The sequence below is a fragment of the Cavia porcellus genome, unplaced genomic scaffold (genome assembly GCF_034190915.1).
Source record: "Cavia porcellus strain 051 isolate PalLab524CR breed Dunkin Hartley unplaced genomic scaffold, mCavPor4.1 scaffold_31, whole genome shotgun sequence".
In the NCBI taxonomy this organism is placed as follows: Eukaryota; Metazoa; Chordata; class Mammalia; order Rodentia; family Caviidae; genus Cavia; species Cavia porcellus.
The window spans coordinates 21,025,588-21,097,676 of NW_026947514.1; the positions used below are offsets into that span (position 1 = coordinate 21,025,588).

The following is a 72,089-nucleotide window of genomic DNA, read 5'->3' on the forward strand; positions in this document are numbered from 1 at the left end:
ATTACAATGATACATGCTTTCCCATGTTTAAAACAGCACAGCTCACAATACCTAAATCTTGCACATGGTTTAAATATTATATTATTTCTTATAAGAGAAAACCAGAGTATAAATACATTAAAGAAAAAATAATAGATAATAGGAAGCAGGGAGATAGATCTTTTGCAAATGAGAGGTGACCAAGAGATGAAGGTAGAGGAGAGAGGAAAAGAGCATAAAGTGAATTAATACATGTTATGCACATATAACTTCTCCCAATGAATGTCATCTTTATGTAATGCAAACTTGTACTAACAAAAACAAAAACTAAGTCTCTCTGAGCCTAAGGAAATATGAGGTACCTATTAGAACAATGTACTAAAAAAATTTAAATGTAGATCCTATTAAAATATAATTTCTAATTCATTAAGTCTGGAGTGGGGCCAAGATTCAATATGTCTAAGGTCATTTCTAAGATGTTATCTATTTTGCTGATACAGTAGCCATGTTTTGAGTTGCAAATTCTTAAGTAGCCAAGTGGCATTCAGTTAGATAGCTAAAGCTGCGTAGAAAGGTAGGAGATTGAATCATAGCATTTGGCAATGCTGTATCTTAAAATGCTGGAATAAGAATTCTCAAAAGAGTGTAAAGAAAAATCCTATGAAATTTAGTAGAGAATATATAGAAATCTAGTATTTATATGTCACAAAATGTGAGTGCAAAAGTAGAGAGAAAACAAAGATGGAGATAAATGTAGGATTCAGGGATCAGAATAGGATGTGAACTGGGTATTGTACCATAGGTCCACTGGGCAGATAAGATTTTTAAAAATGCTTCTCACTGATACAATTTTTGCCAGTCCTATGTTCTGACCCATCCCATAAGAATCACTTGGATTTTTTAAATTTTTAAAAGGCAAATCCAGTAAGTCATTGTTGTCTTAAGTGATGAATTTTAAATAAAAAATTAACAGCTTGAAAATTAATCATTAAACTAATAACTAACTGAGCCTTTCTGGGCAAAACAGAGAAATACGAACATATCTTGAGGATTGAAAAATTTAAAACTATTATTGTATTTTTACTGAACTGCAAGTTTTTAAAAAGAAGGAAGATCCCCTAAAGGGCCATTCAAAGCATTTAGATCCATGCTCACCAAAGCATGTACTAATGTTTTAACAGCTGGAATGGTTAAGCATTCTTCTGTTTTAGCAGTTTTAATAGCCGATGACAAGAGAGCAAGGTTAGACACCAAAGAGCACAGCAGCCTTGCAGGCAACACCTGAAGTGAAAGAGAGTCTGTTTTGATGGGATGGAACAGCGTCTTCTGAAGAACAAAATGTTTAATAGTCTGTTCTATATATTTAAGTTAAAGCGGGTTTGCCCTTCCCTTAAACTTGACCAACAGAACTTACAAAATCTCTAAGCAATAGGTCTGCAATTGCTAGGATACAAAAGGGAAGTGCACCATGGTCAATGAACACAAGACTACTGTGTGAGAGCTTGTCTATTCTGTCCTAAGGCAAGCATCACAAAAATTACCCGATCCATTAAATAGAAAAAGGCAAACTGGACAATTGAGAAGATGGATTGGAATCCTATTCTCTTGTTGTTTTGCTATGCAAACTCAAATTGGTATACTGGCTTCCAGGTTTCAAGTCTTTAATGGGAACAGGAATATGACTGGAAGATCAGGAGTATATATCTAGTCTGATTGATGTGGTACACTTCTCCTGTGAGTATGGGATTGACTACTAAGTTCTAGAGAAGTAATACTCAGCTTCAGTGTGGAAAAGAATCTCTGAGAGGGCTTGTTAAACCACTTACTGTTGACTCCACCCCCAGAGCGCCAGATTCAGTAGATGAAGGAGAAAACCCAAGAAGGTGCATCTCTACCAAGTACTTACATGTCATCAGTGCTGCTAGTCCAGGGACCAAAGTTCCAGGAAAAAGGTTTTAGGGAATGGCAGATGGAGAAAGCACTTTCAACCCAGGCTCTCAGACATGGCTTTATTGAGAGTTAACCAAAAGTTGGTTCTTTACAGAAGACTGAAACTTGGGGATAAGAGAAAGAAAAATAATAGAAATGAAAGTAAATTACTAAATAATAAGCTAAAACTGCAAGAACTGTGCTATTTCCATGCTGTCATAATCCTTAGAATCCAAGAATAAAATCCAAAAAATAAAAACATTATCATTTATATATTGCTTAAAAAATTCAAATAAATCTTTAAAAGCATTCCACCAGATCCTAATTTTAGAATATCTTCCTTGAATCTCCTACCTTTTTTTTAATGCTTCTATCACAATGATAACATCCATTCAAAAATGAACCACAGATATCTTTACCAAAATGTAGAGAAAATGTTTGGAACTCTTCCTGTACTGGGCTTCAGACATCCTAGGTCACAGAAATGAGATCTATTCCAGTCTTCTTTGAAATACAGTAATTTGTATGTCTTTGTTATTATCCAGGATACTTACACTGAATGATGAGCGCATACAAAGAAACCAACTAGAAACTAATAATTTCAGTTAGATGAGAATAATATAAGACATAACTAATTTGCTGGAACAGGAACAAAAATAACAAAAAAACTACACAATTCAAATGTCATTTGGGGTTATTACATTTTGAAATAAAAACCTAACCTTTAGTCCAAATTCAGAAATGAAGAGATGAGATTTTAACAAATTTCAGTCTTTGTTCATGAAAGCACTGCTCATCTAATTCTGATAATGATGAGTCCTCAAAACAGAGCCATAGGAAAAAAATATTTGAAGCATAATGACTAGTCATGTTTAGTTAAAGCTTGGAGGTGAGTATTGCAATAATAGGAAATTAAACAGGCAAGTTGAGGTCACATTGTATACTGGATTTGGAATGTCTAAAGGAAGAACCAAGCTATATTCCTACCAAGAGAATGCTATCCCTCTAAGAATGGAAGCCACCTAAAAAACAGATACCATGACAGTAAAGTAGTAAAACATCATCATATTCATCTCCTTAAGGCCAGGGATGGTGACGCATGCCTGTCATCCCAGCATTCAGGAGGCTGAGGCAGAAAGATCACCATGAGCTTGGAGGCAGCCTGAACTACAAAGTGAGACCCTATCTTAAAAAAAATCTACTCAGCACTGCTGTTTCCTTTTGACACCTGCTTGTTCCTACTCCATGTGATTCCTACAAACTGTGAGTTATGGAGCCTCACCTATCGCTGGCTGTAAGAACGGACACCAAATCTGTGCTACAATCATTTAATAAGCCCTCAGCCTCATGGAACATGTTACCTAGTCAGACCATCAAATTTCTTCCAAAACAATGTTACAGAAATTTAGGGAAAGACCACTTCCTTTTACTGAGAGATAAGAAAGTAATGTTTTCATTAAACTATCACCATGAAAAACTGGAAGAGAAGCAGAGTCTAGAGATATGGCGGTGAGAAAGCCCTGACACTATTTTTTTTAATAGCCTTCAGTGCTACATTTGAACCTCTCAGTTTTGTAGGCTAACAGTTCTCCCTTTGTTTACCTTAATTCAGTCTGAGTTGCTTTTGCCATTGGGAATTACAAAAAACCAATGGGAAATAATAAATATATGTCTGTTTTGCAAATAGTCCAAAAAGAAAAGCTTTATTATTTTTGAATCTATGGGAGTCTTATTCTAAGGGCAAATCATTTCTAAGGCTGAACCATAGGGTGTTATAGGATATTTTGGGACGACCTCATTCCTTTTTGTATGGTTTGAAGAGTCTACTCAAATTATAAGTAAATAAGAGAGAGAGAATAGAAAAAAGAAAGAAGAAACAAGTGAGGGAGGGAGGAAAGAAAGAAAAATAAACACTGACTTGAAATCAAAATCCAAAGCAGAATTACAGATAGGAGCTGCCAAGGTGCCTTTTATCTGCATCTGATTTTCTACAGAAATTAACTCTTACAGGGAAAGAATGTGCCACCAAATCTGTTTGTATGTTTACCAACATATATTTCCATTTCCAAGGCTGATACCTCAACTAGAATCAAAACAGACTCAAAATTTGGCCCTTTGTTCACAAATTAAATCTCACCAAAAAGGGTCTTCATGCCAAATTCAGAAAATTATCTTTCACTTCATCCAAAAACCACCCACAACCCTGCTCTCTCCCACCCTCCTGAGACTGACCTTGTATCAATTATGGTTCAAATTAATTTCCCTTTCTGGTTTTCTCCCAATGCCCTGCAAGTCCAGTAAACATTGAGATTCTTAAGTTGCAAAATACTTCAGCAAGAAAGTGTGGCTCCGCCGAGCCCTGATAACCTTTGTCATTGCAAAAATAATGGAACGGTGTCCTTTTTGGGCCACTTCCATCAATTGCTATTAAATTTATCCTCTAAAGCTGTCAGGCCACTCATTTCTCCTTCCTCTTGCAGAGTGTACCACTGGATTGGGGGCAGCAGGGAAGAGGCAGAAAGTATAGAGTAGACAGGCATGAAAGGACCTGCAGGTAGAGGCTGCCTCAGGGAGGGGGGAGCATCGAATCCTACATGACCTGTGTGCAACAACCACAATCACAGACACTTCACTTAATCTCACCAAGGCTATTAGGAGCTACATTTCCAGGTTGCATCTAGCTGCTCAGAAAGATAACTGCCTTGCGGACTTCAATATACCTTGGGAGAATTAGATTTTTCTAAGTCAAAGATTGAATTCCTCTTGCCCACCCCCTTCACTGCAATGGGGGCCTCATGCATGCAATTTTATTTTCCTTGTGCACTGAGCAGATGATATCCTGCTAAGTCTGCCAGAAGCAGGAAAGACTGAAATATTAAGATCTGTGATTTTGCTCGCTAGCCAGCTTGCTTTGCTTACCTATTTCTTTCAAAGAAACTGCCAGAAAAAGCCCCAACCAAAAATATGATAAAATGGAGAACTCTTTAGCTTCTGGGTGCTAACTCAAGTCAGCAAAGGGTAGATTTTAGTTCAAACCCTAATAATTTGCCTTGATGCATTTCAACTAAATCTAATTGCTGACCAGAGTAAGGGCAGAGAATGGGGAAAGATTTGTTGCTAAGCTCTTAAGCAATCAAATGTCATCTCAAGGTTAGAGAAATGATATACAAATCAAGTTTTGCACTCCATCTGAAGATAGTATATCCTCCATAAAATTTCAGTCAATTTTCCAGTCTCAGCCCGCTTCACCTTCCTGTGTTTTCCAAAACACTATTGTCACTTCCACTAAATCATTTGTGACTTTGTATTACAATTAACTCTTTGCATATCTTTCTCCTCTCCACTCTACTTGGAGTTCCTTAAGAGCAAAATCTGTATTTTTGGTTTTTATCTCCAACTCCTGAATAATGGCTACTATGGATGATGTGCCACATACTTGGGTTGAATAAATGAGACCCAAATCAATTTGTCATATATTTATTCCTGAAAGACTATCAATTTGTTACCAAATATGCCTCCAGCTTAGTAAAATGCATGTACACATGTGCCTCTTTGTGTTTGTATACACACACATCCATGCAGATGCTGTTACGAGCCATGAATGTATATATGAAAAAGAAAGAAGTCTCTTACATGTATTTTTACTTAACAAAATATAATAGTAAAATGGTAAATGACATTTCACATTCAGATCATCATCAAAAGCTCAGAAGTTTAAAAAGTTTGTACAAATCCCCAAATATCCCTTTAGACCAGGGTAAAAGACTCAGGCCAGGGAGAAGACCACAAGCCAAGTCTAGCTATACATCATTCAGTCCCCTGGAAGCCACCACAGAATACAACTTGCTTGCACTTCAACAGCTTAGATTCCCTTTTGTAAGCCTATCAAACAAAAAGAACATAAAAATAGGCAACTAGTCACTATATAGATTAGGAAATAAGAGCCAGAGAGGGTTCAGCCATTGTCTTCTTAAACCAAGTCCACACAAGGTAGCTGGTGCCCAGAGTCTGTATGGACTCCATCCACCTAACCCTGTCCAAGCCAGCACTGCTCAAAAGCCACTGATCTTCCTCGCTCTTACTATGACTTCTTGCTTGTTTTGACCTCTAGTTTTCTTCTTTCTCCATCCCTCTGAGACTCTGAACATTCACAACCACATTTTTCCCTCTCCAAAGATTGTTTCATGATCTATCACTGGCATTAATGTGAAGAGATTGAAAATATAAAATCTCAACCTAAATCCTGATGGTTTGACTCTAAAATTCCCAGGAGATAGAGTGGAGTAAGAGTTAATGAAGCTTTCTCAGAATTGCTGAAATAGTAGCTCAGAGCTTCCAAGAAAGTGCTGACCTTAGTCTTCCAGGCAGATTACAATAGAACAAAAGCAAAAACTGGAATTTACTAGAACTGTGGGCATTTACAATAACATGGGTCATAAGTCTAGAAAAACTGAAAGGAGGAGGAAGGATTATGGATGCTAAGGAAGTGCCAGTGGCCCCAAAGTAGGAAATATCTGTTCTTCTAGACATTTCTTTTTGGTGTTATACAGTGTTTGGCTTCATATCAACATAACTTAGGTCTTTTCATTCATTTCTCCATTCAAAACATATTACTCAACTGCTCATTATTTACCAGATACTACATTAAGTTTAACTTCTGATTTTATTTGGAAAGACAATTTAATTTTAAAGATGTGTAAATTGATTTGCAGACTGCAAGGAGAGAGAACCAGTCCTCACCAGGACGTAATCCCCACCTGGAAAAACAGTGCCATGCATAGGCTGCTACCAGATTGGGGACAACCAGACCCAGGCCTCTCTCAGTCAATGCCATTTGCAGACTGTGGTGGGAGAAAACAAAGTCTTAGCAGGAAGCAATCCCTCCTTGGAAACCATATAATTTTCATTGTTTTGTTGGGTTGGGTTGGGTTTTATTCTCATTTGTTTTGTTTGATTATGCTAAATCTGATAACATGAGCAGCTATTTACAAGATAGCAAGACATATTATGGTAGAAATTTTGGATTTACTTTAAATAGTAAATCCTTGTTTTGAAGTCCTTTATTGTATTCATTGTTTTATTTTTATTGTTTCTATTGTTTCCTGTTCTATTTGATTTTTACCATGTCCAAAGTTATCTGCAGCTATATTGAAAACAAAAAAGGCATTATGGCAACTATTGTCGAGGTTTTGAAGTCTTGTATCACTTACACTGGTCCGTTCTGATTGATTTTATTGTTTTATTAACCTTGGTTTTATCCGCTAAAATAAATAAATAAAGGTGTGTAAATCTTTGGGAAACAGTACATCAGAAATTTGAATTACATAATCAATATAGAGTATCATTGATATTGATACTCTGGAATGACCTAACTATGGGCTCAGGTCCAGGATCTGATATATGGCAACTGATTTGACCTCTTTCCATCTCAGATCCCTTTTCTATAAAGTGGAGATTATGATCATCATAAGCTCACAGCACTGTTGAGCAGTATAAAAGAAAAACTGAATGCAAAATACCTAACATACTTTGGAAAGAAGAAAAAATATAGCACACATGTTAACCACTATCATTTCAACAAAGGGAAGCAAAATCTGAATTGAAGGCATTCATCTACTAAAAGGCAAGAGTAAACTGGAATTGAAAAGTTGTAATAATATTTCATTTTTAAATAACATAAAGTACCTGTAAAGTTCAGTGGAGGAGAGAAAAGACAAAAATCAACACATAATATGAATATTTTAGGTAATGATTGGACTTTGAATAAAGACAATGCTTCTCAAACTTAGTGTACATAGATTATCTGAGGACATTTTCTGGATAAAAGTCTGATTCATTAGGTATGGAGTGGGGTCTGAGACTCTGCATCTTTAACAAGCATGGGGTGATGGTACTGGCTCCCAGACCACATTTGGAGCAGTAATAAGTTGGGTAAAATTAGAATGCAAGCTAGGTTTACATATATGTGTGTGTGTGTGTGTGTGTGTGTGTTTAATATAATCCTAACATATGGGAATACATACCACTTATTATAGGGATATATACATGTATATTGTACATTTACATTTATTAGTGTTATGGTTTATGCCTGGATGTCCCCCCAAAGCCTCATGTGATAAACGGAGTTGTGCTTTTAAGAAGGGGCTTTTAAGTGGGTTATGGCGGATTCACTATCTATTGATGGGATTCGTGATATGAGTGCTACATCCACCCTAGGGTGTGTAGCCTGCACACTATATAAGGGAAGAAAAGCGGTTTTCTCCACTCTTTTTAGCTCTTGCTGCTTTTGGTGCCTTCTACCACCATGAACTGTTGCCTCTCTTCCATGCACCACCCTCCCTTGGAGCTAGTGGATTAAGGACTGAAACCTCCACAAACTGTTAGTTAAATAAACCTTTCCTCCCTTAATTTTGGGCATCAAAATTTTGTATCATCAATGAATGAAAAGTAATTAAGACAGCAACAAACTAGCAGCTGGGATTTCGGGTTCTACCACCAATTTAGTGGCATGGCTTAGTTCTAAGTTTCCTTTCAGCACTATCTTCCTGTTTGAAATTTTTTTCCACCTGGATGAAAAATAATTTTACTTACATTTGCATGGAATTTAGAAGGCATACAGACTTATTTTTGATCGTTGTCAATTTTGTTCACCTAGCCTCAGGAACATTTCATGGAGACCACTGCTTTGGAGTCATTTGAAATGTATAAGATGTAACAATTTTTTCTCATAACTAAAATATGAATGTCAATGAAGAGACACTGTTATTACTTAGAAAACCACCATTAAATTTTCATTTAAAACAATTCAGTTCCACACAGTGTCATAAACAAAGGCAAAGGCATTCGGCTTTGCATCTTTGATAATCCCAAGGAAATGTGGCAGTGGAGAAAAAGGTGGGGAGTTCAGCTAGAACTTTTAAAGGCACTGTGCAGTGCAATGTCACCTTGGCAAATATTCCAGTTCTGGGCATCTCATGAGTCAATGTTAACACTTGGTCATGGTTGTTCCTGCAACACATGCTATGCAAATTGTTGGCATTTTCTTACAAGATGTGTCAAGTTTGCATTATTTATTAGCTGAGCTGGTCTTTCATCTTGTCATTTTTTTCTGCATTTCCAGAGGTAATCCAGTCTGTGTAGCATCTTTTCTGTACTGTACAACATAAAACTGAAGCTATTCAAAATAATCTTTGATAAAAAGAATCCATAACTAAGCAAAGGGATTTTGTTAATGATGAGGAATCAAGTCTGTTCTTAAATCTATTCATCATCTTATTTCCTTTCTTTACTAAAAAATCATTTTTCTTTTTCAGATACTGTGCAAAGAATTTAGATGCGTCTACAAAAATGTATTTAAATGATTTGAACATTTTGACTAAGTCATTTTTTGTCATTGTTTTGTAGCCAGAATCAAAAAGACATCATGTGAACTGACTTCAACCAAATTGTTCGTGCACTGTTTACCCTTAATTCCAACATACTCCTCTTTGCATACAGTGCATGTCTGAGCAAGGCTTTGAATGACCAATAAGATGCATAGTTCTGGGTAATGTAAAGAGATGGTATATTTATCCATTTCAGAGGTTATGTTAAGGATCAACGTTTCCATAATTATATTAAGTGTAATAAGTACTGTACATATGACAAGGACTGATTTTTTCCATGACATTTAGTGGTAGATACTTATTCCAAATTTTAGATGAGTTCTTCTTTAAACATGTTAAGTTATACCCATGCTCAAAATTTGAGTCATTAAAAAGCCTAATGATAAATGGGACTAAATGAAATATGTGGCTAAATTAAGCACATCTCTACATGTGCACATAATTACACAGAATAGGTATGTATGATTTGCCTTTAACAGTATTTCCAATATACCTGAAATTCCCAGGTGTTCTCAGATAAGTACAGCTTTGTGATGTCATCCCATTAATGGAGTCCTGTTACCATGGGGACATCAGGGCTCCTTCTCAGAATAACATTTAGTTTTGACAACTAAAGCTGGAGAATTTCAATTAAGACACAAACAGTTCCAGCACCTATCAAATCCTGAAGTACTGCTTATTTGGACCAAGAAGGTGCCACATTTCCAAGAACTGTACGTATGTAAGTAAATATATATTCAGTTATTTGTCTTTCTATAACCTATAATGTAGAAAGTCCTTTCCATTCCTGAACACTGAGTATAATCCATTAATTGACTCATTGCTTCATCAGTATATATGGGCTTTTAACTATTTCCAGAATCTAGCCTAGAGCACGGCATCCACTAGACTATATAGGTCTGTACATATAATTCTCATGCTGAGTAACCTGGACATACCAAAGTTAATTATTGTTTGCTAAAATATGGAGACATAAGAAGATTATATAAAGAGCAAGAGGAACTGGAGAACCAAATAGTTACAAAGAAGGGATCATGGAAATCCAAGTGAGCATCTATGGTAAGACTTCAAAAGCAAAGCTGTGGTCCATCATCAAACAAAGCAATTTAATCCCCCTCTATTTGGCCACAATAATGAGCACTGACATGTATTATGGTCTCAACTCAAGAGTATATTAAATGTTCAACAGATATGTGGCCTCCAGTCTCCTATAAAGAGGGACGTGTAGTAAACACAAGTTAAATAACTAAGAGAATCAAGGTGGAGTGAGCAGAGAAACAAACATAGAGAGCAGAGCAAGAGGTCAGCCTGAAACAATGACAGAGAGAACTTCTGGGTTATTTCTAATATGCAGTGTTTTCCAAGATCTTCTTTGGAAACACTGCATATCAAGAAAATGCACAAAAGTCAAGCATCTCTCAGTGCCTTAAAAAAACCTGTCTAGAGCTCATCACCTAATAGGATACGGTAAAATGAGTTTAGTTGGCTGAGGTCATCATGGAATTCTCATCACTTAACATTTGTTATGTATTTTCAACTAGCAAAGTTCTTCTGAATATGTTGTGATAAGACTATGATTTGGACATTTCCAAGAATTCCTGGGACAAGGGACAGCCATAATTGTGTTGAGGAGAAAGAGAATTTTTCAAGTTCCTTCTCTGCCTGCTATCCAAAACTGTACTGTTTTCAGCAAGATAAAATGCTTCGAAGTAAATGCCACCAGAGCCCTAGCCCTGCAGTGCAGTCAGAAAATTTCAGCATGTCAACTATTTACTCTTAGTCCACTTTTAAAGCATCTTAACTGGATTTATCTCTTGCTTGCCCTCTGCCCATGAGTCATTATAGTATAGAGGCTAAAATTTTGTTTTTTCCAAATAAAGAAGCTAGATTCAATAGTGGTTCTTCCCAGGTGAATACTTCAATATCTGAGTGACTTTGATTCCTAATTTCCATAAGCCTCACCTGAAAACTGGGCTAATGAGAATATATTATTTATATAAAATGTTATTTTTTGCCCAACACTAATACTTTTAAGCATTAACTCATTTAACCTCTCCCACACTCAACAAGGAAAATACAATTATTACTCTCATTTTACAGATGAAATAATTTAATGAACATAGAGATTGATAGGGTCATACAAGTAATATAAGTGATTGTCCTGGGTGTTGAATTCAGGCAATTGGGATTTAAAATCTCTAGGGTACAAAATTCCTAAGATAACACCATTTTCTTGATTAGGAAGCTTATTGGAGCTAATGATATGTGTTAGCCTGCTCTTACACTACACCAAAATGGCCACGAAGAACCTCTGTCTGTAGAATGGGTACCTGTAACTCAGTCAGGGTTTGCTCACCAAGCAGTGCAACCTGGCTTAAGGCTGCATCTACCTGGGAGAAAAAATTTACATTTTCTAATTTGTACTAAAACATATCATATAATTGGAAGAGATCCTGCTCCAACCTCACATGAATTTAGATTTTTTTTTACCCATCTTTCCATCTGTTATACCAAGCACCTCATTATACAACAATTTAATGAGCATCATCATGTGCCATAGTTAAAGTCCCCCATTCTTCCTGAAAAATGTGAAATCATTAGCACTCTGATTCCAGGGCATCATTTCAAGCAAAATACTAAATAATGATCCCTGTGTCTGTGGCTTAAGGAAGTGAGAACCATTCACAGCATTAAGTACTATTGAATCATCAAAAGTATGTTTCGAATGTATGAACTAAGGAACATTTAGAATCTGAACCATGACTCTGTCTGCCTGTATCACATATTTTGAATTCTCTTACCTAAGTACTATAGTTTTATAGTAGTTGCTCAGTGTAGTCAGAACACCTGAAATCAAGCATTTCACTTTCCAGGTTGACTCCTGTTTTGACCTTGAATGCAAGTCACTTGAGTTCTCAGGGCACTGCCTTTCCTCCAAGTGCCATGGACAGTGAAATAAAAACTGGCCTCTAACTCCATCAGGATATTATGAAAATAAATGAGATGTAGGTCTATAGTTACTTTAAGCTCTTAGGAATGAAAGAGTTTACAAGTGAGAAAGATTGATTCTGTCCTTGATAAATTTTGAAGAATATGGCCTCACTGATTATTTCCCTGATCTGTAACTTTGTCTCTTCTGTATTCGCAGAGTCTATTGTCATGCTGACGGTTGACTCAGTGAAATTAATAAGAAGCTGCCGTGTCCTCAGGCAACAGTGAAGAGTGTTCACAGCCTGTGTGGGGCAAATTATCTGCCACCTGTTGGGCATCACACAATACAGGTCCCTACAATAGCTGTGAAGAAATATCTCTAATGAAACAAAGAAAGTGTTACATTGCATCAAAGAGGAAGCTGCTAGGAGCGAGTCCCCAGCTAGGATATCGATCTAACAGAGTCTAATAGTACAGAGGTTGAAGACTTCCAGCTCTTTCCTTTAGGAGAACTAACACCACGTTTTGCCTGTGTCAGAGACTCTCACCTAATGCCAAGGCAGTTCTGAAAGAGAACTACAAATAACCAGCGGTAGCTCTCCCCTGCCTCGGGATGAAGAGTCCCTGTGACAAGTGATATAGATGAGTACTGTATAACCTGTCACTTTATCTTCCTTAAGAGGGCAGCATAATCCACAGGGCTCACATACACTCTTCTGTGGCTTTGATCTCATTCTGATATTCAGGAGAGAAGTTGACAGCCACAGATTAAAAAGAAACATTGTAGCAAAGAGATACTTGCAATGGGTATTTCTGACTAAAGATGTACTTTAGCAAGAATTAACTGGAAAGACACATTGGCATACTGACATGTTTTTCTAAGCTGAGGGATAGAGCTAACAACTTTGTCTTAGTCTCCTTGGGCCCCACGTTTACTTACAGACTTTTATTTTCCTCATTTATGCATTCTCTCAATATTCAGTGAGCACTGTACTGCAAATCACTGTCAATGTCCCCAAATCTCTTCTCCCCTTCTGAGCAAGTAACTGTGAAACTATTGCCTAAATTTTTTAGCTGATCATAAAGGCTGAGGTGGTAACCTAAGACCGTCAATGAGAAACTAAATAAAAATGATAGGGACAATTTGAACATCACTTATATTAAACAGAATCCTTGACTGCATTTCTGTCCTCTCCTTACTTAAAATGGCAGAGATGAGATTAGCTACCCACTATGGACTTTAATGTGAGAGAAAAATAAATATCTATGTGTTTGAGGTTTTTGATATATCAGTTTAGCCAGCAGTTTTACAAATGTAAGTGCTTTCTGGGCACGGGATGGTATGTAATAGGCTGAGGATTCAGCTCAGCAAACACACTTGGTATGTGTCTCTATGGGAACTATAACCTAACACATACTCTAGGCTTCACTCTAGGAATCAAAATCCTTAGGACCAGTACCTGCTATATTATTTACAATCAAAGCAAAACAGAGCAGGAAGCAAGACTATAAGAACAAGAAAAGATCTGAACTTCAGTGCTACATCAACTAAGTGTGAGCTCTTGCTCTATATTTTATTAACCAGACTTTGTACAGACTGTTTAATGTCTAAAAATCTAATTTCATTCTTGTGAATCAATGATATAGAAATAATAGTATATACCTGTTAGAGTTATGGTCAAAATCAAAAGGATTAGGCATATAAATAGTTCGAACTGGTGCTTGAGTTTACCAAATGTGTTTGCCAAAGTTCAATCCTCCACTGCTGTTCTGAGCTCAAAATCCAGAAAGGAGCTTAAAGAGAGTATGTCAGCATTATTGCCTTATTCAAGTCATGTTATTTGACACTGGTATTATCATCCTCATTTTATAGATGAGAAAACTGAATCTCAGAAGGAATATTCCTAGTAAATGACTGAACCAGAATTCGTTTCCAGATGTTTGATTCTAAATAGCATACTACTAAACTAGATGTATCAGAATCAAGGTCAACAATCACTGTTCAGCTATGAATCCAGCAAAAGCAGTTCTTCAAAGCCATATTACAAACATCAGTTTCTTCCTACCACACACCATGGAGGTAAAATCCTTACAAGGGAAATATCCTGGTATGGACTTTATATCTGTGCTATAATCCAGTTAATACTATTTTATAATTCTGCTTGCTCAACTAGTATGCTACACTAAAATGTAAATGTTTGAAATAGGAAATATTTCTGTCCCAGGATATAGTATGATGTCTGACATATACTTAGAACTCTTGAATAACTGTCCAAAACTTTAATATATGAATAAAGAAATGGACATTAAAACTGGAGTATAAAGAAAACTAAGGTGATTCCTCTGATGTAAAGGAAATTTAAGCATTGTTTTGAAAATAAATGAATGGAAATAAAATATTTAATAAAAGATCCATCAAGCATGAGAAATTAATACACAGTAGCCCCATGATCAAAGTTAATTATTTTCCAAAAGTTATATATCAAGCTTTGACTTCAAGGGCATAAGAAAATGTTATACATCATTTGTAAGCATCCAGTTCGCAAAAGCCATTTTCAACCGAAATGCAAACTGAAATATGGTGCAATTGTATTAGAAAATGGTAGGAAACAATATAGTTGAAACATCAAAAAGAAAAACAAAAAAAACTCAATTTTGTTTTTTAGTGAAAATAGCTTTAGAAAAAGGGAAGTAAAGGTTGACTTTTAAAGACCCTGAACACATTTGCTGTGCATTTTCAATGAGTTTAGAGGTTGAAGTCACCAACCAGTTCTTTTTTTCTCCCTAATTCCACATCAAAGTGTGCAGCTTTCACTCCCTTTGCTATGAAAATATTACCAGAAATACTCTATACAGAATAGTCAGGATTAGCCCCTTTTTTCTCACAAATGGAATAAGGAGAGTGAAGCAAATCTTTCAAAGATAACTGGGAAAGAATTGAAAACAAACAAAAAAGCATGAGTTGCATAAAGAAGGTTAAAGAGGAAGAAAATAAACTTCTCAGAAAGCAGTTCCTGATGCAAATTTTACTGACCTGCAATCAGTGAAATGTTAAGATAATAAAGCAGTGAGGCAAAATTGCATAAGATTTTTTAAAAGTAAAGGGGAAAATTAACAGGAAGAGTAAGGACTCAAAGTATTCACCCTTGCTGACTGACGAATAATTTCATCCACCAAAGATATTTAGGTCGTTATGAAAAACAAACAAGAGGAACAGATATTTTTTCAAGGAAGAAAGGGGGCAGGTAGGCGTCCCACTTACAAAAATAGGTTAATTGCAATTTGATAGACTGTTAAATTCAAAGAAGCTAAACTGATGCATTCTATGTATATGGAGATAAATCACAAAGGCATAATGTAAGACAGGTATTCAAATTTTCTGAAATTATAAGGAATAAGCTACCAATGTGATACAAATACAAAGGTTATTGTAGCAAACTAAGAAATCAATGTGAAAGATGCAAAAGGAAACCAGTCTAAATCTCTTATCAAAAAATTTCATCACTATTTAAATGTATGAAATTAATAATAGAGTTCCAGAATAATAATCATTTAAGCTGTCTACATGAGCTTGATAGATTAATAGCAGTGCTTTCTGGTCAAATGAGTAAAAACAGAATTTTTCCTGTATCTTGGGTAATGCTCAGATACACACACACACACACACATACACACACACACACACACACACACACACACTCTCTCTCTCTCTCTTTTGTCTCTCTTCTCCCCATAAAAATCAGTAGCAGCACCAAGGACAGCAACTTTCAGTTTCACAGAAACCAATAGAAAGGATATATTAATGATACCCATTTCAGGGGCTTACGTGAACTCCTATACAAGTCGTGGAGTTCATCTCGAAGTTGCAAGAACCTGACCTACGATGCTACTTTTCCTTTTTCCTATTCATAATATGATTAATTATATTACATAAAACAAGTGTTTGCTAAGTTCTCAGAGCAAACAACTAATGAATCTGAGGATCACAGATTACATGAACAATAGAGATTGTTTTCGGTGTTGAATCTAACCTAATCTTTGTAAATTTGTAAAAAATGAAGACAGAAGGTCACACCCATTTTGCCTAAATACACACACACACACACACACACACACACACACACACAAAGAGAGTTTACTGTAACTTGAGTGTGAATATTATGGAGATGATAATGATTTTCTGATCCTACCTTTTTTTAATTTGAGGAGTTTTTTCTGGTTCATATTACTCAAATACTTGGGAATTTTTATTCATCCATGTGCCAGTTTTTATTTGTAACATGAAAAACCAAGATGAGAAAATTAAGCCTTGACTAGTATGTCACCATTTCTTCACAGTAACTTGACAATGTTTGTGTAGTTTTGTGAAAACATAACCAATAACTCCACACTCCATCTCCCACATGCTTTTTCAAAAATATATTGGAAATTTATCCTTAATCTTTTGTCATGAAAAATATCATACAGTATTACCTTATTTATGTCTAGATAAAATTTAGGAGAAATACATCTAAAAAGTCAGGATATTCACGTCAATTTAGGGGTCACTTTTTCAGGAAAGCCTAGCACTGGCAGTCTAGTCTATGTGTGCGTGCTCCTTACTCCTAAAGAATCCAGTGCCTACCTAAAATAATGTATCTATCACATGGAATCAAACTATCTTTCTCTAAACTGAACATGGGAGCTATTTGTCATAAATGGTCCCAACTACTTGGCAGACTGAGGAAAGAGTTCAAGGCTTCCCCAGACAACACTTGTAAGACTCCATAACAAAAATGTATCTTTTCCATTCAGGTGTCTTCTATGAACAACTCATTCATTCTGTATGTTCTCAAAATATGTTGGAAAAAAAGAGCATCATACACTGAAGATATAACTATGACTAAAACTCTAGCATCCCAGCCATGGTGCCTTGCACTCGCCTGTGCTCCCAGAACATTCATGGTGCAGCATGTCTCCCTGACCTCCTGAGCTATCGTAAACGTCCACCTTGACCACACTACAGCCTGCCCTAGAGCGACTTTAAATGTCCTAGCTCACTTGTAACAGCTTAGCTGAGTTCCAGGCTAAGGAGAAAGGGTATCATAAGGAATTGCGCACTGTGAGCCTAGAGGATTTCAGTTGCAGGAATTTGGCATTGGATCTGGAAGATGGGTCCTCCACTGCAGATAATGGCGCTGTGCTTGGTGCAGACCCTGGTAGCAAGGTGGTGGCAATGGAAAGGAGGAGTGGAAGTGCTTTTTGTCCTACGGAGCCTGCCTTGTCACTCAGAAAACTATTGTTTTTAGGATCATTGTTTTGACCGGCCACAGCAATGTATTCTTCAACAAACATAATAGTCACAAAACATTTTATTTGGAAGGGAGATAATTGTTGGTACACAACACAATTTTAAAAGGTCATCTTTTAAGACAAACTGTGAACTATATTTTCCAGAAAAAAAAAGAGATCCAAGCAAATATTTATACAACTGTCCTCAATCTATTAAGAAAGTGACTTTCACAGCTAAAGAATGCTGGGAAAATTCTTCTGGTAATTACCAGTTCTCAGAGAGATTACTGTAAATTCTGCAGATATATCCCAGAGAATGATCCTGTAAACCTTTTTGACATTGTGATTATAAACACATTACTATAAATTCTGCAAATATATCCCAGGGGATGGTCCTGCCGACCTTTTTGACATTGTGATTACAAACACATTGAAGTCTGGGTTCTTCTTCCATCTACCAAATCAGAGGCCCTTTCTTCTTGGGTAAATCTGTTGGTGAGCCCAAGAGAACTGAGCTCACTGCTATAACTGGCAAGCAGAAAGGTGAGGTGTTTTATTTTGGTGACAGTATGTACTCAAGTACTTCCCCAGCCTGGCACTTTAGGTCGCAGGAACTGGTCTTCTTCCTCCAGGCACAGAGTGATAGAAAGCTAGAAGCCCAAGGAGCCAGAACCCTTGGAGAGAAGAAAGTAAAAGTCCAGAGGCAAAGTCCTGAAAACCCCTAACTAAAAAATAGCATTTTTTAAAAATTCACCTTCAGGAGTGGAAAATACGGGAACAGCTCATAGAAGCCTAAATCTTTGCTATTCCACATGCTTAACACATCACTGTGCACTAAATAGGTGCCTAGTAAACATTTGTTGAACTAACTAAACAGAAAAAGAACATGCTGTAGTGAGAAAGACTGAGCACCTCTGCTGTCTACATGAGAGTCATCCATATTCATCTCTTCTGTGTCTTATACTGTCCTATAAAATTAAAAAATGTTGGGAGCCATTTACCAGAGGAGGTAGGGATATAAAATAAGAAAAATGTGATCACAAAGTATAATCACCTTATATTACTGGTGTTAAGAGTGAGGATTAACACATACTTTTATGCTAATTATGGTTTCTTAGATTTTTTATGTGCACATAATTTATATTTCTTGGAACATGATTTGACTTACAATCTTCCCTGATTCACAAAATGGCAGAATATGTTAATGTATATAATTCTACCTACGTATACTAGTACAAACATATAAGCACACTTCTACACCCATTTTTGTACCTCACATCTAATTTTAAAAGCTACAATATGTTGTATACAATGTATTATTTACTTAGGCAATTTATTCTTTTCATGATGTCTGTTTCCCACTCCATACACCTTTTTGTCTCCTTCACTGTTCAGTTTGTTCAGTTCAGTTCTCCATGTAGGATTCTCAGTGCTCACGATCACAGCCAAATACATCGACACAGGGCATTTCCCTCCTTGTCCAATGCATTACAATTCCAAAGGACTTACAAATGGCTGTATGGCTTCCCAGAGGCTCTGTGAGTCTAATTTCCTCCTGAACCCTTCTTCTTGGCATCTGTGTTAGAACAGGTGTAGTCAGACACAGGCAGGTCCACGGAGGCCACAGTTCAGTGTTGACATGGGATAAGGGTCATTTGCCTGCAGTAGATGAGACTGACAATGTTTTCCAGGATGCCAACTTGCAATTAATGTCATCTTTTGTTCCATATCCTAAGGCAGAAGCCCAGTTTACAGTGTGGAGACTCAAGGTGCTCTCAGAGATGAGCTCAAATGTCAGAAAAAAAAGGGATGCCAGCTTCTTCCCCACAGTCAAGGAAGACAGACCAGTCAACTGAAAATGTAGTTACCATTGCCCAATGGGAGGTCGACCTATTATTCATGGACAGGGATGATGATTTGCTTTCCAACAATGAATCCCATGTGTCTCCAGATGTTGAGCTATGAAGAACTATGATTGCTGCAAGCCATGAATAAAAAATAAAGGAAATCCCCAAGTTAAGAATCACAAATTCTTCTAGGAATAAATGTGTTTATATAAACAGAAAAGCAAAATCTTTGCTCAACTGGTCTTTTAATAACTTTTAATAATAAAAGACTTTTGCTCAAAGGTCTTTTAATAACTGATTGTTACAGAAGTATAATTTGGTATGAAATAAATTTCCTATAAACCTTTGACTCTTTGTAAAAGGATTATTTTCATAAGATTGCATTCATAATACCATAATACACATGGCAAATATTTTCCGTTTTTATTTCATTGACGGTTGTAGGTTTGTTGTTAGTGTTAGTTTGTTGTTTTTCTGAATAAACAGGGCAAGCAGTCACCAGACAGGTCACCTGTGTAGGCAGAAAGCTTTCACAAAGTCCTTTTTTAAAAGTCCCTAGAAATCTTGAGCACCTGTATGGCACATGAGTTCCACAGAAGAATTTAATCCAGGAGCAAAGCACAGGCATTCCCATCTGTTCTGTCTCCTTATGCATGGCTGGAGCTTATACTTAGAAGTCCATTTCAAGCAACAGCTCCAAGAGTCTTTTTTTTTATTCCGTGCCACAGTTCAGCTTTAGTCTACTCTTTCATATCCTCATACTTAATTCTGAAGGCCCTTTACCTGCTTATCTGCTATTCACTTTTGGTAAATTCTCTCACATGTAATGTTGTACGCACATTAGCTCCCAGGTGCCGTCAGCTTTAACCTAGACACACAATTCTGCATTCTTCCTAGTCTTTCTGTAATGATCCCATCATCATCCTACTCTGCCTACTCGAGTTCAAGAAAAAAAAATATATTAACAGTTAACTCTGGGGAAAAGACTAATTTTAGAGAGGGAGGCGCTCTAGGTATTGAAATACTTGTCTATTCTCCTTAAGTCACACCTAAAATCTTGTCTGAATTATACCTTCTTTCTGCCAGGACTCAGACATAGAACAAGAGTCTTAGGGAGTGGGTGACAGAAGCCATACGTGTTTTGGAACAAAGCAATCTTGATTCTGAGATCCATTGTCTCATGCCCGGCACAAAATACCCAGGAGCCACAGTTTAAAGGGGAAAAGTTTATTTTGTCTCATGGTTTTAAGAGGTTTTAATCCCTAGCTGGCTGCCCCAAGACAGGAAAGCCATGGTGGAAGGGTCTCACCTATGCAAGCTGCTCACACTGTGACAGCCAGGAAGCAGAGAGGAAAGGGAGGAGCCAGGGAAGGAGATCCATGCAGGTCCTCACCTCGGTTGGGAGGAGTCTATATTTGTAATCCTAGGGAACAGTTATTGGAATTCTAATAAGAAAATTCCAATCCACCACTTTCAGTGCAACCCATGGCAAGAATAAAGAGATGAACACATATCTGTAGTTGTGGGGAGCCAAGGGGCTCCTAAGTCCAGTTAGAACAATGGCTAGGCCATGACACAGGGCTGGCCCCAGGATTTATTAATTTTTGAGAAGGGAAATGGCTTGGAGTTGACTGTGAGAATGGCGGGAAGCATGTGGGTGCTGTGAGCTAGGCCAGGCAGAAGGCATAATAGCACCTCTGCAATATGCACAGAGACAGAGAGAGATGCAGAAAGAGTACTGGATTCTGGTAACAGGTAGGCTGTAAGGAGGGATCTGCGTAACAATTTGAGGAAGTATCTTGTGTTTTGCTCAGTGCTTCACCTTTGATATCTGACCTTCATGACCTGAGAAGTCATGGATTCTTTCTTAAACCTCAGTCTCAGTCTACAGTCATGCGTGCTAGTTGGAAGCTACAAGTGGGCACCACTGACCTGTCCATTGTTTCTAAGGCTACACATGAGCACCTGGGTTAGACCCATTTGCATTGCTTAAAGCCAATTGAGGGAATAAAATATTTTCCTAGCCAGCTCTGTACATATCATCAATACATGGAATTAGGGCCAGGTTCAGCCACAATGGAGACAACATAAACCCTTCACAATCCTCATGACATATCTACAACAGCATGCAGCCATAGCAGTCCCATGACACAATCAGCTTCCAAAAGCCTCACCCATGCACACAAGAGGCTTTTGGGGGCCATTCCAGATCTAAAACCCAACACCCACCTTTCTATTATGCCTTTACTTGCTCTCATGATCTATATAGGTTACTTAAGCCCTTCTTTCCTTAGTTGCATTGTCTATAAAAAAATGAAGATTAAATGAGAAGGCATATCAAAATGTTGGTACAGAATCACTCAACTCTTTTGTAGTTGTTGATGAGGAAGCTGAGTTTTTAAGCATTTATAGTAGTCCATGAAGATGGAAGCATTTGTTATCATCTGAAAGCCAGCAGATTATAGTCTCCAAACATGGCCACGGCAATAACTACAGTCCCATTTGCTTTCCTAGCATGTTGCCATTCTCAATAAGAAGTAGGATTTGGTTTTCCCCCTTAATCTGTACAGACCTCTGTGACTTTCTGAACAAATTGTACATGGTAGGAAACAGACTCCACATGATTTCCAAAACCACTTCATAAATCCAAGCAACTACTTTGAGGATAACAATATGCAATATATTGACCATTGATAATCTCTTATTTTGTTTTGAAATTCTGTATCATTATTTCTACTATTTTTTCATTTAATAAAAATGCTACTCTGTCCTGGCTCTATCTAAATGCTTCCCTTGCTGTGATTTAAGGAAGTTCAGGAAATATGACGTTACCACATTTATATATTCTAGCTATTGGTACTAGCTAAGGTCCTACTTAACAGCAAACATCAGCCACCAAGCCCATGGGTGAAATATCATTATTCCAACCTCACCCCTGGCTTCATGCTGCCTTAGCTAGTTCCAACTAGACCAGGATGACTGTCCTCACAGATTCCAGCCCAAATTACAGACAGATTTGTGAGCAAAATACATGCTGCCATTATTTTAAGTCACAAATTTTGAAAGTGGTTTACCATGCCATTGGAACTAGAACACTTAATCTCAGTAAATTAAATGTACTTCTGCTAAGTTTAGTGTCAAAAAGAATTTTCAAATGAGATTTTTGAAATATAAAGATGAAAAGGATCCTAAAATTCTTCCCAATTTACTTCTCTTATTTAGTAAGAAAGAAAGAAAGAAATGAAAACACCTTGTACATGATCCTGTAAGTAGTTTAGAACCTTAGAACTAAACCCAGTTCATTAATGCCCTTTCCACAACATGACTATGGATACTGAATGAGTCTGTCAGGTTCAGGATGCAAGGGGTCTTCTAAATGCCACTCTTCTTCAATTCTACCAGTTAACATTTCTATGCTCTTTTCTACTTATTTCTTTTTTCCTGCCTCACAGAGAGCCCCATCTGAACTTGATTGATCTACTATATAAGGTTAGGAGGCTGGATGGGATCCAAGAGGCTCAAGTGAGCTAACAAAAAAAATTTTTAAATGTATCAAACCATGAAATCAACCAATGTGACTCCAAAAAAGAAAGAGAGAGGCTGGCAAATACATACACTGAACGCGAAGCTGCTGTTCTGCAGTCGCTCTTGTGAGGATAAATCCCTGCATGCTGTATAATATGGATCAGATGGTTTGGCAGGAGCCAGCACTTGGCAGGCAGAGAGTTCCGCATGATGGTTTTATCTTGTTAGAAGTTAATCTATTATGATAGACTTACATACACATATAGCACATCAATTAAAAAATGTTATGGCAAATAATTGATTGCAGACTCTATGTCTTAGAAGTGGCGGTAAGAAAGAGTGTTGACACGAATATCTGTCTTTCTTCATTGCTGCTAGACATGTAAACCCTTTAAATTTGCCAACAAAAACTTTTCAAATGCTATTTTTAAAGCTTCTTTTTAAATGAAAATCAGGCCATGACAAAATGTTGACTGCCTTCCCTCGAGAATTCTCGAGGATGCATATACGCAATGTGACACATGAAAAAGCCTAAAACATTGTGGGTAACAGTAAAGGAGAAAACTGGAATGACAAGGAATAAAGAAAAGATTGAAAATAAAAAAGAGCAGAAGAAAAGATTAAAGAAATAAGCTAGCTGCATTCATCATAACTGTGCTTCAATGCCTTCCTCCTATCCCAAAAGGTACTTCTCAAGTCAAGAAGAGGTTGTGGGTTCTATCAATGAGCTTCTTCCTGGAGCTATAACTAATCTCTCACAGTTATTCAAAAATCTTCTCTCCCTATTGTTCCTAAATGTTTGATATTAATGCTTAAATCAGGGGTCAGAAATCTACAACTCTCACTTGCTACCTGTTTTATAAGTAAATTTTTCTTGGACCACAGTCAGATCCAGCTGTTTACTTTCATCTGTGGATTCTGTAGTGCTGGAAAGGAAAAGTCACCGCAGAAACCTTAAGACCATAAAGTAGAAAATATTTGATTTCTGGCCCTTAGAAAAATTTTGCAGACCCCTGGCTTAAAGCACTGCCAAGTACCACAAGTTCTTACTTCTGGATACTTTATGGAAATTTTCATTTTTAGTGTGGTGTTCTTTTTTTGTCAGAGGAGTAGAGGGCACTGGTTTTTTAAAACACAACAAATAGGACCCCTAGTATTATTTCAACAAAGCTGAGAATTTGCTTTGTGAAAAGTTTCCAGACTCACTACGGAATCTATGGAACTGAAAACACAAATAAGAGCTTTCATAATTTTACATCCTTCATTTTTAAGCATTTGCAGTATTTTATAAAGACTTTGTTGAACAAAAAGTAAACAGAACGATTCCTGGAAACTTGACTATCTTTTTTTAAAGCAAAGCAAAAAAAAAAAAAAAAATATATATATATATATATATATATATATATATATATATATATGATACAGAATTTTTTTAAAAATAGTAGGAAATCAACACTAGTTAATATAATACATACTGTTAGAGGTAGTCGTTCAGGTTACAAGATTTAGGCATGAAAAAAATTATCACACAAACAATAAAAGCACAAACTTCTTTTTGATGAACTAACAGAGATTAGCAGTATAGTTATCTGTCCTATGCATATACACTCATGTATATATACCTATATAATCTTTTCCTTCTACTTTTTCTCCTTTCCCCTCTTCCATTTGTTCTTTTCTTTTGAACACTTTCTTTCCCTTTCATTATCACAATATCTATTGTATATTTTTGCTCTTACTACTCTTTCAGGTTTTTTTATACAATGGAATATTACCCAACTATGAAGGATAATCTTGAGGCTTTTATAGGTAAGTGGAGGCAACTTGATACCATACTCAAAAGTATAATAAATCTAGCTCACATTTGTAAATATCATATTGTCTCTCTAGTGGGAAAAAAACTTGACTATCTTAAGCCATTAACTACACAAACTACTGCTTCTCCTTAAGCAAATTTATCCTCAGTAACTGTTTATGGTTGATACATTGTGTCATTTTGAGAAGTCTAGAAACCTAAACTAAGTCACTCAGCAGCTCTCCATCCTGGAGTGTAAAGGACATGCAATTAATTACCTCTCTAGGATACTGTCCACTGTGTAAATTTGAGAAGGACAGAAGTTTAAGTCATTCAGCAGGGAGCAAGGGTCCTTACTCTGAACACCCTCAGCCTATGCAAGAGGAGGGCATCGAGATGTGTCAGTGCTACCCCCAGCCTACTTACAATACAAGGGAGGAAAAGAATCGGGTTTCCTCCTCCATTTTGCCCTTTTCCTCTTGTTGTTTTTGCTATCTCCCACAGCTACCATAAACAGTTGACCAGTTGTGTTAGAATGCCTTAGAGCCACCTGAATATGGACTGAAACCTCCACAAACTGTGAGCTAAATAGACCTTTCCCTCTTTCATTTTGGGTGTCAAGTATTTTGTCTCATGAAGGAAAGAAGAGTAACCAAGACAGTAATATACCATACTCAAACCACTCATTTAACCCCAAACCACTGATTTTCTTGTGCTAGGGAGAAAAAGATGAGAAAAGATGAAATGTATGGCTCTTATGTGATTTGGTACTAGATCTTCTTATAAAAACCCTAGGGAAAAATTTAAAGTGGAAAAATTAGGAGGAAAGAGAAAAGAATTGAAATAAAAATCACAGTAGAGGAGCTGTTAATCACTTTTATTGTTCTTACCTGGGTATTTCCAAAGAGTCAAATTAAATGGTTATCTAAGCAAAGTGAATTATGTGTTTAAAACAGAAGAGAGTATTGGTGCTGGCTAATGTTATGGGGTATCTGAACTGCCCTTAGAATGATAAAGTGCATCTGAGTGTCTGTGTTGGTATTTGACACCAACACACAAAAGAAAATGGCTTTACAACAAGGATGAAGCCTGAAAATGAAAACAGCATGTTAAAACAGGAAGAAAAGGCAAGAGGAAGCTTGGAATGGCTGAACTTTTTGTTTTGCTTGGTCTGAATTTATAGTGTGGTTTTATACATTGCTCTGAAAGAATAATAAATTGGAAAAATGTTTGAAAACATCTCCATATGTACATCAGGGTTCCAGTGGCTTTCCAACTCATGCAAGTGGGGTGCTAATGGCTCATTATGGCATGCAAGATGCATGTATGTTCTCATAACTCACACTCAGTTACTCTGTACCGGCTATAACTGGAGAACTTCCATCATGTTAATCACCAGTTTTGTCAGCCCTAAGTGGTTACCTTCCCAGATGTTGACTGTCAGAACTGGTTGTCTTCCAGATGTGTTAGAATTTCACATATCTCTGACAATCCTAAGCGAATGTATGAATGCTGATCTGAATCAGATGAGTCTCTCTTGTCTTTGTCAAAATTGTCTCATTTTTCTGGGGATATCCAGTTGAACAATGGTTTCTATAAATAATAAAATACCTTGAATGCGACTCCCTATCAGCACCACCAGTGTCATCTATAGGTTCTAGAAAAATGAAAAAGCTATGAGAATTAGCAATCAGTATGAACTCTCATTCCAACATCTCAAAATCTTGTGAAATGACTTGATAATATTCTAACCTGAAAGATAATAAGGCCCCAGACTGAAATCCCAATGGCACCAAAGATAAACATAATGAATTAAATAAAATAAGATTTTCAAAATTGCAAAGTTGGGCATGCTTGTCCAGCCTGCTACTTAGCAGGCTGAGGCAGGAGGATCACTTGAGCTCACAAATTCAAGGCCAACATGGAAACATATAGAGACCCTGTGCCAAAACTAAAAATCCAAACTATGTGGAAATAGCTTGGATCTAAAATTTCCTAAAATGTTGGGCAGATTTTATTTAATAATCATTTTTATTTCTATTTTTCTTGAATTTATTGATTATAGGCAAAGACACCAAGGGCCTTAAAACATGAAACTTTCAAAGTCCTAAGCCTATAGGACAAGTACTGGTTAAGCACACAAACTTCGGAATGTGCACTTAAATTTGTTAGAACTCTGGACATTTGCAAGTCCTCCATTTTTTGATAAATATAATACCCTCATCAAGAAAATATAATCTAAGAATAAAGCAGATTTTGGCATTATCCCAAAGCAAGCTATCAAGAGTGTTTCTCTTCTAACTTAGAAAGGCATTTGTCTTTTTCTTTGCTGTAAAGTCTTGTTTCAAACCATGATGAAAATGAAGTCATGGGAGCTTAGTTGGTGATTCTGGTTACAGATCATTAATATGAACTCACAGAATTATCCTGAATTTTCCACCTTAACAAATGAACTAGGCTTTTTCTGTGATGCAAAACATCTGAATGGGCCATGAACACTTCAGTTACTAAGCCTTTACTAACACTGTGGCTCTCTGGACAACTGATCAAATTTTTTCTTTTTTCTTTTTTCCAGAGACAGGATCTCACTAAGTTGAGACTGAATTCTCAATTCTTCTGCCTCAATCACCCAAGGAGCTAAGATTGCAGGTGTGTGGCACAATGCCCAGGAAAGTGAGAAGAAGAAAGAGGAAATTACAGAATTGTGGAACGAGGTTTTGTGCTAGATTTGTGATTTCCATAAAGGTATCTCAGGAGCCAGCCTTGGGGAAAGCTCAGGCCCGGGAGAGTTCGTATGTTCCCTGCAGCTGTGTGTACTCTTTTCCATCTCACGTGTGGATAGCACATCTATTATTTCACACAGAAACAGAGGTGTCCTCAGTGAAAAAATTTTGAAAATTGTCCTCCAAGTATCATTTTAGGACCAAAAGCACAGCACCACTTGGGAATTTATTTAGAAAACAATATTTTTCTTGGCGGTACTGGGGATTGAACCAAGAGCTTCCTCACTAAGCTACACCACCAGTTTTTTGGTTGTTTTTTACTTGAGATGGGGGTCTCACTAAGCCAGTTGCCCAGGTAAGACTCGAACTCACAGTTATTCTTCCCCAGCCTCCCAGAGTGCTGTGATTACAGGTATGTGCCACTGCACCCAACTTCAGCTACAATGACTGAGGATCAAAGAACCTGGTGGTCACTGTAGGTCATTTCTCATAATTACCTGACTTCCAGGACTCATGTGAACATAGACAATGCTTTGGGCCTGAGGTTCTTCCTTTTTAAAAACTGAATATGTGAAGGAAATTTCTTCCATATTTTTCATACTATTTTCACCCTATCTCATGGTAAAACAATAATTTCCCCTCTTGCCTCAAAATCTACACATATAGGCAATGCATACTTGTCTTCCGAGGCTCTCCATTCTTGCATCGTGATATCCCCAAGGTACTTTTTACTCTACGTTGTTACATTTCATTCAGATTAAAGTGTTTGAGATATGCTAAATAAATTTTATGACCCATCATTTACTTGCAAAGTATACTTTAAAAGGTACTATACTTATATCAGATAATTTTAATGGGATTAAGTGGAGCTTGTTTTTATGTTTATTTTAACTAAATGAATAATTTTTCAAATTAACTCTTCTGGAACCTAATTGTTCCTTCACATTTCAAAAACAGAGAGTACTAACATAATCCTCAACCAACAACAATTCTGTAGCTGGAAATCTCAGTTCTATAGCTTACTTATGTGACTTTGGACAAGTTCCCTTTCTAGGCTGAGTATTGCTTTCTTTAACTATAAAACAGAGTCCTAATCTATCTCTTCTGTGATTGGAATGAAGACTGGAGAAAACAGGCACAAACATCTGGCCATAGATGCACAACCAATGATAACTTTATCATCCTTGATGGTGAGAATATCATGCATTAGTATTTATAAGCTATCCTCAGATGTTCATGTAAAAAAGACATAAACATTTTGTGCTATGGATTAAACTGTATGAACACAAAAATTCCTCCTAAAGCCTGATTACAGCCCTTAAAATCAATTCTACCCTAAAGCAAGTCGCACTTGTTTGAATAAGCCAGATTCTCTTTAGTGAGACTGGAATTTGGGCCTCTTTGGTCTTCCCAACTATCACCTTGTACTATCAATAAATGGACCGTTCCCTTCCTCCTTAGAGATTATTTGGATTTTGAAAACCCATATGCTGCCTAATCATTTGCATCAACTACTGGTGCAAATTCCATATCCTTGTTGGACTGATTAAACCTGGTGCCTGAAGATTACTGTTATACTTTATCTATGGAACGATAGCTCTGGAAAAAAATTAATAAAAATTTTGAGATTATATCTGCCTGTGTGATCCTGAGATATTGTATATTTAATAACTGAGCAGAATTTAAAATGCCTCCTGTTAAAGCAGAAGAAAATAAACAGGAAAGAAACTGCAGTACAGGCAGACCCTCTGTTTAAAAACTCAGAATTTATGATATCACTTTAGACACCCACCATCACCCCAGGAAGATGCTAAATTCTCCATCCCCTCCCTAGGCTCCTTGTGTCTTTGGAGACACTTTAATAATACTGAAATAGTAAAAATTATGTGACCAAAAATTTGGAGGAATAGAAAAAGCTAAAAGTAAGAATCATGTAGTGCAATCTACTGCTGGCACTTCCGCCTTAGGCAAAAATATACTCACTAACCCAGGAAACACATCACCCAAAGACACTTCCCTCTGCTCCCAGTCAGATCCATCTTCCTTTCTTATTCCTCTTCGAATTTCACCACGAGGAGTTTTATTAGCTTAATGAACAACATTTACAGAGAGGTAGAAGGTTGTTGACCTAGCTGATAAACACACACTAGGGTGAATAAATTAAAGTTATTTCACTTGTCGCATCTGCCTAACATAGAAATACAAATGTAGGAAATGATGAGGTACGATGTTCACAAGGGGTTTCTAGCATTAAAATTCCCACAACACTGAGGCCCTATAAGTAACCCTGTCTTTCCTATGTTCTCAAAGCTGGGTTTGATGTATGGTGATGGCGTCTTAACAGGTAGAACAAATTGACTCGCTAGAGCTAGGGTAAGGAGGGAAAGGGTTATTTGGTTCAGGAAACCCCAAAACTCTCCATACAAAACCAACACTAAATTGAGCCTGAGTATGCAAAAATTTTTAGAGACTTTCTAATTCTCTGCCCATAGTCTTTCTCAATTTTCTACTGATATTAAAATCAACAGAAACAATAGCCAGCTTTTTACTGAACATATTAGGTGCAATACTTACCTGTACTACGAAAATGACAAACTTCATTTACCATCATAAATTAAATATACTGAGACAACTGGTCTGTACAAAGTGAGTTTGTAGTGTCAGAGTAGAAAATGAAGTCCACACAGACAAAAGGAAGAAGTTAGGAGAATATTTACTGGAAATCAGGAGAAGGGAAAATGTTGTGCTCCTGTCACCAAGAAATGATTCCAAACAGAAGTCCAAATGATCTTCTTTGTCTTACCTTTCTGCGACTGCAGGAAAATCATTTTGTTACTCCTGATCAATTCAAAGAAAGTGAATTCAAAGCACAGGATTGCTAATACTCCTTGAAGTCCAGTCTGGAAGTAGGGAGTAATTGTCAACTAATTTGACATATTCCAGAGCCAGGTACGGTGGCGCAGGCCTTTCATCCCAGCACTCAGGAGGCAGAGCCAGGAGGATCCTTGAAAATTCAAGACCAGCCTGGTCTACCAAGGCCCTCAAGGACAGCCTAAACTGCATAGTAAGACAGTGATCTCAGAAAGAAAAAAAATACTCTATATTTCTGTAAGAAACCTCTTCCTGAGAGGAAAGCTTCTTATCTCTCCCTTCCTAACATTTTATCTTTCTTCCTGTGTTTTCTTTTATGTTTAAGCTTAACTAGCTGTGTGGCTTGAATTAGTTCTTAATTCTACCTTAGGCCCATCCCTATTACAATGTAAATCAAAATGCATTTAGTAAACCTCACCTTCCAAGCATCATAACTCAAATGGTTACACACTATAGAATATGGTTGTTTCCCCTTCATGATTGTGTGCCCAACTGGGTATTGTGACTGCCCAACACAGCAAGAGAGTATCATACTACGTAACCCTAGTCTGGAAATAAAATCAAACTCCAAAACATGATTCTACTAAATGCATACTGCAAACCATCCTAAGTACCATCCTAAGGGATTGAGTACAAACTTATCTATGCTCCAAAAATGGTAAACATTTGCTGCCCTTCTCCACAGTCCTCACATTAACATTTTCAAGTGTCACTGTGATCCATTCTGGATAAGGAAATAAGTCTATGAGGTCAGCCAACCAAGATTTGTGCTGTCCTTTGTCTAAGCTTTGAAACTGGCTTTTATATCCACAACCCAAAAGGAATCAGCCTTGTGTTTAGCTATCTAAGATAAATCTTCCCTTCTCTGTGACAAATTTTTACTCATTTCCACTCAAAGAAAGCTCAAATTTCTTTTCTACAACACTTAAAAAAGAATAACTCTTCCATCCCCGTGCATATTTTCTTAATGATTTAACTCTCTAACTGGATGCAAAAACTGTCCCTTTATTAGTTAATAGACATCTCTTGGAGGGGCTTCTGCACATCTGGAACTACATTAGACTCTGAAAACATAGGTTTTAAAATGTCAGTTTGCCTCACACAGAGTTGAGACAAAGCAAGAAACAGTCTTTTATTACTTCTTTAGGTTGCCAACCACTATGCCTTGCACAGAGAAATAGAATAATGTTTTTGTGTTCATTGATTGACTTCTTGAACCAAACAAGTAATAAGAGGTCTTATATTTACCTTATGGTTTGGCTGAAACTTCAGGGATTGCACGTCATCTAGCCTAAACCTCTGGTTTTATGGATAGAGTGAAACACAAATGAAGTTATATAGCAAATTGTATCACTAAGGATAAATTAAGTTTATATCCTGTCTTGTGCATCCTAATCTGCTGTGTCTTCTAAGTGGACCCAGAATTGACAGTTAAACTAAATGCAAGGGACAGCTTAACTTGGCTAGTGTGAACTTGCTAAAAATGCCCAGGTCTGCTAATCTGGGCACATTTCTATTCCCAAGATGCATTTCTCATTCTCTCTCTATGGTACAATATTGCACCTGTTAACAATGAACGTCAGGGTCACTGGGAAGCAATTTATTTCATTTTTTTCAAAAATAAAAGAAGTGTTAATATCACAAGATATATATCTAAAATGCCCCAGGTCAAGGTCTATCTCTAGCATCATTCTTCTCATTTTCGGTCCCCCACCTTTTTCCCTTTCCCCATGTCAAGTTGTCAGGATGACTTTCGTCTCAGAGACACGTTGCTTCTCCTTGTCTGCCTCCCACCTGCCACGGGGAGACCATTCCACCAAAACCCATCAATCCTTCCAAGTCCAAGATCAGTTCTTGTGCTCTGCCCACCCAGGCACAGAAGGTCCCCAGTACAGAAGTGAGACGTAACTCGAAAGGAAACCGTAAATGTGTCTGCAAATCGCTGGGCCTGTAAAAAGATAAAGCAGTTTTTCCTTATTGAATGTGGAGATCACACTTTCCCAGACTTTCTATACCAAGGGAACCTCTGGGAATCAACTTTTATATCACATTGAAAGCAGATAGTAAGAAGCACTGTGTGATATTCAGAACAGTGCTGCTCATTTGAACTGTAGGCCAATTATTTCCAGTTGATAAGAATTGCATTTCAAACAGAGAGAAGATGCTTCCTTCGGCATGAGGAGTCACTTTGGTTACAGCAAAATAGCACAACTTGCAGAGAAATTGTTATCTTTCTGTCTCCCATTTTTATAAGCATTTTAGTTAAGTCTGGGTAATAGAAATACAAAATTTAATCAATGACAAACATTTGGCAGGAAACTGGAAACGGTTTATTGATGAGAAATAAACAAAAGGACATTGATTCTGTTTAGCAAACTGGTACCAGTTTTTCCCTGCACCTTAGTTTTTACTTTTTCCCCCACCCAATAATTCTGTTGCAGAGGACAGGTGAGCACAAAAGAAATAAGAGAGATACAAATTTAGAAAGAGAACTAAAGAAATGGATGATTGTCTTATGAATAACAAATTTCTATTTGTAAATTACCTACCTTTTGAGAAAATTCCATTTGTTTAAAATGTTGAATAGACGTGAAGTGCTCTGAGTTCTATAGCATAAAAGCAACCAAGTCAAAGCTTCTTTGAAAACGAACAAGAGATAGGAAACATCTATCACGTCCTCACCCTTTCTGTCTTCCAAGAAGTAGCAATCTTAGGCCCTGGGAGGGGAACCATAATTTTTATTTGAAAACCTCTCAGGGCGTTCCTTTTGTATTTCCCTTTCTTTCTTCAAAGATCACAGTAGCAATTTTCTTTTATCATGGCCTATTTATAGTTTTCTTTTCTCAAATCCCAGGCCAGAAAGAAACGGCAAAAAGCATTTCAACAGCCACATTATTTTGTAGCATTCTTCAAAACTATTAAACACAATCAAAAGAGGCAAAAAAAAATCTCCCAAACTTGTTCAACTCATTATTTTCTCCACTTGATCTGTTCTTAAAGCAACGAAAGCCAAACAAATATTCTTCTCCTACTTCCAGCATGGTTGGAGATATGAGGAAGAAGAGCTACTCAAATGCACTCATTTTTATTCAGAAATGAACACAAACCCAAAGGAAGACGCTTGGTATAATGGAGTTGGTACAGACCTTACTCTTGTCTCCCATATTATAGGTATTTTTACAGAAGTGTCAACATATTCTCCAGAGGTTAGGTATACACAGTCAAGATTTAGAGACCTATCAGTCACCAGCAGCCTCCTGGCAATTAGTGATTTCCCCACCTATACAGTGGTTTACACATGATTTGTAGGCAGAGGTACTTGAATCCAAATTCTGTCTCTAGAACTTTTTAATCCTTTGACCTTGGGGGGGAAAAGTGCCATGATTTCTCTAAGCCTCTTTTCCATTTTTTAAATAAGGGTGATGCAGCAGTTAGCAGATAGATTGGGTTTAACATGAGGTGACTATACCAAGTTAAAAATAAACCGTAGTCTGCCACTATATAGTCTTGTCTAGCCACATAAGAAGATAACACTTTGCAGGCTACTGTGAACTGGACCCTTGTGACTGAGTTTTGGATAAGGTGACATGCATTGAGGTCATGTCAGTCACTTCCATACTTAACTATAAAAAACCTAATCTTTTTTTGTCATTTCATAGGAAACCTTAGAGTGAGCTGTAGGCCTAGGCACCTGCAGCGTGGGACGTGTGATAAACATAGCATGAATCAGAGGTTTCTGTTTCACTAGAAAGTGACTCTCCTGGGGTCTCTTCAATGACTGACTCCCCCTTCTGCATCAGTACTGGTTGGCAGGTGTTAAGATCTTAATAAATGCCAGTGGATGCAGGGAGTGAAGGAAGGAAATCACTGGAGGAGCAGAGCTAACTCCTAGGAGGATGCTGTTAAGAGAAACTAATCCTGAGCACAGTGGGCTACTTCAGCCAGCTAAAGCAACTCACTTCTCAAGTCATCATTTCAGAGCTGGGTCTCAAGAAGAAATTGTGTGTCTTCCAAAGTATCCCAGAAAAAAAAGTCACTGCAAAATTAATTTCCATCTCCTCATCCTGAGAAGTCCTACACAGCACTGCAAGAGCTTCACATCACCTGCACTGGGATAATGAAGATGGGGTGAACTCAGAGGAATTAGAAAAGGGCAGAAGAAGGCTGAAAAGGTGATGGTGGGGTCCCAGGATAAAACAGCAGAGCACAGATGAGGATTGAAAAAGGCTGCAGGATCCTCCAGTGGTCACTGCTCTGGTCAGAAATGTGGAGAATATTTGAGGGATGCTGATGCCCTAAAAGAACATGGCTTTTGAGGAGAGACCTTAGTCCAAAACTCAAGCCATAAGTAGTTGTGTGACCCTGGACGTTCTATTTAACCACTGTACTAATCAGCGATTTGGTCTGCTTTTTCTATTCCCTGTTCCAAGATGGTCCTAGAAACCTATTCAACACTCACTGTGGCATGGTGAAAAGACTAGAAATTGGAGTCAAGACCTAACATAGCCTGCTACGGTGACTAAGGTTACATAGAATTATTCTTATTGGCTTCTGCATCTGCAAAGTGGGTATACAAATACCTGCTTCATAGAGTTGCTAGAAAAACTGAAATGAAATAGCCTGTGTAAGCTTTTACAATCGTTATCTGGCACAGAGCCTATGTCCAACCTATATGTCCACAACATCTTGTTGTGATTATTATTCATTGAATGAGTGAATCTCTCAGAACTTCAGTTTTCTCACACTTAGATGTGGACTAAATATCTGGGCCATCCATTTGTTCTGAGGATTCAATGAGATAATGTAAGTAAAATGCTTAGTTCAATGCCTGGTACAACACTGCTCTGAAGAAGTGATTATTCCGAGCCTCATTACCTAAGATTTAACTAAAGCATCACCGTAGGTTTAATTCTTGCCCTCAAATTTCTTGATCAAAACCTGAAATACAAAATCAGCAGCAGTGGCAGAAGTACCATGGCCCCAGGAGCAGTGACCCGGAGGGAGCACGGGGTGATGCCAGCTACAGCGACCCAGTGACAGCGTGAGAAAGTACTCTGATAAGCTGGCATCATGCGTGAGTATAAGCTAGTTGTTCTTGGCTCTAGAGGCTTTGGAAAGTCTGCACTGACTGTAGGGTTTGTTCAAGGAATTTTTGTTGAAAAATACAATCCTACCATAGAAATTTCTTGTAGAAAGCAAGTTGAAGTAGATGAACAGCAGTGTAAGCTCAAAATTTTGGATACTGCAGGAACAATTTACAACAATGACAGATTTGTACATAAAGAATGGATAAGGCTTGGCGTTAGTTTATTTCATCACAGCACAGTCCACATTTAATGATTTACAAGATTTGAGAGAACAGGTTCTTCGGGTTAAAGACACGGAGGATGTTCCCATGATCTTGGTTGGTAATAAATGAGACTTGGAAAATGAAAGAGTTGTAGGAAAGGAGCAAGGTCAAAATCTAGCAAGCCAGGGGCACGACTGTGCATTCATAGCATCTTCTGCAAAATCAAAAATAAGCGTTAATGAGATTTTTATGACCTAGTGCAGCAAATTAACAGAAAAACTCCAGTGACTGGGAAGGCCCACAAAAAGTCATCGTGTCAACTGCTTTAATATACTAAATGAATTGTAGCTCTGAGCCAGGTCTGAAGAACTGTTGCCCAATTCAACACTGCAGCATTCCAACTTTGTTAAACTTAAGTGGGCTTTCCTGAAGTGCTACCCCTTAAGAGGTGAGTGTAAGCTACTCTATCAGTTTGCACATTCTAATCACTTTCTAGTATCACAAGAGAGATTTTTACTTATATAGTAATCCTAGAGTGTGCAGCTGTTAAAACCAGAGGCTGTATCCAATATTACTGCTGAGACATTTCTTCATCCACCAATTTAAAAATGGTGTACTGTATAATAATACACTCTGTCCTTTGTATTGGAGAGTACAATAATGTAAATCCTAAAAGCACCTCTATGTTAGCATAATAAAAGAAAGTCCAAAGAGCTCCTTTATAAACTATTCCAGATAACTTTGCTTCTTTCATATTTGTACCTTACTGTAATATTTTTTTAAAAAAATCAAGGTCATTATCATTGTATTGTACAAAATAACCACTTTGATTAACATGACTATATAGTTTTTTTTTAATTTTTCAAAAACCTGTGGACACAGTGATCTTATCTTTAAAATACAATAGTCCTTTCAGTATAATGTCTTAGATTAAAGACGTTGCCTTTAATATCTGTTGGGAAGGAAATGTCCAGACTTTCCAAATTTCCTCATTCTATATTTCCTTTTTTGTTTACATAAGGAACACTGTTTATAGTCATGCATACAGTGGGGGTCTGCAACAAGAAGTATATATTTTCAAACAATTTTTAAACAACTTAATGATTTTTATAGATCATTTTCAGACATCTGCAGCTGTGGATTCTCACTGTGAATCCTTTGCTTGCTCATGCATAAGTACATTTGCAATACCAAATAGACAGGTCTAATATTTTTGTCTGTTAGTGATTGTTTTACATGTGTAACATTTTGGTTGAGATATTAAATGGTGGACAAGTACTCTGGATGTGAATGTGGGAAGTAATTCTAATCATGTATAATTGGCCACAGGGCCTCATGTGCAGGAACTATTACTGTCTTATTAACAATGCCTTGGTTGCTTTGTATGCATTAATGTTTGGGTGTAAAGACTGTGTGTCTACAACACAAGGAGCCACAGTATTTAAACTGACCAACCTAATGTTACAACTACTTTGAGGTGGCCAAATATAAGCTAAAAGCCTTAATTAAAGTGGTGCAGTTTTGTATAACAGCATCAGTAGTTGAATAACTTTTGATTGCCTTTCAGGGAATTGCATTATTTAAAAAAACCTAAAATACCCATCTGGGTCTCTACAGAGCCCGGCAGTTAGAGAAATGTTAAGCTCCAAGCCAAGATGCCCCGAGTTCAGTATAAATCTCACCTCTTCTTTTTGTTTGTTTATTACACAGAGTCCTATCCAGTCATCCACACTTCTTCTCTCCTATAATTCTCATGAAGGAGCTTCTGGCTACTAGCAGTTCATTTTCCTAAAGAAGGGGGGGCGGGTCTCAGCAACTCTGTCTCAGACCCCTCCATTACTCTCTTCAGTTTCCCCCTTTGTAAATTCAGCATGGAGCTTCCTTCTGCACTGCATTCTCCACTGAATCTCTACTTACAGCTGAAATATTTTTTCTGACATCATTTCCAAGAAGAACATTATGCAAGCTAATGTTGCATTCTGCTATATTCTAAATCTCTAACCTCAGGACATTCTCTAGAAATTCAGAAATCCCAAAGTCAATGAAAATCACAGCAATCCAAACTTTCATCATCTGTTTTCCATTGCAGAGGATGCAAACCCTGCCAATACACCGCTTCCATTGTAAATGAGTTTATGGTTAATGTTTCAGTAGCTGCCAGAGAAAGAGAGGAAAGATTAGGTGAGAGCTATGTTGTTCAAATCACTAGCACCCAAGATAGCAAGACATCAAGATTATTACTATTAAAGCGAGAAGCCCTACAATCTCTTTACACGTATCCAACGGCACCACCAGGACACACACCCTGACGGGTACAAAATTATGCCACAGATACAATGGGACTGAATCAGCCACACAAAAGCATCCCCATCTCTGGATCTATGTGTATTAAAGGACACAACGAGAAACACGAGTAAGTGTAAAATACTTTACATTCTGTTACTGATTACTTTTTTTCTCAAATGTATACAAGAGATGATTAGAAAATACAGGGAATGTTTGATTTTTTTAAACATTCATCACAGCAAAAAAACATATTGCCATTAATTCCTCTCAAAATACTTCCCCTCACTTTGACCACACTTACGTCATCATTCTTGCCACTTTCTGAAGCAGTTCAGGAAGTCCTCTTCTAGGAATGTCTTTACAATCTATAACCAACAATACAGTGATATTGCTGCTAAATGCAATTCATCAGACAGGAGCTCTTACGTCTTCAATCTTCTTTACCAGATCTGCGATTACCAGCTCTTTCCTGAAGTCAAAAGTACCATGAAAAGTAAACATTTTAATTGATTCAATCATCAAGGAAGAAACAACAGTGGAAATTAAAACATGAAAATGACTTCTAGAACTACTTCAGAAAGTGACAAGAACAGGTAAGCGCCTGCATCGAGGGCCAAGAGGAGAATCAGAACTCCTGAGATCCGGCCATGGTGGGACTCAGGCAGCTCATTCACCTGTCCTCTTGGTAAGCGCCTGCAGCATGGGCCTGGAGGAGAACCATTACCTGTGAGCCTACTGCCATGTGGGCTGAAAATCAAGCACCCTTCCCCTTCCTGCCCCCTTCCCCCATAGCTACTGGAGATAGATGTCTCAGCATCTCTTGGGAGGATGACCATATGTAGTATAGCAAATATGGGGGATTTCCTTCTAACTTCTGTTTGAAGGCAAAGGTTGTTTTCACTGTTTTGTTATGTTGTGTTTCTTTTGCTCTATTCAGTATTCTCAATTGGTTTTATAATGTTCTATTTTTGGTTTGATTTTGCTATACCTAATTGACTGGACAACTATTGTAAAGTTAAAGAGATATACCATAGTACATATTACTACTATCCCAGTAACGTACTGTGAAATCCTGTAACAATTTCACTGCATTGTCTCAGTTGGCTTTGTTCATCTTGTGCTATTGCATTTTTGCTACTTTCAAAATAAAAAATAAATTTAAAAAAAAGAAAGTGACAAGAACAATAGGATGTCCGTGTTTGAAGCAAAGGGAAGCATTTTAAGGCAATTAAAGGCAATGTGTCTTTTACTGTAATAATTTTTTAAATTTAAACACTCATCCTATTTCTTGGTCATACTTTATGTATGAGTGAAGAATTTGGAAAGTACTAAACAGATTTTTGTCTTCTTTAATTTTAATGAGATGAACAATTTTAAAAAAAGATAAAACTGAAAATGACCAGGAAATCAAGATTTGTGAATAGACAGTGCCCATTCTACACATACGGGTTTGGGCACAATGGGTATTGGATAAAACAGTTAGATTACAACTTGATGTCTAAAACTGGAGGAGAAAGATGGACCAAAACCACAGATGAAACCACCCCGCTCTGGCACTTAAAGTGGTGTTTTTTGTTTTAAAAGTAAGACTATAAGATGTGTTTCAAAGAAAAAGCAGTGTGCATAAGCCATCAAATTTCCTTTGTTAAAACTGTTTTGAGTTGAGTTCTTTCCCATTGGCAACTAAAAGTATTGTGCACCATGAATCAGTAACTATTCATCAAAACATAACCAAATGAAATTATATAAGCAAAATGCTTAACGTAAGTATGTCACTATCAAGTAGTTCTCCTCCACCTCCTCCGTCTCCTCCTGCTTCCTCCCAGGCTCAATGATTCAAACTAAAGAAAAAAACACAGAAGCACAGGAGGTAAGCAATAGAAACTTTATAATAATTTATATTTAGTTTTAAAGCTTTTCCCATAGAATTTGACAATTCTTTTCAAAAACAGCAATGATGTCACACTATGAACAACTGTGCTGAGACCCCAATTCTTACTCCCACCTGGGAAAAGATAAGTTTGATGCTTCCAAATTTTAAAAAAAGCCTCTATTTTAGTTTTGATACAAATCATCTTCTGTTCTCTATGTTCTCAGTTATTCTGTGACCCATGTTCCCCTGTTCTAGGAAACTTCAAAGTCATAAACTCTTTTCAGAGAAAATACTTATTGCATGAAATTATTCAAAATCCAGACTTTGTACAGAGTCATTATTTTTACCAAAAAAACAGTAAAAACCTGTGAAAATCTACACAGTTAACACTGTCTCACTAGTGAGAAGCTATGTCTCCTTTACTTCTGTTGCCCAATGAAATGCTCCAATCAATCACCACACATCTGTCTTTGTAGTTTAGCTGTTTCATTCCCATTAGTCTCTGCCATCGCATCTCTAAGTAAACATATTCTTAAGGATCCATTTTTAGCTGTATTACAGTTTGCAGTTCTCTTTTCAAGCTTGTAACAGAGACCTTGAATTTTGCATGAGCTCAAAACAAGGGGGAAAGTTCTTGGTTTGATCCAAGATCTATTTTGCTTCAAAAGCAGTGAGAGGAATGCCAAGTGAAGAATGCCAACAGAACTAAAGAGAACTTTTCCTATTCCCTACACCTTTAAGCCCAGGCACTTGATACCCAAGTGTGGTTCAGGGTTCATCCTGCCCACAGACCTCCCATGCTCACGGTCCTGCTGTTCTCAATGGTTGCTGACTGTGGAATAAATCGGGGAGACCTGTGGTTCCTAACCTTAGGGTGGTCTCCTTGCCCCTTATGTGTGCTGCTTCTTTCCTTCTATTATGCAAAGCCATTCACAAATACAAGCATTGTTCACTCTTGGAACTCCTCCGCCCCTGAAGTTGGCCACCAAATATTATTTCAGGTGGTCTGAGGATCACATAGGAGCTCCTACATGCTGTAAATGAAAGGAAAGGAACAGGCTCTAGAACTACAAATACCCAGTGTTCACTAAACTAGGTGATCTTGTCTCAGAAAGCTCACATATGTTGTTAACATAAGACAACAATTTTATCTCGCTTTTTTTAAGCCTACTAGATCTTTATTTTAACCCTATACATGCATGCCTTCCGCGACACTTTGTCTTTAAGGGGTGAACAGAATTTAAGTGCAGACAAGATGAGATGCTTTGTGAAAAAGGGTTCAGGGAAACAGAATGCTTGAGTTGGATCTCAGGACTTAAATTTCAGGACTGTTTCTAGCAATAACTTGTTAGGGTAACTGGGCAAGTGCCTCTACAACTTTGAGTTTAATTAATCCCATCCTCAGATATAAACATCAAGGTTTCCCTTCACCATCACCCATATATATTGAGAGTCAATAGCAAACAACTGTAAAAATTACATTGTAATACAATCTAGGAGTATGTTACACAGTATCTCCTCCTCCTCCTCCTCCTCCTCCTCATCATCACCATCCTGTACTCCATTTTTTAGTGTTTTTGTGTTGTACTGCTGCCACCTAGTGACAGAAAGAAATTAAAGTTTTCTCAAACACCAATTTTGCATTTGCTAAATTTGTATTCACTTGGACTAAAGTCAGAAAATGTGCAAGCTCAAATTTAAAAAAAAACACCTAAACAGAAATGATCGCACTTGTTATACTTGGCAAGGAGAATTAGGCCCCAACCTTGAATAAATGGGACAAAAATGAGCCCAAGGTCTAGATTAAGAGAAATCCCACCAGGTGGTCTTATCCATTTTTTATTAGTCCAAATGTGTTTTGCATGTAACAAACCATGCTCCTATTAACTTCCAGACATAAAATGGAAACACTTAGGGCAAGCTGTGGACTGATTGTCAGGACTGGAGAGAGGGTGGCGTTTTGAAACTCTTGAGACAAAAACAAACGGGGTCTACTGGTGTAAGAAATTGCTAGCAGCAATTAGTTGTGGGAATTGTACACATGGCCTGGCAGGACATCTTTCTACGGAGTTTCAGACTCTACAGTCACTCCCAATGGGACAAGAATTTTTCCTCATCAACTTTACGAAAAGACAAATGCTCTTGCTTCTCTTTGGTCTCACTCTCAAAACATTCTAGTTAGATGTTCCACAGGGCAATAAAAACTAATAACTATCCATTTGCACTTTTCATTTCCATGGTAACTTTCTACGGAGGTATTCCAAAATTCTTACCAAAACAGGGAATACTGATTGAGCTACGGCCAGGAAATGAGGTGATGGTTTTATTACAGGCCCATATGCAGAAACTTGCCTGCTGCAATGTGTTTGTCTGCAGAAAGTCAGTGTTGCTCCAAGTACAATGATAGTGTGCTGCACAGTGGGCAGAAATCCTTGTTAAGACAGCTGAGGGAGACTGCTTAAGCCAGCTTCCCCACAAAAGTGAGGAAAGCCCAGCCCAGTATGATGACAGATCCCTGTACCATAATATAAGTTGGGACTTTACGCAGAGAGCAAAAGAGTTTGGAGAATGACTGAATTTATTACCCTTTGGAATAAGAATGAGATATATTTTAATGTGCATTAAAGTAAGAATAAATTTTCAATATGACAGAAAGTCTTAGTGAGAAATGAAAACCCATACTTACAGAAAAGTAGGGGACATACATATAAACTGTTAAATTAGAATTTACTTGAAGTCATAATTTTAGACTAGAAATATATTTTCCAGCTCTGTCAATGATCCAAAAGAAGCAGCTTCACTTTCCCCAACACTCACTTTTAATCCTGTACAACCAATCTGTCAGCAAACGAACCATCCATTCTTGGCTGGTCTAGGAGGGCACTGTTTTTCAGTGGAGTCTGGTATGATTATCACAAGTCCAGAATGAAAACAGAGGACTATATATGTTGTGAATTTATTGTAAGCCTAGAAGGACAATGGATAAGAATAGAAGCAAGAATTAAAATAAAAATAGAAATGATTGGGGGAATAAACATGAAGCTAGAATTTTTTTAAAAAATTTTCAATTCACACCATTTGTATTATGGTAATGTTTTATTGTAACTGAAATAACATGTTCATCATTGAGATACTTTTTATGTCTTACATCTGCACGTTACCAAACTCCAAACAATTTTGAAACCTTCTGGAGGCTCTTTTAATAAAATCGTTGGACAAATTTTGGAAAACAATTTAAATTTGAAGCTAAATATTTGAGGAAAATATTAAATTTGTAAGATATATAACATGAACTATTAGTCTGAATATTTCAAAGAATGCTTATCAGTTGTTGTTTTAAAATCATTTATAATTTCATATTACCAATAATTTAGATGTTAAGCAAATATCAAAGTGTTAATAAAAAGACTTTTCTGGCTGGTAATTTAGCTCAATGACATAAGCACGTCCCTGGCAAGCATGAAGTCATGATTTTGACCCCAGTACCAAAAATTTTAAAAAGACTTTTCTACATTAAAAAAAAAAAAGCCTTTCAGGTATAAGGATTTTTTCATAATTAAACAATATCCCTAATGTGCAAAGGGTTTTGTAAATATTTAGTAACCTTTCTCAGTGGGATTAATGGAATCTATTCTTATCCCCTGCACCTGAAAAAGCATTCCCCATTTCTACTAACCATCTGGAGGTGTTTTCTGTATCTAGGACCTTGTTATTTTTGTTATATGTCCATAATTTTCTATCAATGTATCTGGCTGGACCTTTATTCCACCTTCACTTTGTCTGCCCTAATCAAAGTGTCAGTGTTTCCCCCTGCCTTCATGGGAACCCTTGAGCCTACCGATACTTTGGAGTAAATTGGGGCTTATGATAAAGGATCCCTTGATTACACATCAGATGTCTCCACTTAAACTCTCTCAAAACAAACACAAAATGGCTCATGTGCCCTGCACAGGTAAAGGTGGCTGGGATGGCTATGCCAGACGCTTCAGTGCTGGATCACTTGTCTGCCTTTCTCTGAATACTAGTTTGTATTTTCTCTTATTGCAAGCAAATGTCCTTCACACTATGGCAAGCGTAGTTGCCTGGATCAAGGACTCATTTCCTACCAGTTACCTAGCTCAGCAAGTGTTTCTTTCCCAGTTGAGTTTAAAAACTTCCAAGAATGGGCTAGGATGGGCCAAACTATGACAGTGTCCTGCCTCTGGCTAAAGGAAATGGAGGATTATCATTGGCTCATACATGTTAATGGTTGTCATCTGTTGGGATCCGTTTCCAAAAATAATAAGAGAGGCATGGATATAGCCACTGAGGAGACTGTTATGCTATGGAAAATCATCATGAACAACCCAATTTGTATCAAAATAAAAGTATACTGAAACAGGAAACACCTACAGGACAGATGTTGTTAAGATCCCAACACTGACAATATCAGCCAATAGATAGCTGCATCTTAATTCATATGTAGTATTTAACTCTCAGCATAAAAGAACATAAGAATAGTCTGGCGGAAACACTAATAATAATGCAAATATTATACTGGCTTTGAGCTCATTGTAAGACAATATACTCTTGAAAAGTGTGTGGCTCATTTAAAATGATTTGTGTGATGTGCTCACTTCAACAGCATATATACTAAAATGATCTGTGGGGGGATGAACAAATTTCTACTTCTCAGTTACAACTTCTATTTCTATAGCCAAGGTCAGAAGTATTTGAAAGACTAAGAACAAACTCTGTGAGCTTCTAACACTACCAAGGCCTAAGATGAATTTCTTACATTAGACTATATCCTTTAAGTTACATGTGTTTCCTCTGTACCATGATGAAAACCTGAACTTAGACTGAAGTACAATCCCTCAAAGATAAAATTTTTGTGTTGTCTTCAGGCTCCCTTCTGGATGGAAATAAAGGGAGATCATTAAGAGAAAACAAATTTATTGAAAGGGATCAAGAGATGGAGGGAGAGGAGAAAGAGGTGAGCAAAAAGTTTAAGATTAAAATGTGTTACATACATATGCCAACTGCACACAGGGAATGTGATTACTATGTGCTGCAAACACATACTAATGAAAAATAACTGAAAATAAATTCTAAATCAATAATAAAGCCCCCAGAAGTATTAATTGAACTAACTGTAAAGATTCGTAACCACTTGAGGGAAGCTAAATGGATGTCTCACAGATATTTTTACATAGAGAAATGGAAACCCCATTAAAACTAAAACAAAAAGTGTTTCTTCTTCATAGCAAAATGATGTGCTTTGCACCATCAGTAAATGGGAATCTTTAAATGTACTCCCTCTTCTCTGAATTACTTTTCCAATGGAAGGAATAGATTTCCACTGAGCCCATGTGTTTTTTTTTTCCAATCCCTGCTTTTGATTAATAACACACATTTAAAAAGAAATACTGCATAGAATGACTTGATTCCTTGTCACTCTAAAGCCAACTCAGATGCTAAGGGAGAAATCTCAATTGTAAAAGTTAGCATTGGTTTCTAAAATCTGTGCCCAAATTCTAGGAATTTCAAAATCTAAATAGTCTCAAATTCTCAAATGAGTATCTCCATTTTCCTCTAAACATACTCATTCTGCCCCTAGAAAGATAAACAGGTCAATACAAGATAACTCTCCATAAAAACTTAATGTGGCCCAGTGTTTGATGCCTAAACCAGACCTCTACAGATAATTTGCTTTGAGTTCAGGAACAAAGATGCAGTCTTGTGAAAATTACATCCCAGATTATGTTCAAAAAGCATTTAAATTTCATTTTTCAAAGCCAAGTTGATAACTAAAAAATATAATGCTCCCTGTGAACCTGAGGCCTCTTGCTTGAATTCAGGCAGTCCTGATAGCAGCCACATAGGACAGTATGCAGTTGACAGTATCAGTCACCACAGCAAAAATGCAGCCCTGCCACTGCTTAATCCCTTCAGGTTGGTCTCTCCAGTTTGTATCTTCCCCCCACTATCCATTCTCCAAAATATTTATTAAGCACACTCTATCTCAATTGTTACAGTACAGTGGCCCAAAATAGTCCAGGTTCTTGTATACAACATGAATTTCCAAACATATACCTCATAGTAAGTAGTAGATATCTACCTTTATTGAAGATCACAGAACGTTAGCAGGAACAGGCAGAAGGGAGAGGAACCCTCCAAGAGCTCCCACATGACTCAGGCTTCTACTATTTAAGGGTCAGACACCCCAATCTCAGGTGCCTCCCATCGTGAGCAGGCATCCAGGTGCTTCTCATTTTGTCTTTTGGAAGTAATGATCTGGCTCCTCAGGCATCACAATCTCACCACAGCTGAACAAAGGGAAGGGAGTGATCACCTGATTTGCCTGTTTCAGAGCATTCCTGTGGATGCTGTAGTCACTGTGGATATAACAGTGGACAAAAGCACGCATGTTTCCTGCTCTCACACCATTCACATCCTGTGGCTAGAAAATAAATATCTAAACCAGCAAATCAGTTGTTATTTGTAGGGCATTTCTACAATGTAAATAAAACTACATGGCTATTAAAAAAAAGATGGCAAAGAGACAGTGCTACTTTAGATTAGAAGAGGTTAGCAAAACATCCCAAAGGCCAAAGTTTAAGCTGAAATCCAAATGATGAGAAAGAGATAGCAGGAAAGGATTGGAAAGAAGAGCTTCCATGCAGAGGAAATGAGGGGAGTAAACGCAGAGACAGAGAAAAGGTGTTGGTTGAGAGGCTGGAGCATCTCGGCTTAGGGAAGGGGAGAGAATGGAGAAGTGAGAAACAGAGAATGGGCAGAAGCGAGAGCATATAGAGCCTTGAGTTGTGCACCCCATTACCACCTCCATCCTTCCATTATTATCCATATAACACTGTATTATAAAAGTTATTTTACTCTTCTCTCTCTTTGAGTAGACGGTTAGTTCCTTAAGTACACTATATCTTATTCATGATAATAATTATAGCTCCCATTTATTGAGCTATACCAGGCACTAAGCTAGCTACTTTGCATACATTATCTGCAATCTTCACAACAACCCTGCAAGGTAAGTATTATTAGCATAATTTTACAGATTAAAAAAACCAACTAAGTGATTTACCCACGGCCCGAAAGCTAACGTGTGGCAAAGCAGGCAGCGGAAACTGTATCTCATCTGGTTTGGCAATCTGGCTTCTTTTCCCCATGCCACATTTCCTGCTACTTGCTATACTTACTTGTCTTGGTAGTCAGGGCTCCTAGCACGATGCCTGGCACAAGAAACAGACTCACGCTCAGTAACTGTTCCTAGTATTGATATGCAGGGAACTGAGTGTCAGCCCACACAAGAGGAGACTGAACTCACGAGGCCTCAGCTTTGGGGAGACTTTACAGATGCCTATGTGGTGGTGACGGTAGCCTTCTATGTCAGGACAAATTCAAAGCGTGGTGGAAAGTGGCAGGGAGGAGATTGTACTTAATAAAACTAAATGAAAGCTCTGGAGCTTCCTGAGAGCTAGTGTATGACACACTGACACAGCTGCATATCGTGTTCTGAAAAAATTAATGGGATTTTAAAGAGAGAGGCTGCTCAATGTGCTTGCAAAATGGAGACACAGAAGAACGCACCCTGATGATGAGGAGAAAAGAGCAGTGAGAGAGGAGGATGGCACTGTTGTAATTGCCTGTAATTTCCACCCCCCCTCCTGACTTTAATTAGGACACTTGCGAGACACGCACATTTGTAAGAGTGACAGAGCTAATTAAAGAAAACCACATGTCTCATCAACAACCAAATCAGGAATAATAATCAAAGCAGCAGAAGCAAAATTGGAAGCCATGGAGCTGTCAAATGCAGGAGGAACTCAAATACAATGAGGCATGTAATTTAGAAAAAGCGAGAGGACTATGTGGAAGCATTAAAAATGGGACATGAAATAAATCAGTTAACATCTCAAACTGAAACTTGCACTCCCACAATCTGGTCACAATTAAATCTGGTCAAAATTCATCTAATCCTTTCAGCCTGTGTTCTGAGGATGCCCGCATTATTCCATTTCATTGCCTAGAATGTCCCAGTTAAAAGACACCCACTCCCTCCCTGAACTCTTCATTAATTCACAGTGCTCTCCTGTCACCACATTGGTCAATTCTGTCCTCGGTGTAGATGGAAGATGACAGCCTCTCCTCCCTAATTTTTAATATTGCTATCATTCAGAGGTCATTATCAAGTTATTCCTCCACCCTCTCTTTGCAAACCTACAATAAAAGATGAACTAGCAAGTTCAATCTGGGAACAATTCTCCTTGCTATTCCAGATCCTCTACTCCCCAATCTTAGCAGGGTTAAGGTGGCACTGCTGAATGCAGTAGATGACGGTAGAATTTGTTTCAGGGGTGTGCAAGTGACCCAAGCTGACCCGGTCAGAATCTGAACACATTCAGCCGCCTGGTGAGAGGAAGATGCTTGCACGTTCTCATGATATGAGCCTCGGAAATATTTAAACAAGCTTGCCCCATGGAGATTGAGAATAAAGATTTTATAGCTCTAGAAAGAAGAAGAAAGAAACATACTTGTCACATTTTATAAATCCTGAGTCAATCATTCCTCAAGTTTAATCTATCCCTGAACTTTTTGGTTGCACAACCTAACAAGTTTTTCTTAAACCAAGGAAATTTTGATTTTCCATTTTTTACAGATGACTATTATAACAGCAATTTATGAATGCAACAGTAAACAAAATAATGAAAGAGAAGCAATAACAAATGTTAAGTACCCTTTATGTGCTAGACAATGTCCTTTTAATTATTTAACATTAGTATTTATTGTTATTTCCATTTTACCAATACAGAAATTGAGATTAACATTTAAATAATTTTTTCTTGTCAATTAGAGGTTAAATTAGAATCCAAGTTTTTCTCTGGAATCCCACTGGCTCAAAATCCATTGAAATGACAATAAAAGAAGGGAATAAACCATGTTTCATTTCTAAATTTCTTGAATTAATCAATGAATAGAGTAAAATGCATGATTTCTTTCTTCCTTTCTCTCAGGATACCTCTATATGTTCCTGATAAGTTCATCTGGGCTTTCCTCATCATGCTTATTCCCTAATTTGTAGGCATTTTCTGTAAGCACAGGTCTGGAATAGAAACACGTGGCAGAAACTGAAACACTTAACACTATTCAAACTTCCAACCACCCCAATGATTCTGTGCATAGGAAGGTCAGTCCTCACCAAAGAGTCACAGAAATTTATAGGTGCTCAACAGAATTGGAGCACTGTCCATTGCAGTACATAAGAGTTACAAGAAACTCACAGTGGTATTTTCCGGACCAGTGTTAAGCAGCTAGGTCCTAACTGTATTACGGAAGTCAGAGGCCACCAGGTAGCTCCTAAGCTGCCTTCACTGAGCTGTGATAACTGTGTGTAAATCTGTACTTACACCTACTTCAAAATCTACCTCGCTTTTTCCCCACGTCATGCCTCAGAGACAGGTGTGTTGCCAAATTCTGCACCTTTCTAATGCGAGGCACTGTGAAGGTAAAGATGTGAGATGTTACCATGGGCATGAACCATATTTTCTCTTTGTAGTTCTTGCTAATATATTTGAGTTAATGTAGTAGTAACCCTGAATTTACAAAGGAAAATGGAGAAGACTGTCAAGAAATACAGTTTGAGAAAAATTCCACAGATGTTAGAGGATTTTTTGAGAGATACCAAAGACAGCTTGAGCTTCATGAGAAGTCAGTGAGGCCCTATGAAAAATAAAGAAGACCCGAGACCCCACAGTACACCCAAAGTGGAAAGGCAAAAAGGAGGCATGGAAAAGAACAGGAATGCTCTGAGGTGGACTTCATCCAAATTACTGTCAAGAGAAACAGGAAAAGGCACGTTTTAAAAAGTATCATCAGTCTTGCCTGATGAGACATGGATGACACCAAAAGAAAATGGAAACTGAAGTGTTCACTAGTTTCCCTCAGTCACTAAAGATAAATAAAATATAGTGAAGGAAATAAGCAATGCATGTCATAGAACAAACTCAGAAATTCAAGAGTGTAAGAAAGCATAGACATTAACAATATAAACTTTCAAGAGACAGGATATCTGGAGGATATAGCTAAATTTTTGGCAGAAATCCACTGAAATGGCATTAAAGTAAATCGTTTTGCCACAATAAAAATATCCTGCAACTAAAAAAAAGCATGCACTTCAAATTTATATCATGAATGTATTAACCAAAGAAAAAGGTTGCCATTATGGAAAATTAGTGGTGTAGAAAATTAATTGGAAGAAATGTTCACAACCTAGAAATGGAAATAATGAAAAGGATCTTCAAATATTGATAAGAAATGAAGTTTCAGGAAAAGAAAAAGAAATCATTGGAGAACAGATAAAAACAACTGAAGGGGACGTCCTGGTTGGAATACCTGAGTCTGTAAGTGTAAAGAACTGCACACCAGAGTGGTGAGGAGGAGAACGGAGAGAAGGGAGCAGGGCATATTTACAAAAGGAAGAGACAAAATTGTTAGGATGGCATTTTGTTCCTACAAAATTCATACGCTGAAGTCCTAGATATCAATACATTGGAGTATCACTGTATTTGGAGATAGTGCTTTTAGAGAGATAATTAAGTTAAACAGAGTGATTAGGCTGGACCCTGAATCAATATAACTTACTGACAAGAAAGTGGGGCCAAGGAACGCATGGGAGAAAGATCCATAAAGACACAGCGCGAAGACAATATCTACAAGCCAAGGAGAGAGGCCTCACATCAGTGCCAATGACACTCTGATGTCAGGTGACAAGTCTCCAGGGAAAGTCAATCTCTGTCAGGCCTCCAGCCTGCAGTCTTAAAGAAAAAAATACAAAACCAGCAATAAACTTATTGTCTTTAATACTAGACACTACAAACAGAAGAGGAACTTCTATTGGCTAGTGAAAGAATAATAACAAAATAATCTTATACCTAGTAACAAGTATGTTTACAGATACATAAAAGATTCTGAAAATATGTCAGCATAGGAGCCAACTGAGGAATGCTTACAAAAGGAATCTATCAAATAAGTAAACAGAACAGATGGCCTGGTAGGGGACGATGACAAAGACAGAAAACAGCAGTCATCCAAAATAAATAATCATTAGAATGTGTAATATTACGGACACTTGGACTTGATGCATATATAACAAGGTTGAAACTGGCAATGGTGCGGAACTGAATTAAGAAGCTAGCAATGGTTTCAAAGAGAGCAGGAAGTCAGAGCCAAACTTTTTGGGACACATAATACACAGGGTATAGTCACCGCCGTGGTCACTTTATTTAATTAAATCACAGCCAACTTCCTATGAAGCAAGTGAAATTTTTTTCCCCTTTGACTGATGTAGAAACTGAGACCGAGTGAGCAGCTCTTCCTAGATGGCAGGCAGCACATGATTCTGGCATTTGCTTTTTAGTACTGTACTGTACTGTACTGCATGGCAAATGAGAGGGGAAAAAGGCATTGTTATATATGTGGATGTATGTGAAGACCAGGGAATAAAAGTGATCTAAAATGTTTAATTTACATCTAACTGTGCATATGGAATTTAGTGTACAAACTGGGACAGTTTCAGGTTAAAAGTTATGCCAGGAAAACAGAAATGAACTCAATTAGCAAAAGCAAACTTAGACATCTAATCTGTGTCTATAGATTTCAGCTTAGTGCTTGGGAGCAGTAGACAGCCTGTGTTGAGGGATATAGTTAAACAGCTTTATTTCCCATAATAGTAGAGAAATGTATTCAACTAGGCATATTGGGGATACACCGATTGCAAATGGTATAAGAGACAGACACTAAGAAGCTACTAAACATTATGAGTAGAAAAGGACTCGGTCAAACACATAAAAATAAAGGAGGAAAAATAAAAACCACAATAAGATGTAAACACAAGTCTACAAAAGACCTGGATATAAATGTTCACAGCAGCTTTATTTGTAATAGCCTAAAACTGATAATGAACCACATGTCCATCAACAGAAGAACTGACAAACTGTGACACAGTCTAACATGGACTACTAGTTCACAGAGAAAAGCAGTACATTCCTGAGCAAATATCATGGGTGAATTTTCTTCATGAAAGAAGCCATATGCATTTTCACCATAGTGTATAACCGTTAAGGTCTACAGGCAAAACTCATCTATGATTAAAGAAGTGAGAACATTTGTCTCTGAGAGCAGGAGTGGGAATTGATGGGAAAGGGACACAGGTGTCTTTTTGAGATGATGAAAATCTTTCCCAATTTATCAGGGGCATAAATTGTTGTTACACACTTCACAGTGTGCATTTCACTGTGGATAAACAGTACGATTCTATGAAATTATACCTTATAAAATGCAGTCATAAGGAAAAGATTATTAGGTAAATAAAACAAACTAGAAGCAATAATGTTAATAACAGTGCAAAGCTAAATTTAAAAGCATTGAACAAAAAATAATGGTGTATAAGAAACCAGGCCTATGCCATATCAACAAAACCCAACAGTCTAGGGTTGCAGCAATATAGAGGAAGTAACATTATATGTTTTGTCATCTTCTATAGAATTTAATACTTTCATGATTGCATTAGCAGGAAAAGTTTGTTGTCTTATAGTTCTTCAAAGAAACCGTTAATAGAAATACTGCTTTTCTATTTATGAAGATAAGAAATTTAAGTCCAGAAAACAAAAGAAGTGTGAAGAAAATATGAAAAACAGAAAGCATGAAATAAAGTGATGGGCATATGAGGTAGCAGTGGAAATATCAAGTATAAATAGTTTTACTGTATGATCCAGCAATTCCTTATCTGCATCTCTACCCATGAGACAGGAGTCTAAGCATCTCTCAAGATTACCTGTGCTCCACACGGCAGCGTTATTCCCAACAGACAATGTTCAGAAACAGCCTGAGAGTTCATGTTCATCAACAGATGAGTAGTGAAAAAACTGTGGTAGACACGCATATAATGCATTATTATTCATTCTTTTTAAAAAATGAGATTCTGCCTTTTGTGTTAACATGGATGAATTACAGGACATTAGGCAAAGTGAAATAAACCAGCAAGCCAAGTGTGAAAAAAAAATACTACATGATCTCACTTATATGTGGATTTTGAATTTTTAAAAAATCAAATACATAGAAGCAAAAGAACAGTGGTTACCAAGGGTGTGGAAGAAGAAATGGGAAATGTAAGAGGGAACAAACTTGCATTTACACAGGACAGATAAATTTGGAGCTATAATGTACTGAAAAGAACAATAGTTGATAATATTATACATTGAAAATTTGTTAAAAGACTTCAGTCCAGGTGTTGATTTCACAGACACACACACAAAAAGACATAACTATTGAAAGTGATGGATGTATTAATCTACTTGCTGTTCATAATCATTTCACTCTGTATATCAAAATACATCTTAAAACAAATACAATAAAAATGTAAATGGATTTTTGATGTTGGGGAATCATCAAAGGGAAATGCAGACAATAAAACAAACAAATTCTTGGCATCTCTAGTTGATAGGAGAAATGATAAATATTTCAGGAAACAAATGTTTATGACCCTAGTCTGATCATTACACATTACATTCATGGAGTAAATTTTCATAATTTTCCCTAAGTGTGCAGCATTATTGCATTGATTTGTACAAAATTAATCAAAAATATAAACAACCCATCAATTCTTTTAAAACAAAAGTAGCATGTATTATTAATATCAAACTCACAAATAACTCAAAAAAATAACTCACAAATAACTCAAAAAAATGGTGCATGTCTGTAATTCCAGCATTCAGGATGTTGAGTTAGAAGGATCATTGCAAGTTTGAGGCCAGCCTGTACTACCTAGTGAGTTCAAGGCCAGCCTCAACTACACAGCAAGACACTGTCTCAAAAAATTAAAAAATAAATAAAATAAAAATAAAATGTTTTAAAACTATACCTACCTGAACAATGAGACCAAGAATAAACACAGGATTAGAAATAAGTGATTATTTCTAAAAGATTCTAAATTTATTTTTGTAGATTCCCTTGTTAACACTCATCTCCTTCATCTTGAGCCTGGTAGCAAAAGCCCACAGATAGATGTGGTAGAGAAAGAGGTTGTGGCCTGGAAATCAAGCATAGCACAGAGCACAAGTCAACAACTGTGAGGAACCATCCATCTGCCTCCCGCATCAAGAGCATCTTCACAGCTCCTGGCGACCAAGAGCTCAACTGGACAACAGGTGTTTGAGTAGATTCCTGTATGGTGGAATCTTGAGAGTACACACACACATGCGCTGCCATGACAACACTTAGTCCTCCTAAACTTGTACCTGGATAAGGAGGATTTGGGGGAAAGTCATATTACAAAACAGAGAAGTAGTATTCCTTGCACTTGGCCTTGTGCTGTACCAGTCTTTTGACTTCTTGTCAAAGGATGCTACTTTAAAAAGTTTGGTTTTGGCAACATCACGGCTGTTCAACCTGACTCCCTTGTCAGAGGAGGAGCTCGAAAGTCTGAAATCAAAATATTTACCACTGCATTTCTTCTTCCAGGTATTTAGGATGCAGAGAGGGTGTGCTGTCCTGGTGGCTAAGGTCATCCTAAAGGACAGTCCTACTCAGTTTTAGCATCTTATTAGCAAAAAGGAGTAACTGAGAAGGGGGAGAAGTTTCAGCAGCTGTAGAAGAGGCCCCATGGCCTTATACTCAGGACACCTCAAAGTCAATTCTTAATTTTGCTTGAAAAATTATAAGTTTCCATTAACAATATGAATTTTTTAATTAGAAAGTCTATCCTTTGCTGCAGTTGGTTTCTACCCCTTAAAGCCACAAGTAAGCTGCCAATTCTTATTTCAGATCTCAGTGCCAGATTAAAACCAAAGCCAAAAGCTGAAGTACTTCTTGATTAATATAATTAATACACAAAGGAATATGCATATCCAGTCGATCAAATCCATGAAAAATCCAGCAAATGTTCACCCTTGGTATAGAGATACAAATCAGTTTTGTCCTAAGAGAACGTATTTCAGAAATCAAAAAGTGTACTTTATGATGTAAAATATTTTCATTCATAGAAATGCACTCACCCTGTTTCTTGTTCAAATTCTTGTCAAAGGTTTTCTTAACTACATGTGCAGCTAACAGTTGCTCGCAGAACTGATCTATTTTCTGCCCCACTGCCTTAAACTGATGAAATGAAGCAAATTTCTTTGAAACAGAGGACTATAAACAAATAAAAACATTTCCCAGACAGAATGAGGAAAAAGCAATAAGCATATCTCCAAACCTCTATGCTATCTTCCAAAATATAATTTAAGTCTCACAATAATTACGGGGCCAGTCATGGTCACCAAGTCCAAGCACCTCTCTGAAATGCAGATTAGAAAATTTGGCAGTAATAAGAAGAGACAGAGATCTACCTCACAAATTGAAAGGGGACCACATGGGGTCTGTAGAATGATTATTCAAGTTTGGCAAAGAACTGTCAAACATAAAGTTTTTATTTAAAAGGAAGTTTTGCTAGAACAGCTTTTAAAGAGTTTTTATCAGAATCCTAACCAATGGAGACTGAAAGAAAGCTACACACACACACACACACACACACACACACACACACACACACAAAGGAGAAATCAAAGAAAATACTATCTGCCTACCCTGCATAAACACATCTATCTGTAAAAGATATTTTTTTGTTCCATAGAATACGTTGGCCACCACAGAGACTCAACAAGTAGAGATTCATCCTTGCTTGACCCAAGGCTCTCTATAAATATTTTTCCTGGATAGTTGAATAACCCCACAGGAGCCAAAGATATGAGAAGAGATAAACAATCAAAAAATAACTACTCCAGAGTTTGGCCACCCGCAAGCTCAATTCATTCACTCTACCATGAAGCCTCCGCCACGAAGGAGGCTGCTTTAGGGCAAGAAGTAATGATGCCCCCATCCAAAAAAACTTCAGGGGAAATCAAGTCGAACAAATGTGATTATTGGATTTGGGTTATTATTTGGTGAGGCGCTTTCAAATTTAATGTTCTTATCCACATGTGAACGAAAGAGAAGCCACTAGAGACACAACTGTTTTCCTACTTCATCCCAAATGGAAGCACCAGAATCATAAGACTTGCAAGTGGTTTAATATCAACATAAAACCTGAGGTCTTTTCTTCACATGCACAGGATTTTATCTGGTATGCATGACCTTGATTATCTGAGAACATGACAATGAGAATGTGTACACATACACGTATTCCTGTGTGTGTCAGAAAGTCCACATTAGAAGTTGACAAAGGATATAAAATCCTAGTTCCAGAAGAGATTTCCTAAATATAACTTTGATACGGAGAAACTCCCAGCACAATATTTCATCATTTTTCAACTCTTTGCATATCACAGCAAAAAGAAGAAAAATTAGACAAAATGATTTATCTATTACCATCATTATCATCTTCACACAGGTTTACATCAACATCTGTCTTTGCGGCTGAACCTAGGAAATTATACAGAACTCTCTCACAGAATAGGCTTTTCTTGTTATATACTTACTCAATCAGCTATGTGACAGACCATGTGATAATTTTGGTCTATTTACCCAAGGACTTTCAGCACCACTGAAAATAATTATAATTTTATTTAAATAAATTCCAAGTATCCCAAAGCTAACAAAGGATGGAATTAAATCCAATTTTGACTTCCTTCCGTTCATTTGCAAAGAGCTCTTTCAACCAGTGTCCAGCACCCTGGAAGCTCTCATTTGGTCTGAAGTCATTAGACTACAGCTATCAGCTAATGAGGCAGTAAGTGTTTGGAAGCAGCTTGAACTACTTCAGCATATCCAAGTTAAAATAAGGCAAATTAGTAGTAAAATCAAATTGGTTTAAACTGTGAAGTGAGTGTGAAAACTATTCCCCTGAAAAGTAGTAGTTGGTCAAATTGCTGCACTGGGACAGTGTAGATGATTTTAACTGCAAGAGAAAAAAATGCTACCTCTAATGAATTTCATTCTTTCAAAGGCAGCACATCTTAACTATCCTGGAAGCCTAAAAGGTTTTATTCATGAAAGAAAAAAAAAAGCCCTAAAGAGGCAAGAGTGTGTGGTTCACTTTTGAACACACAAAAGTCATTATTCAAACTAGAACATATTTAGAAATGAAAGGGAGGGAGGGCTGATTACTAATTACCCTGGAAGAACAAGTGGATACCAGCGTCCTCCTAACTGATTTGACAATTCAGGAAGAATACGCAAAACAATAGAGATAGGAATTTCTATTCCAATCCTCATGAAATCCAGAAAATTGCTTTCTGGTTCCTTTTGAAGCAAAATAAAAGAATCGAGTATTAATTACTTAAATGTGTCATCAAAGTCAAAGAAAATTAAAATTGTCCCAGCTTCTCCTCTCCCACCTACATATGAAATGTTCAATTCTCTTAAGTAAATGATAAAACAATATCAACAGAGATTAAAAAATAAAATAACATCAAACTTCCCATACAGGATTAAAGAATCCCAATTCATGACCCATTTGCTGTACCTGTCCCATAGACGTTTCGCTTCAGTTTTTCTCTTGAAGATGAGTTACTTGCCAGTATAGAAAGACTGAAACATTTCATTTATGTAGTAGCATCTCTAGCTTTTTTTTTTTTTTTTTTTGACATGGGGATTTGTGGGCAAAAGAGTGACAGTAGGTTACTCTTGAAATACACACTGTGAGAAAATGAAAAGGGAGAATTTGGTAGAGGAAAAACTCTGGCCAGAAACATGCTTGCCTTTGGAGGCTTAGGCAATCTTATAGGGAACCCCAATGTTGAAATGAACCTTTAGCGTTGGTTCACATTTAAACACAGACACCCATTCTGAAATTTCTCATCTGCTAGTCTTTGGCAAGAGGCCATCCTGAGGATGAGGTCTGACCTTGAATGAAGTACTTTCCTATAGCCTAGAGCAAGTTCAATGATGGATACAGCTGTGAACCATTAATAGCCACTATTTCCAGATGTTAGGGGATGGCTATGTTGTTCCTAGGGAGAAGCATTTGAGCTGAGCACCGTAATATGCAGTTTCCTAAACTAGGCTTGCCTTCTCCAGTTCACCAAACCCCCAACCCACTTCACTCATGTGCTAGAACCATACAGTTTGGTGTTTGCATCCCATAGCTAATAGATCCACCACTATTTCTCATCTTCTATCTATATCTCCATATTTCTCACTCTTGCAAAACAAAATGTTTCTAAGTCGTTTCCCACTTTTTTCTTCCATTGTTCCTTGCCCTTTGGCTTCTTCATGTTAGTTCTAAATTTCAACTTCCAGTGAATGATTACTTTCATGTGGTTTTTCTATTTCTGAACTACCCACTTTGTTCATTGGCCCTATTGTTTCATTGCAATCTGATCACGATGAAAAGGGTCAAGACCTTTTGGTCCAAATCTTATATTCCATCTCTCACCCTCTAGGGAGCAAGGGAAGTAAATAGATGTTGTCCACGTAACCAAGAGAAGACCTCTCCAGGCTAAGAACCATTTGTTTGCTCCAGACTTGTAAGCTTATAAATGTTAAGACATGACTGTACTAGTCATCTGTTGCTGCCTAACAAATTACTCAAAACTGTAGCAATATCAATAACAGATATTTATCATCTCATGGCTTCTGTATCAAGAATCTAGTCTTGGTACCTGGGTGCTTCTGCTTTGAGGTGTCCCTCAAAATTATCATCAGAATGTCAGCAGTGACAACATTCTCACTGGAAGGCTACACTGATGGAGAATCCATTTGGAAGCTTCCTCAGGTGATCACTGGCAAGGCTAAATTCATGTTATTCTGTGGGGCTCAGTTTTTTGCTGACTGTTGATAGAACTTTCCTTAGTTTGTCACCACAAGGCATCTCATAACATGGCAACTAGTTTCTAATATGTCAAGCAGGTAAGAGTGATCCAGAGTCTAGCAGAACAGGAGTCATGGATGCTTTTGTTACCTAATGTGAGAAGTGACATCCTGATTCATTTACTTTTATTCATTCATTAAAAAGAAAATGACCAGGCTCATCACACTACTAGGAGGAAAGAATCACACAAGGTCACAAATGCCAGGCTGTAAGGATCCCTTGAAATTACCTCAGAAGCTACCCACAACATAGACTTTAACAAGAATGTTACAAATCTATATACGTGATAAAGACTGATATGTGGCTAAACACTGAATATCCATGAGCATATATTAATAATAGAATTCAATGAAAATATAACACTCTTTGTTTAAGAAGCAAAACACATATGAATGCCAACAGTGTGGTAATGGAAGTTGGTGTCATTTAAGTAGTTCATAAGTGTGATATAGACTGGTACACGGTTGAATAGCAAAAGCTTAGTTCAGCTATGTTTCTAATTGCAACCTCTCTTCTCAGTATAAAGCCTATTACTACTCCTTTGGATTCGTCTCATGAGCAAAAGACTGAGGAGTTACGTAATGCAAAGAAAGTGTTAGGATGAGAAGAACATGGAGAAAATAAAATACGACTAGTGTTCGAGACCCTTAGATTTTATGCCTAACACACTACAACTTTGTAACGGGAATTCTGTAGGATTATCTACAAAATGGCATGATGTAAACCTGCCAAAACTACAAATAAGAATAATAAACACTTATGGAGAACTTGCTATGTGCTGGGCACCATTCTAAGCACTGAAAGCAAACAACAAAGGTGCAAGAGTGGCTTGCCCACTCCCCAGCCTTCCCCTTTTCCCAGTTTATCTCTTTCTTCCCCTCCAAGACAGAGGTTCTTTCTTCCCTCAGTCATTAAATTTACTCACAAGAGAGTCCATCCCGTCATTTGCGCCTCAGTGTGCTCTTAAGTCACACCTAAGGTGCTTTCACTGTGAACCTTATTATTGACTGCTCCATAAAGACATTTTTCCTATAAAATACATTTCAGACGTCAGTGGGCACATAGGAGCAATATCTGGCATTTGGAGGATCAAGGGAGTGGTATTTCAGTCTCTGAAATGGAACCATATGGGGAGTTGCCTACCCATCAGGCTGGCTTTAGACTTGACCCATGTAATGGGTATTTGGTTAATAAATGGGGTCTTTCAGTCCTATGCACATTGACCTCTTGATCCAGCCCAAAGGGGACACTGTTTTTCCTTCACTAATGAGGTAGACTTTGGCTTCTTCCTGCCCCAGTTAGAAATGTGTTATATTTTGTTTCTCTTTAAATCCCTAAAACTGGAGAGAACAAAGTTGTCAGAAACTCCTGCTGCTAAGTAGTGAAGACAATCTGAGCCATTAAATTTTTTAAAAATTGTTTTTCCTCTTCCCGGGAAGCTGGTGAGGATCATATAACAAGCCAACTGGAGGCCCCATTGTGGCTGGTCCCTGCCACCCTCTCCGCTCATGGTCTTTGCTGTGAGATGTGCAGGCTGGAGCCTAGTGGAAGCCCATTTGTCTGTGTCCCTACCAGAGTCTTGTTCTCAACTCTTTTGTTTGAAATAAACCTTATCTAGAAAGGATGTAAAATTCTTCCTTTGGGTTTACTTCTGGGTCCTCCCTTTACACATCTCACTTTCTGTAGTAATCTGTCCTAATCTGTTTACTCTTTTGCTGTTGAAGCATTTTATTTTATCACATTCCTGCGTAAAAGTGGGCATGTAACATGTAGAAAGCCAAGGAGCATATGTAAAGTAGGAAATCTAGCCAGCCACAAGCATTTCCTTAGGGACATGCCCAACACCATTAAACTTCAGTGGAGACCAGTTACTATTCTTATCCTAAGTTCTTTAAAATTCTACAAGTCTTCATAATAAGTTTAGCCAGAGAAACTGCCATGGTCTGCTTAACTCACAAAAAATTGTTTTAATTTCATTATGCATTTTTAAGACGCACAGTGTGAAGATGGTTAACTCTAGCCTCGATAGAAGACAAAGCTAGAAGAATACACATTAGGTCCTGTGAACTGGGTCAAACCATTTTGCAATCTATCAGGATGAATTAATTCCTCTTTATTAGTCCTTATTTCTCCTTGCCAAAATAGTTCCAGAAACATTCACACTCATAAACACACCTACAGGCATTCACACTATCATTTGTCAGGAATAGTCTTCCCCTTGGCTTGTGTGACTTTTCTGGGCTTTCACCCAAGGGAAAAATCATACTTCAACAGCAGGACTACTTCACACCTCTGCAGAAGTTAGACACCATACAGTTTATGGTAGAGGACTTTTTAAATAAAACTCCTGTGTTTTCCTAATGAAAGGGAAAAAAGGGTCACTCTCAGAGGGACGTAATTGCTTCTGGCAGCCAGGACAAGTGAGAGAAAGGAATTTGTATTTTCTTAACACCTACTATGTGCTGGGAGCACTGATTTGAATTTCTGTCTCAAAAGAACAGAGAGAGAGAGAGAGAGATTGCTTCTCAGTATGTGACAGTTTTCACTGGACCACACAGGGCATTTAACTTTATTTCTTAGAGTAATACTGACACACACACTCCAATTAATGAATCTGCCTCACTTTCCATATTTGGCTAAAAGAATTAGTTAAAAATATTAGTATGGACAGAAAAGAAGAAGAGACATAGAATTTGTCAGGATAACAGATATTAGCCACATTTTTAACCTTAAAAAAAAAAAAAAGGTAACTGATGCAATTTTTTTTCTCCTGGCAACTATAATACAATGCGGTCTTTCAGAAGAAGTTCACATTTCCAGTTCTGCTTTAGCATAAATCAGACTTTTGTTATAGGAAATTGGGCTGTGGGCTAACAGAGGTGAAGGGAAGAAAAGACAGGGTTCAATTCTTACAAAATTTAACAAGAAGGACCAAATTCAAGGCAATTATTTAGTTTAAGAAAAGCCAAGAAATTTTGTAGGGTGGCTTAAGACTCTTTTCCTAACTTTTCTTTACTCTTTTTATATTTACCAAATATATAGTCTTCAGCTGAGTGTAGCAGCACATGCCTATAATTCCAGTGGTTTGGAGGCTGAGGCAGGAGGATCATTGCAAGTTCAAGACTGGCCTGGCTACAAAGTGAGCTCAAGGCCAGCCTGAACTACATAGTGAAACCCTGTCTCAAAAAGACCAAAAAAAGAAAAGAAAAAGAAAGGAAGGAAGGAAAAATGAAGCACAAATGTATAGTTCTCTCAGACACTTGTCTTAGCATGTCAAAATATCCATAGTTAACTCTGAAATAGGTACTAAGGTTTTATTTCACATTTTACAGATGAGGAAATTGAAAACAGAGAGATTAATTGCCAGTATTTCACAGCTAGTGATTTTCTGGGTTAGGCTAGGCTTAATATCAGTCATTAAAGCTAAGGCATCTACACTTTCAGGCCCTGTCAATTGACTCTGTCCGAAGGAGATTGCAAAACACAGAACAGATCATTCAGAAACTTTCTATATGAAGAATCCACAAAACTCTAAAACATATGCCTATATGTTTAAATGTGAGATGATAGTATTAGCCAGAAAACCAGGATACCTGGCAAAGCTTGAAAAATAAGTTTAACTATCCTAAAAACAAAAGTCAAGTATGAGGAACCTCCCTGTTTTCCCCCTCCTTGGTCTGGAATTATCACAATATGATAATTTTCATGCTCCATAAAAAATTATAGGCCTGAATAAAGCCTCAGAAGGGCTAAGGAATCCATGCCTTTGATTTGAAGAGAAGGGAAAAAGATGAGGACCCCCCTAGACCAGAATGGAGGAGGAATAAAATCAAACTCACTGCTATCTGAGTGAATACAACACACTAATGATTAGTTAGTAGAAGTTGATGGCACAGGTCACTGTGTTGTATCCTTTGAAGTTCTAGAGTTATGGGGTCTGAAATTTATGGCTCTGCTTACTATTTATTTGGACTCTCTGTCTTCTGTCAGATCTCATATCAAGCTACAAATATTTTGACAGTACAGATTACATAACTGACATCCTTGTAAGCCCTCTAGCACACTCATTTTTACCTATGAGATGTGATCAAAAATTATGGTGAATTAATCCATTTGTTTTTTAGTTTTTTAGTTAAAAACACACTGGCCTCAACCACATCAAAATACCTCCTCTGACTTCACACGTACCCCATTGTCTTTTGCCACTTTCTGACACAATCCTGGAAGTTTTCTGAGTCTCTCCAATTGCCCTGTCATGCCTGCCTCAATGTCCTGAACTAATTCAAAACATTTATCTTTCATGATCATCTAGACTTATGGAAGAGAGTGCAGATTGGATGAATAAGATACCATAATATTTTTAAGAGCCTTTCTACGGTCAGTAGCATTCACCATATTTTTTATCATACCTAGTAAAACCACAAAAAAAAGACTTCAAGAACTGCTTCAGAAAAGGGTAAGAATTATGGCATAAGCACGTTCAAACTAAGGGGGAATAAGTTGAAGAAAATGAACAGCAGTGTGTCTTTGTAATAATTTTTATCTAAATGTTCACTGTCGGTTTCGGTCACACCTTGGACATTGGTAAGAGGATATATTCATTAAAATGTAGAATGAGAATCCTAACACCAAAGTCAGAATACTGGATTCCACATCCAGAAATATTTTTTTTGTCTCCCTATTAATTTACATGCCCATGGGTCTATCATACTACATTTCTCCTGAAATTCAGATTATCCTAATTCCATCCAAATTTATTCAACTATTATTTATCCACACATTAAAAACTTGGTGGATTATTCAAAAAGTATAAGTATGAAACTTTTGCAATTTTATAAATTCAATAGAAATGCCAAGCTTTGGGCCCCACTTTGCCAAACTCTAAAATCCCTACTGTATAAGCCCTACTGCTATAGTTACAGACAAGCCGTGTCTTCTCATTTTCATAAATCCATCTACACACATTTCTACCACCTCCCTTGAAACAGCAAAAAAGTGGCTTATATCCTTCTATGGGAAGATTAAATCGGAAAGAAAGAAAAGCTGAAGAATGATCAGCTTATAATCCGGGCCCTTAAATGGGATCTGAGAACTTGGATGTAGAGAGGGTCCCTGTCAATTCCAGAACAGAGAGAAATGGCTCTCCACACTGAAATTATGTGTGCCTACAATACGATGCTGGATACATGTGTTTGCTGGATACCTGTGTTTGTTCTGAAGTCTGAAATTTTAGACTTAGAAGGAGGATGTCTATGTGACTAGCCTTCAATAAATACCTTGGACTCTAACAAGTTTCCCTGGTACACATTTGACATAATTGTTACAACTCTTAACCAGGAGATTAGGGACAAACTGTGACCACCCTGGGACAGCTTTGTGCCTCGTTTTCCCCATACTTCAGACCACGTGCTGCTTACCTTTGATGACCTTGCGGAGCATGCTTTCTCTGTTAACTAATTGTTACGAGCTCTGCTCATGAACAAATTACCAAAATGGATGCTGCCATCAGAGGATTCCAACACACCCCCTCATCGTGGCCTTGCTGAAAAAGGTTTGCTCTTGGTTTTGGAAAAGATAAAATTGAGGAAAGAATTGAAAATGGAGACTGTCTGGGAATACCCTGGAACGTTATTGTGTATGTTATGCTAATTTGTTTAGGAGGCAAAATTCCTATTCTTCATTAAAAAGTTACATGTTTTCTTAGCTGTGGAGTAACGTTTTGCTCGCACTACAAAATGGACAGAAAAGGGTGACAGAGCATAACTCCAAGGCAAGGCGAGTGGGCAATGCAAATGCTCTAAAAACATCAGAGTAATTACAAACCACAGGATACTTGAGATTGAAAACACTCTAGATGAAGAAAGGTGATCTGTCTGTATTTTGTCCTCAAAATAAACTTTCTTTTAGTAAAAATATGGTCTTTCTTATCCACCAAAAATATTCCAGGAGTTTCTTTTTTTCTCCACCCTCTGTGATTAAAATAAGTATGTGTCAGGATTTGTATTCCTAATGACAACGAAAGACACATGGGGCCATCCTCAATGTCTCAATCACCAAGCATCTCCTGGGGAGCAAGGCAGAGCAATAAATGGGGTGTCAAACACTGCAGAGAATGAAGCTATCTTTGCAAATAGGAAGGAACCTTTAGAAACATTTTCCATGCAAGTATTAAGTTGCGAGAAGCAAACAGATGATAGAAAAATCTATACTCTGAGTTCAATTTTCTTGATGAGCACAGTTGAGTTAGTTGTTTTGTGGAGACTTTTCTCTCTCTCTCTCTCTCTCTCTCTCTCTCTCTCTCTCTCTCTTTTTAATCGTTTTTCTGCAATGTAATAAGGTTTGCATGGATTTTATCCAAACCATGCTCAGGAACTGAGGCTCTCTGCATCTATTGCCAGATTAGATCCTCACCTAATAAATGAGTTTTGTGGATCTTGACTGTGGCAATTTACTCCAGAGAATTTCCTGCTGTCAGTTTCTCTGGAGTGGAGAAATTGGGTGGGGGCAGAGGGAGGGAGTGGGGGGCTGGGTTTATTACTCCCAATATGCTCTGTGCTGTTGTGCCTGGCTGCGCATATGCCTGGGACTCACGGCATATGGCCCGGGGGCTGCCAGTGGCCCGCTTAGCAGCTGTCTCCAGCATATTTTGACATAAAAGCCATTATATTTTTGGCTGGCTAATTGCTTTTTATTAAACAATTGTTAGAAGTTGGCTGATAACTTTTGTGAATTTAAAATGAAAGTCTCAAAGAGAACTTTTGAAAGTAAACAGCGTTTGGTCCACCTGGGAAAATTTGAAAGCGCTGGCATTCCATCTGCTGAAAAGAATGTGTATCAGGCACCACTACTGAGAAGTAGAGGGTGATAATTTCCATTTTTCATAGTACTAGGTTCTTCAAAAAAGCTCGTGGAAAGGATAGACAAAATATTGCCTGTCTCAGATCTGCTGGGGAAATATAATAAACAAAATCTTCTCCCAGCCCAGAACTCATCTGAAAAAGCAGTTAAAAGAGAAAACAGTTTTATAACTGAATAAGCATTAAATAAGAATTTGATATGCATCAGGCAGTCTGCTAAGGAATTGCAAAAGCAAAAAGAAATCCAATACAACTCATCACATTCATGTTCTTAGCATAAACAATAAGTAGTTCTCAAGTCAGAAAATGGAGCGGCACTGCTGTTCACCAACAGTTTGTCCTAACTTTACCTGGTAACCAGGGAGAATATCAGTCAGCTAAGTGGAGGGGGAAATCTTTAAGTTTCACTTGAGAAAAGGAGTGAAGTTGGGGCCCTCTGAAGAGAAGGACAGAGGAAAACAGGAATGTTATCTCTCCCTGATGTTTCCATATCAAGATGATTTGCAGGTAAATTGCAAAAGACATTCCCAGGTCCTAAAGCTATCAAAACAATATCTAAAATGATAAATTTTGAAAGAACAGAGAAAATAGTACATTTAAAAGGAAGTTAAATGGTCTAACAAAGAGATTTAAGCTCTTGTTTTTAATTTTTATTTTTCTTTGCAAGTATTTTTTAATGATTGGTATTAGGGTTTCCCTAAGGGATGAGGCTCTTCCTTAGATTCTCAGGCCACTGAAGACAAAATTAAATGTAATGAACTACTTTGATTAAGTTATATTCTAAGAAAGAAAAGGGGGGACGCAGAGAGGGATACTAGAACTGAGGGGAAATTTTAAAGAAAAGTGAAAATAAATTACTCAGCCATTCCCAGATCTTTTCCCCAAGTCATTCAGCATTTATTAAATGGATCTTTTTGTTGACAGGAGAATTGCCCTTGAAAAAAAAAGAAAGAAAAGAAAAATGAAAAAGTAGTAAAGAGTCTATCTTCATTAATTTCATCCTATTTCCAGGCTGCTTACTGATTCTCCCCCAGCTCCAACTGAGATTCTCCAAATGTTGGCCACGGAAGGAAGCCAGAAAAAGAGTGTGAAAGACATTGGAGTAATTTCTCCCAAATCAGAAAACAAAAGTTTTCAAATCACTCTAGTTCCCTTTGGTTCATCATACCAGCCATGCTGGCTCTACACTCTTAGTTGACACCAAGCCTCTCTTTTTAAGGTCTCTCACCTGATCCCTTTTACCTGACACACCCATGCCTATCCCATCCCCAACTCTTGACCTAGTTAACGCCACAATCTTTATGTCCTAGATTCAATGTCCTTTCCTCTGAACCATTCTCCCAAGGTTCCCTCTGCATTCTCCTCTGCAACACATCACAATTGAATTTACAAATAAGGTAAAGGGGGTGAGAGACAGGAAAATAGGGTGTGGCCAATTGGGAAGTGGGCACGCCCTGCCAATAGCAAAGTTCCGGGACACATGTACAGACCAGTTTCTAAAGCCCAGCACATGGAACCAATCAGAGTGCTGTCTTTAACTCTTCTTGTGAGAATCCACGGTTTTGATAAGATGGCCTAGATCTGATTTCAGCCTCAGAAATGAGAGATAGAGAAGATGGCCACCATTTTTCTTGTGGCCACTGTGGTTTCCCTTTACAATGGTCCACTCTCACCCTGTAGAGTAGAACTTTTCTACTTTTAGTTGCCTGGAACTCACTCTGTGGAGTATGTTTCTTTTCTTTTTCTTTTCGTTATTTGAATGAACGTAAAACCTTGCTATTTTTTGTACTTGTCTCTACTAATTCTTTGTTCAGACAGAAAGATCCTAGAAATCACCTCCAGGAGACTTTAGCACCCCAAAACCCAACAATGCTAGAAGCCAGGCTGAGTCACGAATGAATGAGCCTGTGGGAGTCTACCACCACAGCAGTGCATGCCTGATGTAAAGAGACTAACTTTATTTTCTTCTCAAGCAGTTACTGATAAACATCTACTGTCCAGATTCAGTTAAGTGGTTGTAGAGCAAAGAAGACAAGTCAAATATCAAATCATACCACAAGAGTGAAGGAATGGACTTCACTAGGAAACCTGTGAGCCAAGGCTCCTCCAGAGCAGGTCTGTAGTACAGCGTTATCCCATCACCCCTCAGAGAGCTTGCTAGGGGAAAAGAGAAACAATGCCCGCTGCCTTTCTGACTTCTCCTCCCCAAAGCAAAGCCTGAAAAGCACCTCCCCAGGAGGAGAACCCAGGATGCTAGTGCCAAGCAGTCCAAGGGGAGTACCAGCTCTACAGAGAGGTGCCTGAGAGAGCCCACAGCACACGTGGCATCTTGGGTAAGGAGAGATGCAGCTGCTGCCCAGTCCCATAAGAAGTTGTGCTTATGTGCAGTGCCTGCCACGGGGCGGGAGGGAGACTCTTTCCAGGCAGTCTGAGCTTCTATGATCATTCATCAGACAATCTTCCTTAACTCTCTTCCACGGTGGGGCACCAGCCCATACCTTGATAGTTCAGTCTCCCCTCCCCCACCCCAGGAAATAATAGCACTTATCTTTCTATGTGTACATTCTAGAAACCTTGATGCCTGATACGTAATAGGAGCTAAAAAAATATATTTGTTGAATAAGGAAAGAATTATCTTTACAACACAAACAAGTATCTTAATTGCCTAGGATTACATTCAAAATACCCCGCTGGCTGAAAAAAAAGAAAAAAATAAATAAACATGTCCTGTGAAAATTATAACCTGGGATGCAGGAAGGGAAGCACGTATTTTTTTCTGGTTGTTATGATTCCCTCCTACCCGCCTCCTTTTAGTCAAGCCTCCTTTATTCTCCAGAGCTTTGCTCTACCTCATTAATGTTAATATCTTATCTAACCTTTATCTGCCTCTCTGCAGTGATGGGACTTCTATTCCACTGCCTAATCACTTCTACTCTTCATCTTTCAAAACGTCCACCCTAAACTTTTTCCCTCTTTAGCTTCAGGCCATTTCATGCCTCTTCTGAGACTTAATCATCTTTCCCTTTGCCTAGTTTTGCTGAGAGAAGTGGATTGAAAAATGCAGAAGGGCTTTAGAAAATAAGAGAGAAATCCTGTATTGGGCACATTCTTACAAGCAGTAAAATGTCCATTCATCACATATCCCAGCCGCCTGCCCCCTTCCACTGTGAATTGAGATCCTCCTAGTGGAGGATTTGATGTCAAGTCACGGGCAAAGGGATGAATAGATCTGCCTGCCAACCTGATCCCAGAATAAAATAAAGCAATGTGCCTGCAGTTTCTGCCAAGTATCTCCACTGCTTACAAAAGACGGGTAGTTTTCTACCAAGGTCACCATCTCTTCAGATCAATAAGCAAAAGGGGTCTCAGGTTTTAAAGACCTTCAGGCTGGCTCTAAGACCACAGGCAAGGATAAGGACATGAGAGAGTTAAAAGTTAAGAGTTCACAGCATTCACAGCATTTAGATCTAAATGCTTCCAAACATAATCAGAGAGCATTTTGCTTCCTGCAATGACACCCATATTCAGGCTATTTGAGTCTGGGAAAAACTATAAAGCAAACTATTGTGACAGGATCATGACTGCAACCCAAGTGCCGCCATTATGCATGAGTCGAGGTACCCAGAGGCATTTCACAATGGGACAGAATATGGAACATAATCAGAAAGTTCAGTCAGGGATAAGTTCAGATTGCTCACCCTCAAATTACTTGCTCAAAGAACTCTATTCTAGCTTTACATTCCAGCCCTCACTCTGATTCATGATTTCCCTGTAAAATGTCCTCTCCATGTATTAAATGGGCAATTAGTAAGCTCAAAGAATGATTGAGATTACTTCAAGAAAAGAAAAAAAAGCAAAAAAATGGTTTTTCAACTATAGTTAATAAGGTCAGGGCACAGGTTGGAGAGCTGATATCAGCAGTGTTATCCACACTCAAAATGTGCAACCTTGAGTAGATAGGACCAGGCTAGCAAGAAACAATAGAGAAAAAAGCAGAGAAAACCAGGACAATGAAAAAGTAAACAGTTGCTCTCATTTGTGTTCAAAAAAGCCCGTGTCAGTAATCTTGATAAACTGTGAATGGAAAGAAATCAAGGGCACACGCTGTGACAACTGTATTTACTCTTGTTTTCCTCTTTCCCGAAAGAGCACTGAAGGTTGCACTCTGAGCTCACCTTCAAGAGATGCTACATGAAAAGACAATTTCAGAGTCACAGGCCGTGACTTCTGACATCTGATAGACAGCCTAACCGCACTTTATCTTATCAGGCTCTCTCACTTACAGTTTCCTCATTTTTCATTATTCCCCAATGCAGCCATCTTTTGCTTTTCCTTAACTCCCTGATTCCCACCTTTGTCATGGAAGATTTTAAAAGACAAACATGTTTTTTATTAAAGTCATATACAAAGCATGCCTGTGTCCCTTACCCTCTGGCAAGGATACATATTAGTTTGTTTTGATTAGGGAAAAAATGTCTGTAGAATGGTTTGCTCCACATCTGAACACCCAGATAATTAAACTAGGCATCTTCCTGTCAGTCCAAGGTGCTTACACACAAACGATTGCTAGTTAGGTGGCTGGGTTCGATTCTTGGAGTCCTTTGAATGAAAATTGTTTTAAAATTGTGTTTCCAAAATACAATATATTTATAAAGAGATATTTTGAAACAAAACAAAATTAAAATATGTATGAGCAAAGACCTCCAAAAAGTATATTGCAGTACCGAAATAGTAAAATTACCCACATGATTCAGAACAAACAGAACAGTGAGGTAGGGTGGAGATAATAATATTTCAAGAGTGATCTGATTTAGCTACATAAGTCAGTCAAGTTCAAGGAAGAGGGGAGAGAGAGAAAGACGAGAAAGAGAGATTAATAAAGTTCAAATTAATAAAGATCAAATTAATAAAGATTGCCTAGAGAATATTTTCCTACTCTCTTTTCCAACTAAGGGCTAATTTATTTAATTGATCTTTGCCATCGTGACTGAATTACAGAAAAATAAAGTGATATTTTATTAACCATGATAAAAATAGATACTGCACCATTGTTGACTATTTTATCCCCAGAGGTGATAGGGAGAAAAAGGAAGCATACAGTATTGTTAAGAATATATGTTCAGAATCAAACCACTAAGTCTCAAATCTCAGATCTGCCATTTTCTGAATGTGTAAACATAACTTTTCAGGCCTTAGTTCCCCAGGTGTAAGACTGGATAATAATGTTCCTTCTTCACAAAGTGCAGTGAGAAATAGTACATTAATCTATGACAACTCTGCAAAGTATGTGTGTGCACATTCAGATATGTTATCACTCAGGGCATACTGGTGGCTATTATTACTACTATTAACACTTCCAAGTTTAAATATCTTGAAGAGCATAGCATACCAAAAATAAACTGCATAAACAAATTAACAGAATGTGAGTAGAAATTTCTACCTATACAGAGTCTACACATTTACCAAATAGCATCTTTCAAATTTTAAGCATGAGTATGTACAAACATTTTTTTCTATACACTGGTTAAACAAAGAATTGTTTCCAACAGATCTGCTCTGCATCTAGAAACAGATCCTTTCAGCAGCCGCATCAAGTAATGAGCAATTTATTGCATAAAGGAATTTGCTAAATTTGAAAAGGTGAAACTGTTAGGAGCCTAAGATAGAAACAGAGATGTAGAAAGGGAGAATAGTTTTAATGGAAATCATTTTTTAAGGCTATAAGTACTCACATGGGTTTTTAAAAGTAACCTTTTCTGAATGACATGTCACAGGTAGCAACATGAGCTATTGCTCCATGCTGGCTTCTATTTTCCCTAAATAGAAGTGCCCTCATGGCACAGCACAATGCAGTACAAAGAATTTTGCCTGTGCTCAGGGCATCCCTTAACTGTTATCCTATCTGAATTCTTTTTTCTGTGTGTGCAGGTCTTCTGTGTCTCCCCAGCCTCTTACAGTTGTTTGTTTGTTTGTTTGTTTGTTTGTTTGTGGGATATTTACTGAAAATAGTGTGTTGGGGACTGTGCAGAGAACATAAAGATAACAGGACATTGTTAACTTCCCTAAAGGAAAATAGACAAAGGCTGGTTTGTTATATCTTATGCTACATAATTTGTGGACTTTTTTCTCATTCTTGCTCCCACACCACCTCTCTTTCTTTCTTTGCTAAAGGCAAAAAACCCAATTAGCCACACTAGTTAAAGTTATGTTTTTAATGAGAGAAGGCAGCTTCTGAATCAGGGCTTCTCTTTTCAGTAAAATCCATGAGCTCTATTTTTAATGACCTTGATGCATCTAGTTTAGCTGTTTGGAGCCATTTGTTCCATATTATTGTTTTTTCTCATCTTCCAACTAGGTAGGGTTGTCAAAGTAATTACTTCTGGATAAATGAGGAATTGGTAGATTACAGTAAATAAAATCCAATGTAGCTAACCAACACATCCAACTGAGACTATTTCATAAAGGTAGACTACTAAGCAACACTAGTAGTGTTGGCGGGGGGGGGGGTGTTTACTGCGGATTGAACTCATGACCTCACACTTACCAGGCAAGCACTTACACCATTGAGCTAAATCCCTGGCCCCTACCTACAGTATTTCTATAATAGCTTTGACAACCAAGAGTGTCCTTCAAATTACTGTTTTCCAAATTGGTTTCTAAGTTTACATCAGGCCTTTATCCCAGAT

General features: G+C 37.6%; 1 long non-coding RNA gene and 1 pseudogene across 1 annotated transcript; one reads left to right on the top strand and one right to left on the bottom strand.

The window, feature by feature from the left end:
- Positions 1–31,841: 31,841 nt before the first annotated feature.
- Positions 31,842–47,126, bottom strand: LOC134474171 (uncharacterized). The gene is made up of 6 exons (XR_010044828.1): positions 46,902–47,126; positions 45,806–46,082; positions 42,523–42,672; positions 38,134–38,301; positions 32,806–32,973; positions 31,842–32,204 (listed from the first exon to the last, which is right to left on the bottom strand). It is a non-coding gene; the product is annotated as an uncharacterized LOC134474171 (long non-coding RNA).
- LOC100722176 (ras-related protein Rap-1b-like protein) lies at positions 35,327–35,931 on the top strand (annotated as a pseudogene).
- Positions 47,127–72,089: the final 24,963 nt, after the last annotated feature.